The sequence below is a fragment of the Spinacia oleracea genome, chromosome 2 (assembly GCF_020520425.1).
Source record: "Spinacia oleracea cultivar Varoflay chromosome 2, BTI_SOV_V1, whole genome shotgun sequence".
Lineage (NCBI taxonomy): Eukaryota > Viridiplantae > Streptophyta > Magnoliopsida > Caryophyllales > Amaranthaceae > Spinacia > Spinacia oleracea.
This window is the reverse complement of record NC_079488.1, coordinates 67,083,528-67,155,616: the sequence shown is the minus strand read 5'-3', so window position 1 is coordinate 67,155,616 and position 72,089 is coordinate 67,083,528. Positions and strand designations below refer to the sequence as shown.

The following is a 72,089-nucleotide window of genomic DNA, read 5'->3' as shown; positions in this document are numbered from 1 at the left end:
AAACATACCTTGAATGTTGGTCGGGCATTGCGTTTTCAAGCAAAATTATCTATTTATTTTTGGGGGGAATGTGTTCTTGCTGCTGCTCACTTAATCAACCGTACCCCTACTCCTCTTTTACTGAATAAAATACCTTTCGAAAAACTTTTTGATAAACCCCCCTCTTTTGATGCTATTCGAACCTTTGGGTGCTTGTCTTTTGCTCATAATCAGAAAACCAAGGGAGATAAGTTTGCTAGTCGAAGTCGTAAATGTGTTTTTGTTTGATATTCGTTTGATAAAAGGGGTGAAGATTGTTTGATTTGGATACAAAAGTATTTTTTGTTTCACGAGATGTAAAATTCTTTAAGGAGGTGTTTCCGGTGTCCGAAGGATGTAAACACCACGAATAATGAACATTTTGATCAAGAAATTCATGAGGATTTTGCTGAATTAATTTTGGACAATGAAATTGAGGTTGGCGAATTTTTGGGTGAGCAGCAAGCCCAACATCAGACCTAGCATCTCCTGAGGCCTCACCAGCGCCGGCTGGGCCGAATCAAGAACAGCATACCAGCAACTGATCTGGCCGCTGGGCATTTGTCTATAGCAGCAGCTCCAGCAGTACGTGAGCAGGAAATGGGCCGCGAGTTTCGTGAAAAATTTCCGAACGTCTTGTATCGGGACTTTGTGACACATACTGTTTTTGTTAATAGTATGTCCTCATCTTCTTCCTCTTCCGATCTCTCCTCAGACGCTCCTTATCCTTTAGCACATTATATAAATTGTGACACTTTTTCTGTAAATTGTCGGAGATTTCTTACAACTATTATCAAGGGTAATGACCCTAAATCCTTTAAAGAGGCTATGAAGTACGATGGGTGGACACAATCAATGAAGGAGGAAATCCGGGCTCTTGAGAACAATGGAACATGGTCTTTGGAACATCTCCCGCCGGAAAAACGTGCTCTTGGTAGTCAATGGGTGTAGAAGACCAAGTATTTGTCAAATGGGGATGTTGAGCGCCTCAAATCAAGATTGGTAGTGTTAGGCAACCACCAACACGAGGATATTGATTACAATGAAACATTCACTCCAGTGGCCAAGATGACTACAGTTCGTGCCTTCCTAGCAATAGCAGTTTTAAAAAATTGGGAACTGCACTAGATGGATGTCCATAATGTCTTCTTGCACGGTGATCTAGATGAAGAGGTGTACGTGAAAGTACCTCCCGGATTTGAGAGTTTGGAATCGTCTTTGGTGTGTCGGTTGCGCAAGTCGCTGTATGGCTTGAAACAGGCTCCTAGGTGTTGGTTTGTGAAATTGGTGCCGGGTTTTAAAGGCTATTGTTTTCTTAAATCCTACTCAGACTTTTCTCTCTTTACATTAAGGCAGTATTCAAATTAATGTCTTAGTTTATGTGGATGATCTTATTATTTATGGGAATGATTATGCTGCACTTACCATTTTAAAGCTTATCTTATTGATTGTTTCAAAATGAAAGACCAGTCCTGGGAAGTCTCAAATATTTTTTAGGCATTGAAGTGGCTCGTAGCTCATTAGGATTGTTTTGTGTCAACGAAAGTACACTTTGGACATTATTTCTGAAATAGGTTTATTGGGAGAAAGCCAAGTGTGTTTCCCATTGAGCAGAATCATAAGCTTGGCCTTGCTACTGGGGAATTTTTGCAAGATCCCGAATCATATCGACGACTTGTGGGTCCTCTTATTTATCTTGCAGTCACTCGACCAGACTTGGCTTATTCGGTTCATATTTTGTCACAATTTATGCAAGAACCTCGCATGGAGCATTGGGAGGCGGTCCTTCGAGTCGTTCGTTATTTGAAAGGGACTCCCGGTCAGGGTATTTTGATGCGTGCAGATAGTGAGTTGACATTGGAAGGTTGGTGTGATTCGGACTTGGCGACCTGTCCCCTCACTCACCATTCTTTGACAGGATGGCTAGTGTTTTTAGGCCAATCTCCGATTTCTTGGAAGACGAAGAAACAAAATACGTTTTCACAGTCCTCTGCCGAAGCTGAGTACAGGTCTATGGCCACAATCACTTGGGAATTAAAGTGGCTAAAAAGTCGGTTGTTGAGTTTGGGTGTTCATCATCCTAAGGCAATTAAATTATTTTGTGATAGTGAGTCCGCGTTGCATATTGCGAAAAATCCATTTTTTCACGAGCGAACAAAATATATTGAGGTTGATTGTCATTTTGTTCAGGATGCAATAAATGAAGGTTTGATTTCACCATCTCATGTTTCCACACGTCCCAATTGGCGGATATTTTCACAAAAGCTCTCGGGAAGGCCCAGTTTGATTTTCTCCTTTCCAAGTTGGGCATTTTTGAATCCCATGCTCCAACTTGCTGGGGGTATTGAGATATATTTAGGAAAATATATTTTTTTGAAAAGATATTTTTAGGAAAATAATTGTTAGGATATATCTTTACATGTTTATCTAGTTGTTTCCTAATTTCTAGATTTCCACGTTTATCTAGGGATAGGATATTTTATGTGCTTGTAATATAAATATTGTTTCGTGATTGATAATGAACGCAAGCCGAAATTCACCGATTCTACAATTTGTGAGTTGTGACCTTCCTTTTGTGGGCTCCTTTCTCTTGCTGGCCTATATTTATGCCCTTTCCATTTTTTTTCCCCGAAGGCTGTCAAACACAAGGTCTTTGATCATGAAAATCATGATGACCTTTGCAGCATGTGGGATTTTTGTGTGTATGTTTGAACAACTAGACTTGCGGAACAACAGGCAGACAGGCCACTGAATTTCTGAAATTTACATCAGCAAGATCGATCCTTGTGGTTCCTGAAAAAACGTCTTCAGGCATTCCTAATGTTTTCTGAATTTGTTGTGATTAGCTAGATCCTAGTGTTAGTTTTGGGCCCTAAACTTAGGCACTTCTTAATCAAGGATCTATGTCATGCAGTCCCCCATAGAGAATGTAAAAACTCATCTTTAAGCAAATAGTGTTGATTAGTTGAATTCTGCATATCTTGATTGACATTGACCAACTTTATCAGATATCATGATAAATTGATAATCAATTGCAGTCCCTTTCAGTTACTATATTTTCAATTCAGAACTGTGTTGTGAATCTCTTGGTTTAGACTAGTGTTTAGTTTTGGTCAGGTTATGCTCAGAGATTCGGTTGTTCTTCTTGGATTAAATATTCACTAGCTGATATGTCTTATCAAACTAGCTGAGGCACATTTTTCCTAAGACATTCTTCAATTAATAGTGGACAATGAACATAGTAAAAGAAACAATGTCCTATGTTGGAATATGTTTTCTAGAATGCATTTTATAATATGCTTAACTTAAAGGGCTGTGGTGTCAGATATTGCTTCTCGGAACTAGCTCATGTCGTTGAGGTTTCTCACAAAGTCATGAGGATATTGTGTAATATGAACTGTGAAGTAGCCATCTACTGCTTTCTTTGTTCCTTAATATTGTATGATAGCTGTGAATCTGTGATGAGTGATGACGATTATTGTGCCCTATGGATTTATCATTTATGACCTTCACATGAGTGCGCGTTTTCCTGATTGGTAACTTTTGCGTCATTATTACTGTTAGATCTTTCTTAGATATCCGGATTTCCACAAACTGTCCTTTTCTGTTTGTTATGATGTTAGTAAAAATCCATTGGCTTTCTTATGAAGAGTACAGAAGCAAACTCTATGTGGGAATGCTGTTGCAGGGTTAAGGCAAGATGCTTATCCTCCATTTAGGTGGACCGTTTTAAAAGCACCATGATATGATATGGAGAAACTTGGAGTTCTTTGTCATGATGTGCCTGACTGAACTTCCATAATGATTCTCTTCTACTCCCGTGTGACGGTTTGGGGGGGATTTCCTTTATATGTATAAACTCTGATTGTGTGTGGTTTTTTTGATGTGAAGTCAATGATATGATATGCCGTTAATGTTTCCTGCTGTTTTCTCTAGCAGTCTTAGGTCACACTCTCATGTTTTATACTAGTAGTTTCTCGGTTTTAGTTTTCTCTAGCACTTTTTCATCTAAATATTGTTTTTATTGTACTTAACACGTCTTTCCAAAAGGTTGATTCATATTCTTGAATGGCCTTTTATTTGAGCTTATGGTGCCTACTCAATGCGATGTTTGCATGTCTCCTTCATGCCGCCTCCCCTTTCACCTCCAAAAACTACTTCCTACCTCGTAGTTTAGGCCACACTCTCATGTTTTATACGAGTAGTTTCTCGGGTTTGGCACTCTTCTCGATCTGGTTGTAGGTTTTTCTTTAAGCTTCCTTTGATTACCCGCTTAGTAAGAGGTAATAAATTGCGGGAGGGTAATTAACATGTGTACAATTTTGTAAGGAAAATCCATGTTCATTACCATAGTAACGTACTTGTAGCTCTTTTTCAATGTTGGACTAGGAAGAAAGTGGGGTTGATACGAAAAGGAGATTTGTATTGAGCTCTTATTTAATGTTGGTTTAATGTTGGTAAGCCCAAAAGGCATCCCAAGGAACTCGTAATGACCTTCGTGTGTCCTAAAAGCAGTTTTATGAGTGTCTTCGGGCCGCACGAGTATTTGATGATAACCTGCCCGGAGGTCGAGTTTCGAGAATATCTTGGCCCCATGAAGTTCATCTAAGAGTTCATCGATCACCGGAATGGGGTACTTGTCTGGTACCGTCTCTTTGTTCAAGGCCCGTTAGTCCACGCAAAAACGCGACGACTCATCTTTCTTTTTAACCAACAAAGCAGGACTAGAAAATGGACTAGTAGAGGGTCGTATAATACCTGCTTCAAGCATCTCTTTGATTAGCCTCTCAATCTCATCCTTTTGGATTTGTTGGTAACGATACGGCCTGACTCCAACCGGGTTGCTGCCCTCTCTCATCACTATTGCGTGCTCGTGGCCTAGGTTGGGCGGCAGACTAGTTGGTGTTTCAAACACCCCACTATTCTGCTAACACTTCTTGCAAGAAGTTGAGTTGTTCTGTTTCTGTAGTTGCTTCGACCAACCCTGCTTGATTAAACTCGATCAACATGCCACCTCTTTCCTTCTGTAACAACCGCATCATGGCCTTGAGTGATATTTTTGAACGGGCCAACGACGGGTCCCCTCTAAGTGTCACAGTGGTTCCCCGAACCTGATATTTCATTTCCAATTTGTAGTCATCGGGCCTAGTTTCTCCAACAACTGTATACTAAGAATCACGTCCGAATTTCCAAGCTCCAAGGGCAGGAAGTCCTCCTGGATTTCTATCTCATTTAATTTCAGTTTCACCTCCTTGCATACTCCTTCCCCTCTCACGTCCTCTCCATTGCCCAACGAGACCCCGAATTCCACCGACTCTGTTATTGGAACTTGTAATTCCTTAACTGCCAGGAGGGAAATGAAATTATGAGTGCCCCCGGGTCAACCATAACCACCACCTCGCCTTCCCCAATTTTACCCACCAATTTGAGTGTTTTTGGATTTGTGAAACCAACAATGGAGTTAATTGAGACAGCAATGGGGTTTACCTCTTCCTCCGGCACCTCTAGGCTCTAGCGCAAGAAATTTGCCGCCATCCCCTTCCTCTCCGCTCTCTTCTTCCTTCACCAGTAGAACACGCAGTTCCCGTTTCTTACATTGGTGACCTATACCCCAACATTCGTCACATCGGAAGCATAACCCACGAGTCTTTTTATCCTGGAATTCCCGTTTGGTGAGACGCTTGACTTCGCCGGAAAATCGTGACCGAGAAGATGAAGTTCGCTGTGGAGCACTGGAGTTTGAATGGTTGTTGGATTGATATGACCCTACTGATGACGCAGGTAGTTTCACTCCTGACCCTTTTGAAAGTGGATTGTAATGGGTTGATGAAAGGGCATGGGATTGGGCTCCAGCTGCAGAAGAGTTTGAATTGGGGGAGTTTGAATTAGGCTGACTAGTAACTGGGTTCTTACAAGAGAACTGCCCGTTTCTGTTTGAACCGATCCCGCTTTTTCTTACCGATTTCGTTCCTCCACCCGAATGGAAAGATCCATGGTCTCATCCAGAGTATATGGGTTCAAGACCCGAATTTCAGCCTTGATATCCTCTTTAAGCCCATTAACAAACTGCCCCATCATTATACTTTCTGGAACGCCATCAAGCGGCGAAACCAATTCTATGAACCTCCGTTGGTAGTCTGCCACGGTGGTGGTCTGGGTGGTGGCCAGCCACTATTCGTACAAGGAGCCAGCATTGGTGGGGCGATATTTTGCCAAAACTCCCGTCTTCATCTCTGCCCAATTTTTGATCGGATTCCGGCGTGACTCGAAGGTATACCAACGCAGAGCGTCGCCTTCCATGGATACGACCGCGGCATCCATTCTCTCACTCTCTGACAAGCGATAAAGCTCGAAGTACTTCTCTCCTCGAAGTATCCATCCATCTGGGTTTGTTCCTTCAAAGAGGGGCATATCTAATTTCCGGTATTTGCAATTTCCGCCTCCACCACCACTGTCATCATACCTTCTGTTTTTGTCAAAACCGTGCCCTGTTTCACTTCTGTTTTCACGGTTCTTAGAGAATACCTCATCTTCAGCATGGTTGGATGTGAACCGGTTCTGTCTGGCAACCAGACCCTTCACCTCTTCTTGAAACTTTTCCTGGTCCCTTTCATCGCGGCCATCTGGTTGTTTTGATCCTCCCTGAAACGGTCGAATTTCCCTTCTAAACGGGTTGTTGCAGCATCAATATTCTCCTGGTTTTTCTGGGCGTCTTCCACCCCCTTGGCCAAGAAGTTTTCAGCCAGCGTTTCTTGAAAAGCCTCCATGCCTTCCGCCAGTACTTTCTGAATGGAACCCTCCATCCCTTCGATTCTTTGAGTCACCTCTGCCAGCCTGTCTCCAAGGCTTCAAATCTCTGTGTGTTGGAGATGCTCTTTCTTTCAAGGCTCGTACTGCTCTGATACCACTTGTAAGACACTGCTCAACCACCACAAGATCACAGCAAGAAATAGAGAAAGGGAAATTGATTTGATTAAGAACACTTCAAGATTCTGATTACAAGGGCAGTAGCTTGAGGCTACAAATCTCCAAAATAGTAGCTTTAGGCTACAAGTCTCTTTTCTTAACAAATTACACAATAACTTTCTCTTTCCTCTCTACTGCTATTTATGCACTAGTGCTTTCTACCCAATACATCTCTAATTAATGCTGTCTTCCCTGCTCTTCTTTGTCCTCTAGCTTGCCTACGGGTTACTCACCAACCCACTGCTATTCTTGTCTTGCGTGTGTTGTTGTTGTGGGTGGCTGCTGCTTCTGATTCTTGCGCCTTCTGTAAATCAGAACAGGTGTGTCAGAGCAAGGGTGGTGGTCCATTACAATATGGAAAAAGAATTTGCTGACCTTCATTTTGAATACACATTTTCCTGACTGGTAATTTTTCCTCATTCTAATTGTTGATCTTACTTGGAGATCCTGACTTCCACAAAACTATCCTTTCCGGCCTGTTACGAAGTTGCTTGAGATTCAACGCCTTTCTGATTTAGAGGCAAGAAAACCAACCTCTATGCAGCTGTAGGGTTAAGGCAGCATGTTTTTCCTGCACTGTTGTTGGGACCCTTGTTGAAAGCACTATTATGTAAGGTGAGGAACAGCTTGGAGTTTACCTCACAGAATTTTCATGGTGATTGGCTTCTTCTTCTGTGTCATGGTTTAGGGGGATTAGATGTGTTCAATATTCTTTAGTGCCAACTCATTGCTGTGTTTGCGTGGCTCTTTAATGCTGTCTCCCTTTCACCTCCGAAAAGTAAAAAACACTCCTGCCTACCTCACAGGCCACACTTATATGTCATACGACTATTTTCTAGGGTTCACTTGCACGCTTCTTGATCTGATTGCAGCTTTCTTTAACGTTGGATAGTTAAAAGAAATTTCCTTTTCCCATTCTTCTTCTGCAAGCTTCCTTTTGTTCAGTTACGGACATAGTTCATATTGCTTTGTTCGTTCTAAAGGCTCCCGTGTCCTTGATTAAAGTGTTTTGGATTTTTAGTATAAACGTCTTGGGGATAATTATTTTTTATTTCCAGTTAGATCTTCTTATCATTTTTCACAATCGGGAATTCTGCTAGGTTTTAGATCTTTTGTCACGAGTTTGCCTACATAATCTTTTCCTTTGCCAGTATGTTTGATGTTCAGATGATTTTCCCTGTGCAATAATTGCTGTGTCCCTTCTTCAGAGCCATTCACTGTTCAGCATGATGAGGCCGATTTGATTTTAGTGACTCTGTTTAGATGCTAGCAATTTATGCTCAAATGTCCTTAAAAGTTCTGACCTTTTGCTTCATGAGGTGGACAATGACTCTAACTTCTTGGTCTTCTTAGGCTCATGGAATGGAACATCTTATCGTCCCAACCAGAGACTACCTGTATGCTCCTTCTTATAATGATATCAATAAAGCAGTAGATTTCATTCATAGTAAGTGAATATTGGCATGAATTTGGTTTCTTGTACTGCTTGAGTATTGTTGTTATGCAATAATAACATTTTTTGTGTGTGTGTTTTGTGTAGGTAATGCATCTTGTGGTAGAGCTACTTATGTACACTGTAAAGCTGGGAGAGGACGGAGCACAACCATTGCACTGTGCTACCTGGTACTGTCTTTTGACTCTTTTCATTGACAGCAATTATTAATTAGTTGCGAAATTACTGAAAAGTAACTTCTCATGGTCTCTGTTGTTTGGTGTGTATTTCATTCGTTAATGTTTTTGACAGGTCAAGTACAAGAAAATGACACCATCTACTGCTATGGATATGATACGTGCAAAACGACCTCGAGTGTTATTGACTTCTATGCAGGCCAAGGTATGCCTTAAGAAGCTCAATTTCTTTAATTGACGATCTTTGCCTCCGTATAACACTACCCAAACTTCCCCTAGAAGAATGGAAACTGTACTGCTGTTTGTCCTCCATAGGGATTTGGAATGTAGGAACCCAATAGATTATAGATGCAAGAAACTTTATGTTAATGCTTAAAACTTGCATAATACTTACATTTTCTCACCTCTTTACTTTGTATCTTCTCCCTTCCATCCCCCTGATCGATTTCCTTGAATAATGCTTGAAGATCCGTAAATTCCCAAAATACGTTATATTGTTAGTTATTTCCCACTCTACCGTCCACGTCAGCTGGGTATAGAGAAAAGTATTTTTTTATTTCCGGTTCAACTTTTGGCGGTTTGGTTTCAGAAGAAACCGCCATTTGACTTGGCGGTTGAATGGGGTAAACCACCATCTCAAATGGCAGTTTCTTCTGAAACCAAACCGCCAATTGAGTTGGCGGTTTTGTATGCCTTACTTTCAAAACTTGCTGACAAATAATAGTTGTTACGTTCCTTCCCTTTTTTTGGGTAATATAAACCGCCAAACCAAATGGCGTTTACTTAGGTAAACCGCCAATTGAAATAGCGGTTTCCTAGTTGAACCGCTATTTCAGTTGGCGGTTTATTGCTGAAAGATTAAAAAAAATTGAATCGGGTTAATGACTGACGTGGACGGTAGAGTGAGAAATAACTAAAAATATGGCATATTTGGAATTTACGGATCTTCCAACATTATTCAAGGAAATCGCTCCATCCCCTTCCTATTCTGAGGTTATTTTTTTTATTAATTCTCAATATGGAAGGAGAAATATAGGTCTTGTTCTCTTCAACTTAAAAACAGTGTAAATTTCAGCTTTAGCTAGTAACAAGCAGTTACTGCGTACAACAAAATACCATCGAATCTGTAAAAAATCAATTTCAATCATACAGGTTCACAGTGTTTACCTCAAGGATTAACTGGTGGAGTTATATTCCACCTAGTACAGCAAGCTGGGGTTGGAATAACTTATGTAGAGTAAGAGATAAGCTGCAGCAAGTATTTCTGATAAACCTAAAACGCTAAAAGTTACAAATTTATGCAGCCTGTAAATGACTCAAAGAAGATTCTAGAGAGTTCAATGGCACAGATGGGTCTGGAATAGGCATAATTTGGCTCAAAGGCGCTTGTGAGGATGATAGCTAGCTGCCTTGGTGTAGTTTGGAGCCTGAAAATACTCTAACATCTATCTTTCAGATGCAAGTATAGAACAATCTGCTATGAGCATATCTGACAAATCTGAAACCGGATAGGGGTAAGATATAATGAGATGGACAGTTTGGAAAGTTTGGGATAGGAGATTCACAAAAGCAAAGTACAAGCAGAAAATTTGGCTAGCTGTTGTTTATTTATCATCTTTAGAAGGCTAGGAATTATGCTTACTGCCTACTGGAATACAGCCGTTGGCCCGTTGCTTTACCACCTAGGGGGTGTAATTACTAAATGTTTTGCTCGCCTTCTTTTGAGCTTCGTTTGTATGGTGTTTGGTTATTGAGATAAATATAAGGCTTAAAAACAAATTTTATTAACACCCATCTCTAAGTGAAGCTATACCCATTCTGGAATCTGGATGATTATATACGTAGTTTTATGTTTGGATGCTTGCAGTGATATCTTTGAGCGCGCCATTTCAATAAACTGTTAAAATAGAAAATTAATACCATTGTTGTATGTGATTTATCATTTTGTTAATGAATTGATTCTACTCTTTTCTTGCAGGCTGTTCAACAATATTATAACACATGTTTCCCTGACAGTGGGCACTCTGATGAAGTTTTGGTAACACAGGCTGATCTCGAAGGATACAAGGAGACTTCTGATTATACTTCCGGTAACAAATTCCCAAAACAAGTTGCAACAACACTTTCTTCCCTGCTCTCAACCTTGACGATTGCTTCTAGTTGTGTGTCAATTCGTAGTCAGCATCCAAAGCAAACTTCGTGATAGTTCAAATTTCCCAGGAATTTGTTACTTCTTTTCAATAGATTTGATAAATTGTTGATTGTCTCTCATTGTACAAAACCTGTATATTTGGCCTCTATATTGTAGGTACTCAACATACTTGTAAATATAATATCAAAAGGTTTTGCACGCGTACAATAAATTTATTGTACACCAAGATAACTTTTATGCAATTTTTTTTTGTAACTTTAACATATTTTTCTGTAACTTTTATATTATAAAATTAAAAAGTTGATAGATAAACATTTTAAAGGGTTAAATGATTAATTTATACATTATTAGTGATTTTGAAGAAATAATTTTTATTCAAATGAAAAAATTTATCATTAAAAAATAGATAACTTTTACATATATAAATGTAACTTTTAAGCATTTTGAGTCAACTTTTACTCCGACGTACAATATTTATTGTACACCCATTATAAATAAGAATTTGTGATATCATATTGATAGTCTAATAGGAACACGCACAAGAGGGGGGGTGAATTGTATTTGGAACTTGAGTGAGTTTCTTTCGAACTTTAAAGCAATATATGGAACTGAAAAAGACAGAAACAAATGTTACTCAATTTGAGGAAACTTCTTGACACTAATCAAGAAGAGAAAACCTCAAAACTCTTTTATATTAAAATAATTCCTCAATTACAATAATATAACAACTTGAGTTCCTCTCAAACTCAAGTATCTCACATTAATCAACTCTGATTACTCTCTCTTCTGTTTCTCTCTTTCTCGACTTTAACTCAAAGCCTTTACAAGATTACTCAATCTCCTCTCACTCAGATTACAATTTGTTTTGAAAACTCTAGATAATAATAAAGCTTTTCTGATATTTGTGGAACTTAGAAACTTGAATATTGCTAGGACACAAATCGTTTTTATAAACTCTTTTGAAAGCGTTTTATAGATAAGAAAGCTTGTGGAATATTTGTGTGTTTTTACCAGAAGAAAACCAACCCTTTTTATAGAGAAGATCCTTAGGGTTAGTTCCCTTCAAATCTCAACTGCCCACACACACCTACACTACTTGGTCTCCACGATCCATAACTTGTGGATCAAGGGAAGACCACTTCCCTTTAAAACTGTTTTCAGAGAAAATCGTGGTTTTGGACTTTGTCAACCACTAAGATTTGTGAAAAATATTTAGTAAAATAAAATCAGATTTTAAGAGAAGTTTTAGGAGCAGTAAAACTGTTTTGGTTTAAAAGATAAAATCAGATTTTATTTAAGGAAATAAAACGACAATTTATTTATGTAATTTTTCCTTAAAACTTGCTGCTAAATAATTTGATAAAATCTTAATAAATATTTAATCAAGCACCCTAGTTCCACAATGTATCTTATAGCTGTTATTATTTTACACAGAAATCTAAGAGAATTTAACTACCTAGCTTCGTGTTTACTCTTTTACTGGAGCTACAACTCAGCAACTGCAATGGTTCCTACTCTGGAACATGTGAGTTCCTCTAAAGAGACAGAGGAACTCATCACAAGGAAACTTCACCCTTCTTTGTATTATTGTTCCTCTGATGTGTGTCAGCTTGTAGTTCCCAGCTTTGCGCATTCCACCTCAGGAACATCAGCAGCCATCTCAGGAACTTTTACTTGTAGACACAACAGAAACATAATCAGGAAGTTTGTTATTTGTCATCAACCAAAATTAGGGTCAACAATATTCTCCCTTTTTGGTGATGGCAACATACACAAACTTTTTACTATAAGAAATTAAAACACATACATAGATTTGGTGAAGTTTAGACTGAAAATAAAAAAAAATAAAAAAATTGTTACCCTTTACCCTTAAGGTTGGAACACAAGGAATCCGAGTCTCAAACCAAGTTTGATCGCCTTAAGAAGTTTTCTCAAGTGATTTTCCCCCTGTTAACATTAACAAAAAGAACAATGCAAATACATATATTCCAAACACAGTGCCCTACGATCAACGTTTGGCAAGTCAAGCTAGCCTCAAAGTATTGTACCTGCTTACACAACATAATAATCCGAGAAGTAACAACCATATAAACCAGCAATATGTAGATTGTCAACCAAGCAAGTTTGAAAAAGTTAAATCAAAAAGGGAAGATTCCCATTGTTTAGTTATACAAAACCCAAAAAAAATTGTTCCAGAAACAGAGCAGTAATAAAAGAGATTGGAAGGGTTGTTTAGTCTTGGGTAGGAGAATCTGAGGCAGCTGTTTCTTCCTGTTAGGTTATGATTCATATGACAAAACATAAATCATGCGGAAAAACCATAAAGCCAGGAAAGCATATTATTTACACATAATCATTTAGCATAGTTTAGATGCATACACTTTGTTGCGTGCGCTCCCTAGCTGCGCCCGAACCGAACAAGAACAAGTCTTTAGGACTCCAAGTGTCGTCCCTCCGTAGATAGTCCACAACACGTCCGGATCCGCTTAAGCTTGACCAACTAGGATCGCCCTTAAGGTAATTAGAATTTTCGGCTATTGTAGGCAATTATATGACTGAATTTTGCTCTCAAAAATCACTTTGAATACTTGAATACTCGATATAAATTATGAGCCCTTAACTCATATTTATAGACCATGGAATAAGTAATCGAATCCAACTAGGATACGAATTAATTAAATTAGAATCCTAGTAGAATTCTTATTTAATTAATTTATCTTTTAGGATTAGGAATTTTAATCATTAAACAAATCCTATACTCTTTAGGTTTCGTATGTGAACACAAACTCTACACGAGCATGACCCGCAAGCGTGTAGGCCATGCCCGCGCACAGCCCACACGGCCGCTCGGCCCACGCGGGCTACAAGCCCACGCGAGCTGCAGCAATGCTCGCAGCCCATTGCTGCGCGCGCTGCACGCGCTGCCATGGCCTGGCCTTGCGCTGGGCCTGGCGTGGCCTTGGCTGTTCGTGTGGCGCGCTTGGCTTGCTGGGCGATGGCCTGGCTTCGTGCTGGCCCCTCGTCCGGCAGGCCTCGTCCGATGCTTATTCGTACGATACGCTTCCGATTAAATTCCCGGTTCCGGAATTCATTTCCGATACGAACAATATTTAATATTTCCGATTCCGGAATTAATTTCCGTTTCGAACAAATATTTAATATTTCCGTTTCCGGAATTATTTTCCGATTCCGATAATATTTCCGATTCTGACAATATTTCCGTTTCCGGCAATATTTCCGATTCCGGCAATATTTCCATTTCCGATAATATTTTCCGATACGTACCATGTTTCCGTTTCCGGCAACATCTACGACTTGGATAATATTTATATTTCCGATACGATCCATATTTCCGTTTCCGGCAATATCATCGTTTCCGGAGTATTCATTTCTTGCCTGTGACGATCTCAGCTCCCACTGAAACCAAGATCCGTCGATTCCGAATATCCATAGATGGAGTATTTAATGCCATTAAATACTTGATCCGTTTACGTACTATTTGTGTGACCCTACGGGTTCAGTCAAGAGTAAGTTGTGGATTAATATCATTAATTCCACTTGAACTAAAGCGGCCTCTAGCTAGGCATTCAGCTCACTTGATCTCACTGAATTATTAACTTGTTAATTAATACTGAACCGCACTTATTAGACTTAACATAGAATGCATACTTGGACCAAGGGCATTATTTCCTTCACTTCCACCACTACTTCCTCAAAGGATTCAAGGTTGTTGATTTTCTGCAGAATCTCAGTTCGAGTGTCGTTGGCTTGATCAGCATATTGTTGCAGATTGGATTGGAGTGTTTGAACAGCATTGACCAAGGCATTCATTTGAGTCTGCATTTGTTGAACTCGAAGGTTTGAACCTTCCTGCAGTGCCATTAAGCGAGTCAACGAACCCTGGAGTTCCTGAAATTTTTCAGCAGTAACTGGTGGTGTCCAAACCCAGAGGAACCAGTGAAACCAGCAAAACCACCCAGAGATCCTGGAGCCTTAGCAGAAACAGCTTGAGGAACAGGAACGGTTCCAGTTCCTTTGGTAAAAGGAACAGACGCAGGTTTCTTAGGAACTGGTGATTTGGTCCTAAGAGCCTTTGTCAGTTCCTGTTTTTCCTGTGGAACTGGCTTAGTTCCTGTGTCCTCTTCCTCCTCTTCTTCTTCACAATTGATATCCATATAAATAGGAGGAGCAGGAACTTTGCGAGGTCTGGTGGCAATTCTCATACTTTTCCTATGACCCCTCTTAGGAACACTCTTTGCCTTTAATGACACAGTTTCTTCCAAAATAGGAACTTCAGGTTCTACCTCCTTTTTACCAGAGAAACTTAACACCTTATCCACCACAACCAACTTCAGATTTCTTACGAATTTTTCTTGAATAATTTGAGAAGGGGTTAGGGGTTGGGATTCATAGGAACTCAGGTCAACTGCGAAGTTGTTGAATATGGCAGTGAGTAAGGAACCATGCCCAATTTTGTATTTACCAGAAATGCAATGGGCTAGGTGTTTGATCATGATGGCTGGAAAATTTATTGGAACATCAAACTCAAGGCAGTAGATTAGGCATGCATCATAGAAACTGACATCATCCCTCTTTTGAGTCCTAGGAACTACCCCCCTCCAAACAAAGTTGAAAAGCAATTTGTGGAGTGGTGAAAGAAGATTGTGGTTAGTGATGGATGGTTCTTTGAGATTTCCCCCTATGCTTGCCACAATTTGATTACTATCAATTTCATTTATCGTGATTGTGGTTTTCTTTTTCACATATTCCTCAAAACCCTCATTGGGTACACCAAACAAATTGGACAGATAAGTTGCATCAAAAGAAATTGGAGTTCCATTAACTATGCTGGAAACTACCCCATCTTTACACTCGAATTTGTCACAAAATTCATTGACAGCTAAGGGATAGATTGGTAGTCTTGCATGTGTATAAAAAAGGCTTACCCATTGTTGGTGATCGAGAATTCCAACGAGCTGTTCCAATTTTTCCGATTTGCACCACACATAGTTGATCGCAAATCCACCAGTGAGACCCTTAGCCAGTTCCTCTAGCTTCTCTGTTTCCCCCTGAGTTTCAGCTTCCTGTTCCTTAGTCTTGTCGATTTTTTGTCTTTTGGTTCTTGAAGAAGATTGACGGCCAGGTGGAGGAGTGGGACTTTGGGTTTCCATTGGTTGGTCGGTCCACTCGCCGTAGGTGAGAGCGAGTACAGGGGGTGGTTGGATTTGGAGTGGTGATGGTGATTTGATTGGTGATTGAGCGGGTGAGGTTTCCATCGGAATCAGAGAGTTAGGGTTTCGTTTTCTTTTGAGTTGGAGAAGTTTGATGGTGTGATTTGAGGTACTCATGGTTGTAGGCGTTTTATAGGTGTAGGGAATTTATGAGGTTAAGTGGGAAAAACCGTGTGGGAGATGAAGGAATTGAGAAAGGGGGATGGATGGAAGGTGAAGAGTTTCTTTTATATTACTGATTTATTTTGGAACGAAAAAAAAGGATTTGTTTTTGAAAAAAAAATTAAAATCGTAACAACTTTTCATTTTTGTTTTTTTTAAAAAAATTAATAAAAATTTCTTGATTAATTTTATAATATTTACTAATTTATTAGGAAGGTGCTTACCTGGCTTAAATGTTGAGTGAGTCGATCTTTTACGATGGTAAGCTTCAACTGTGTTTGCACACGAAAATTGTGTTTGAAATAATCAGTATCATGCACCATTGTTGTTGTCTTTGTCTTCAGAGGAACTTCACTTTTGCATTTATCTTATTTTGATCATCCCGAGTTCCATCCTCATTTTCTCATGTTTCTCCCTGTTTAAGGGCTTAGTCAAAATGTCAGCAATTTGATGATCAGTTTGGCGAAAATCTAATTTAATCAAACCTTTCTCAACATTATCTTTAAGGAAGTGGTGTCTAATGTGAATTTATTTGACCCGGGAATGATGAACCGGATCTTTTGAAATACAGATAGCACTAGTGTTATCACAATATATAGGAACACAATCATAGATAATGCCAAAATCTCTTAACTGTTGTTTTATCCATAGAATTTGTGAGCAACAAGCTGCAGCAGCTACATACTCAGCTTCAGCTGTGGATAGAGCAACAATATTCTGTTTCTTGGAACCCCAAGAAACCATGCATGGACCTAGGAACTGTACCATACCTGATGTGCTTTTTCTATTTACTAGGTCACCTCTATACTTCGTTTGATTTACACTTTTCCCATTGGATCTGTGTCTAATCTGGTGGTTGTTCCCATGGGAGTGTGGTTCACTTTAGCAGAATCCAGCTCATATTTCTTTAGGAGTTCCTTCACATATTTTTGTTGGTGGATCATGATTCCATCCTCTGTTTGTTTGATTTGTAGACCAAGAAAAAAGTTGAGTTCCCCCATCATGCTCATTTCAAATTCACTGCTCATTAGGTTTGCAAATTCCTTGCACAGATTTTCATTAGTTGCCCCAAATAATATATCATCTACATAAATTTGAACAACTAATAAGTCAGTTCCTTTTGATTTTAGAAACAAAGTTTTATCTATTCTACCTCTTTTAAAATCATTTTGTAAAAGGAACTTTGAAAGTCTTTCATACCAAGACCTGGGGGCTTGTTTTAGTCCATAGAGTGCTTTGTCTAACTTGTATATGTGGTTTGGAAATTCAGGATTTTCAAAGCCAGGAGGTTGTTCCACATATACATCTTCTTCTAGGAACCCATTTAAAAAGGCACACTTAACATCCATTTGATAAAGTTTAAAACCCATAAATGCAGCAAAGGCAATTAAAATTCTAATGGCTTCTAGTCTAGCAACAGGAGCAAAGGTTTCTTCGAAGTCAATACCTTCTTGTTGATTATACCCTTTAACAACTAACCTTGCCTTGTTCCTTATGATTGTTGCATGTTCATCTTTCTTGTTCCGGAACACCCATTTCAGTCCTATCACTTTTTGATGTTTTGGCTTGGGTTCCATGTGCCATACCTTGTTCCTTTTGAATTTATTCAGCTCTTCTTGCATGGCAATTATCCATTCAGCATCTTCCAAGGCCTCATTGTGGTTCCTTGGTTCAATCATGGAGAGGAATGCATGAGTTGCACAGAAGTTCCTCAGTTGAGATCTCATCTGAGTTCCTTTTCTAATATCACTCATAATGAGTTCTATTGGATGGGAACTCTGGCGCTTCCAAGGTTTGGGTTGGAATTGTGCAACTGGTGTTGTAACAGCTCTCCTCGTTCCTTCTGTGACCTCAGTTCCTTGTTGTATGCCATGGAGTTCCTCGGGTTCAGATGCTATTTCTGGTTCCTCTGGAACTGGACCTTCTGGTTGTTCTTCTTGAATTGGAACTTGTTGGTTCTGTTGGACTGTTCCTTTAGTTGTTTGTCTGATTGGGTGAATCTCCTCATCATTATCTGAAACACGGGACAAACCAATTTCAAAACTTTCTTGTTCCTATGCTGCATCAAATTTGTTAGACTCGTCAAAAATTATGTGTACACTTTCTTCTACACACATTGACTTTTTGTTATACACTCTGCAGGCTTTGCTATTTAAGGCATAACCTAGGAACACTGCCTCATCACTTCTTTCATCAAACTTTCCTAAGTTTCTTTTGCCATTATTGTGGACAAAGCATTTACAACCAAAAGCTCTAAAGTAGGAAATGTTTGGTTTTATACCTTTTAGTAGTTCATCGGGAGTTTTGTTTAAGATTGCTCGGATCATAACTCTATTGACAATGTAGCAAGCTGTGTTGACTGCCTCAGCCCAGAAGTTCCTAGGTAAGGAACTTGCGATTAACGTGGTTCTGGCCATATCTTCCAAGGTTCTGTTTTTCCTCTCTACGACTCCATTTTGTTGAGGAGTCCTAGGTGCTGAGAAATTATGATCCATACCTTGTTCCTTGCAGTACTCGTCGAATTTGTAGTTCTCAAATTCTGTTCCATGATCGGATCTGATGTGAATCAACTGATGACCTGTGGTTTTCTGGATTTTCTTTGAAAATGCAACAAACTCATCAAATGTTTAATCTTTGCTTGTTAGAAATATGACCCAAGTAAATCTAGAATAGTCATCAACAATAACTAAAACATATTTTTTCCCACTTCTGCTTTGAATTCTCATTGGACCACACAAATCCATATGGATTAGTTCCAATGGTTTTGATGTACTTACTGCTCTCTTTGGCTTAAAGGAACTTTGGACATGCTTGCCTTTTGCACATGCATCACAAACTTTATCATTTAGAAACTTGATTGAGGGGAGTCCTCGAACCAATTCCTTTGATCTTAGTTTGTCGAGTAATGAGAAACTAGCATGTCCAAACCTCCTGTGCCATAGGAGAGTGTCTTCTTCAATGGCACTGAGACAGGTCAAGTTGTTCCTTGGAACTGTATTGAGATCCACAGAATATGTGTTCCCTTTACGAGTTCCTTCCAAAATAACCTTCCCAGTGTTATTGTTAATAATTTGACAGTTTTCAGAAGTAAAACTTACCGAGTTCCCTTTGTCGCAAAATTGAGAAATACTTAGTAGACTGTGCATTAAACCCTCGACTAAAAATACATTTTCAATGGCATAGGAACTTGACCTTCCAACCTTTCCAATTCCAACAATTTCTCCTTTCATGTTGTCTCCAAAGGTCACGGTTCCTCCATTGTAGGCTTCTAGTGAGAGGAATTTAGATTTGTCTCCTGTCATGTGTTTGGAACACCCGCTGTCGAGATACCACGAGCTGTTCCCCTTCACTAGAACCTGTAAAGAAATCAAAGGTTAGTTACAGGAACTCGGGTTTCCTCGAGTTCCTTTTCAACTACAATATCTGACTTCTTAACCCACTTTTTCTTTACATAATCTATGTTTCTTTGATCTAGTTCCTTCATCTTGGAGCATTCAGTGCTTACATGATTTCCACTGCCACATGAGAAACAGACTTTTACACTTGGGAGTTCCACATACTTTTTCTTGTGACTAGTTTTGTGATTGTAACCTAAACCTTCTGTTCTCTTGGATTTAGCATTCTCAATCCACTTGGGAGGAACTTTAGGTGGTTGTTTCTGTGCCCTAGCCATGGCTAGTTCCCTCTCTAGTTTCTCTTTCTGTTCCTTTGTGGTAATCAGATCTTTGTTCAATCTTTCTAAGTCAATGTTAAAAACTCCCATGCTAATCTCCAAGGATTTTGTAGGATCTAAACTTAGATTAAACATCTTATATTGACTGAGTTGCACTTGTAGAAGGATGTTCTCATTTCTAATTTTCTCAAAAGACTCATTAATAGTGGTATTTCTATCTAGCAATTCAAAGAACCTGCCTTGAACATCAGATCTAATGTTGTTCAGATAATTTATGTGGTCTTTACTGAGTTCCAAGGCTCTATCACTTTGTGCTTTTAACATGCTTAGCTTTTTATAATCATCTAAAGTTTCTAGCAATGGTTCTATTAGTTTTGACTTTGAGAGACACTGAAGAGTGGAGGAACTTACTTCTTCTGATGGAACTGGTTCAGTTCCTTCTGTTCTTGCCATAAGGCAAAGATTTGCAGTTTCTTCATTTGGTTGTTCCTCATCATCTTCTGAATCAGTTGCTTCACCCCATGCAGCTATCATAGCCTTTTTAAAGTTAGGCTTGTTGAAGGTGGACTTATTATAGCGTTCCCTGACCTGTTCCTTTCCTTTTCCTTTGCCTTTGTCGTTTTCCCACTGAGGGCACTCACGAATTTGATGATCAGTTTCTCCACATTTGAAGCAACCTTGCTCAGTTTTGAAACTGACAGTTTTCCTTGCAAAGTTCCTTCCTTTCTGATTGCCTGGTTTGAAGTTCCTGTAGAGATTTCTCATCCTTCTGACCAGCATAGCAGCCTCTTCTTCATCTGGTTCAGACTCATCGAGTTCCTCAGCTTTTAGAGCAAGCCCTCAGTTTCTGAAGCTCTCAGGAACAGCAGCTCCAAGGTGTAGTTCATGTGTCATCAAAGAACCAACAAGTTGTTCAATGTTGAATTTTGTAAAATCCTTGGTCTCAAACAGTGCTGTGACCTTTGTTCTCCAACGATCATCTTGAGGCATGATCCTTAGTATTTTTCTTACCTGTTCATCTGTGGGAATGATTCTACCAAGAGAAACTAATTCATTTGTTATGTTAGTAAATCGAGTAAACATCTCTTGAATAGTTTCTTTTGGAAGCATTTCAAATCTCTCATATTTAGACATTAACAGATCAATTTTGGAACGTTTAACTTCATTAGTTCCTTCGTGGGTTACTTGTAGTAATTCCCAGATTTGTTTTGCATTCTTGCATCCCATGACCCTATTGTGTTCATGGGGTCCAAGTCCACAATGCAAGATTTTAACTGCCATAGCACTCATCTCATATTTATCAAAGTCTTCTTTAGAGAATTCAGACATTGGTTTAGGAACTACCTCGTTTTCTGCGTTGGTCTTTGTTACCTCAAAGTCTCCAACTTCAATCACACGCCAAACTTGGTAGTTTTCCGCTTTGATGAATATCTCCATTCTGTTCTTCCAGTATGAGTAGAATTTTCCATTGAACATAGGTGGCCTTTGCATGGAGTAGCCTTCTTCCAGTTTCTCTTGTGTGTTCACACTATCAGGAACTAGACTCAAACAGGGTTTCCTGTGTTTTTAGTGAGTACTGGCTCTGATACCAATTGATAGTCTAATAGGAACACGCACAAGAGGGGGGGGGGGTGAATTGTATTTGGAACTTGAGTGAGTTTCTTTCGAACTTTAAAGCAACACATGGAACTGAAAAAGACAGAAACAAATGTTACTCAATTTGAGGAAACTTCTTGACACTAATCAAGAAGAGAAAACCTCAAAACTCTTTTATATTAAAATAATTCCTCAATTACAATAATATAACAACTTGAGTTCCTCTCAAACTCAAGTATCTCACAGTAATCAACTCTGATTACTCTCTCTTCTGTTTCTCTCTTTCTCGACTTTAACTCAAAGCCTTTACAAGATTACTCAATCTCCTCTCACTCAGATTACAATTTGTTTTGAAAACTCTAGATAATAATAAATCTTTTCTGATATTTGTGGAACTTAGGAACTTGAATATTGCTAGGACACAAATCGTTTTTATAAACTCTTTTGAAAGCGTTTTATAGATAAGAAAGCTTGTGGAATATTTGTGTGTTTTTACCAGAAGAAAACCAACCCTTTTTATAGAGAAGATCCTTAGGGTTAGTTCCCTTCAAATCTCAACTGCCCACACACACCTACACTACTTGGTCTCCACGATCCATAACTTGTGGATCAAGGGAAGACCACTTCCCTTTAAAACTGTTTTCAGAGAAAATCGTGATTTTGGACTTTGTCAACCACTAAGATTTGTGAAAAATATTTAGTAAAATAAAATCAGATTTTAAGAGAAGTTTTAGGAGCAGTAAAACTGTTTTGGTTTAAAAGATAAAATCAGATTTTATTTAAGGAAATAAAACGACAATTTATTTATGTAATTTTTCCTTAAAACTTGCTGCTAAATAATTTGATAAAATCTTAATAAATATTTAATCAAGCACCCTAGTTCCACAATGTATCTTATAGCTGTTATTATTTTACACAGAAATCTAAGAGAATTTAACTACCTAGCTTCGTGTTTACTCTTTTACTGGAGCTACAACTCAGCAGCTGCAATGGTTCCTACTCTGGAACATGTGAGTTCCTCTAAAGAGACAGAGGAACTCATCACAAGGAAACTTCACCCTTCTTTGTATTGTTGTTCCTCTGATGTGTGTCAGCTTGTAGTTCCCAGCTTTGCGCATTCCACCTCAGGAACATCAGCAGCCATCTCAGGAACTTTTACTTGTAGACACAACAGAAACATAATCAGGAAGTTTGTTATTTGTCATCAATCAAAATTAGGGTCAACACATATTTTCTCCGTTTCAATATTATTGTACCATGTATATTACTTTATGTCAAAGAATTTTGGTAATGGGTAAAAACAGAGGAAGAAAGACAAAAAATACAAATTTACTCTTGTTGTGGCTAAAATCGAATTTTGGTGTACCATAATCACTTACCTTAGGTGTGGTTTCCTCGATTCTGGAGCTATATATACTTTGTATATTTTACGCATATCTTTTAAGTCCTCTTGTGTTAGACTGTTAGGTGCGTTTCTTGTTCCCTTTTTCGACTGAAACCGTCCCCGCTGCGTAAATTTTACATAGTTTCACTAACTATAAATCTACAGTAACAGCCAAAAGTAAGAGAAAGAAGATTCAAATTTCCTCAATTAAAGACTTCAATTGGGGAAAAATAAATAAATTAAAGGCTTCAAAAAAGTGTTTTTTGATGGAGGGAGTAATTCTGCTTTTGATATAATTATTGACGAAAAAACTCCTTTAATTACATCTTCCAGGCTATCTCATATAGGGCGAACACATAACCCACATCATATATGATTGATAGATTGATTGGTTTTTGAAGTATGTTGTTATAGGGCTCACACGGGTTAGGGCTCACACTGATTAACCCCATTCTGCAAAGAAGATTAGAAGAATAGGAGCAACAAAATAGAATCTGTAAAGGTTTTTTTGTTAATACAATGAACCACAGTTAAATATTTAATGGAATAAGTCATGGCAATAAAGAAGTCTATCCCTAAGTGTACCATTGACAATATAATAATAATAAAAAAAAGTATCATTAACATGGCCAATAATACAAGTATACTAATAGGAATTTTCCTAAATTTTAACATGATCGAGTACAACTACGGCTCTAACATTTAAAGCATGAAAACAACACTCACTACCTAGGCCTCCTCAAATAATAAGAAGAAAAGCCCATGAGGAAGTGATTAGGTGGTTGCTTTGCTAAAGAATATCAACAAAATAAAAGCTAATAAGCAAGGCAATGCAAGTATCCACGTTGTTATATTCCAAGATGCACTAATATAATTCTTGTTGCAACTGCTTTAAGGGACCAAATCTGTTAATCCACATACACTTAATTAATTGTACAAAATGCCATAAATTAAATCCTTAATCCTACTAATCCTCTTATTAATTAATTAGCTTTTAAAAGCACTCAAAATCTTCCCACAAAGTTCAGAAAGAAATTGAATATTGCCTTTTTCGATTGAACATGACATTTCATTCTTTTAGTTTAAACGAATTGAAAGAATATATATTAAAAAAAAAATACAATTATTTTTGCATGTGGAAAGTGACATTTCTTCTTTCCCAAACTCTAATATCCAAAATTATCCCATTCACTAGGTAACATAGGCTGCCACCTTTTGTAATATTGCAGTATATTTATGTACTTGCATAAATACACTGCTTTTTATATGCGTATCTTCATATATTCATGATTCTGTTTTTAATTTTTTTTTTTATACTTTCTCCGTCCATAATAATACTTCAGTTTTTACTTTTTACGTTTGTTAATGCATACTCTGTATGTATATATCATTTTTATCTCTAATGCACATTAGTAAAAAAAATTACTTCGTATACATTTTTATATTTTCAATGTACTCATTAAGACGAGCCAAATAAGATTCCACATAAATATTTTTTTAATAATATATTAGAAAAAAAATATAGAAGATTCTTTTAAATTGTGAATAGTGTAAAATTTTGAATTAGAACTTAACTTCATTAAAAAAATGGAGGGAGTGTATATTTTGTATGTAGTAGAAATTATATATCATATTCATCTTTTTCACATATGTTAGAATACCATAATTTATCCCTTCTTTTCTATGAACCCTTTAATTTTATTAGGGAGTGGGAGAGTATCCTATGAATGGACGTAGTCTACTATTGTACAATGTCTACAGGACCACTAGCTATATAATTGGTTTATCCTCTAAGATTAATGCATGGTGAGGCTGCCTCACAACTAATGTAGTGCTCGATCAATCGTACCGACCGATCGATCATTCTTAACCTTAATCCTCTACGATCATGATTCCTGTTACATTCCTAAATACTTGCAATAATTCGACTTTTGTACTATGCATGTATTCATTAATTTTGACCATATTTTCTTCTGTCTTATACAATATACTAACACGATTACTTATCCAAATAAAATCTAAAATGGCGGGAAAAACAGTTCACCTGTTATACCTTGTAAGATATTACACTTGGAGGTCTTAATTAATTAATATAACGTACATCTCCCTACAACACTATATTAATTGTATAAGATACATTTACGTTAAGATTAAGTCAAGTACAACGTGTTTAATTAATACTATAATAATACCTAATAACAAGTCTTAATTAGTTCCCATGCTTGTTAATTTATTCACCTTTCACAAACATAATGACAAAGTGTTATACAATCATTATATATAACCTCGGTATATGATTGATCCTTATCCGAATATTACTTTCAGCATCAATAAAAAGTTGGAAGAATCTAATACCAGAGACCCATGGAAAAGAATATTTGGTTTGGAAATGCTAATTTTGGTAGTGGAAGATGATGGTCGAATAAAATAAAGACTTAAAGTCTTGCTTTAGTTTTATACTAGATGACTAAATCGAATTTAAACTTTGAAATTGGCATATACTTAGGGAGGGAAACTTCAACTTACAAATGTCTCATTTGAATTATTTCCTTCCAAAGTTCATTTTTTTGTTGACAATTTAAATTGGTCTTAATTTATATTACACATTACCTCCGTTCTATAATAATATTTTAGTTTTCTAATTTTCACGTTTACCAAAGTACATTTTTACGGAGTATCATTTTTATTTCTAATTATACATTAGTAAAATTATACTAGCTTTGTTTCATAAAAATCTTTATATATATGGTTACTATTTGCAGAAATATTAAGATAAATATAGAAAAATTGGCTGAATATAACAAAATATGGAAAGTAAGAGAAATGTGTAAAAAATTTGGGTGTGTAAGAAAAAAATGAATAAAGTAAGAGAAAGTGAGTGACAATTGTAAATATTGTGGGGTAAAAACTAATAAGGGTAAATTAAATAGAATAAAGCAAAGTGTACAGAACGTTATGAAACGGAAAATGTAAATATTATTTTGAAAAGGAGGTAGTAATTCTTAATGTACTCATTGGTCGAGGCGCATCAAACAATACCCCACATGAATATGATTTTCTTATATATTGGAAAGAATTTCCAAGATTCTATTCAATTTTGAATAGTATTAAAAATCTAAATTGCAATATCAATTTGGAACTCAGGGAACTTGTACCGGTTTGACCGGTACATAATTTAAGATAATTTTTGACTTATTATTTAATTAAGGTGTATTTGATATTGGATAATTTTTTAATATAGTTAGTGGAAAATGTGTCAAGTTTTTTAGAGTGGTGGAGGGTGGTGGGTGATTTTTTTAAATGTTTTTTTAGATGTTAGGAATATAAGTAGGACATATCTTAGGTAACTGAGAGAAACAATATAAAATTAGAAAAAATATATCATTTATAGAAACGATATAAGTATTTCGAGATAGCTTTATAAAAAAAACAATGCGAGTATTCCAGGACGGAGGGAGTTAATTCTTTAAGATGTAGAATTGTATTTATGTCCACATATGGTTGATTTATCAGCATCCAAGTGGAACTTCCAAGCTTGACATATTGTGCTAGCTTCCTATTATTGTTTGTTGTATACCTATGTCATATGTACTTATGTAGTAGTCCGTATGGGCTTTAGTGCGTGCCTATCATGAATATATGTGTCAATGTATTAAAATATAGAATGAAAATGAGATCATTTTTTATTAAGAAGGCCAACAAGTTTAACCGATAAAATAAAGTGGGAATTATAGTCCTTAACACTGGTGATTGATTTCCCGTTGCATATTAGTTATTATTCGTATATGCATGCGATGTGTGCGAATATTTTTAACTTTTTTTTGTTTTTATGTAAAAAAGCAATCTTACCACATTCTATAAATGCTTTTTAACAATTTAAATATGTATTATCCACATTTCAGGTGGACACCAAAGTGCTCATGAGTTATCTCAATATAATGCAAATGACTAGCTCCATAAGAACTGTTGGGGTGCTAAAATGGGCCTACCATTTTAACCCAAAAGTCAATAAAATCCACTAAAGCCCAATACCACCAACAAGGCCTCAAAGGCTCAACAAAGGCACTATATATACCCCTCAAAGGGCAAGGTAAAGGGGTCATTCTCTAACCCTAGAGAAGCCACCCTACTCTCTCTCTCCCCTAAACACCTCATTTTATACATCAATTGTAATGACTGGAGCGTCGGAGGCTCCGCCTCGGGGACCCCTCCCTTGGCCCGGAGTTCATCTTGCAGGCACCGCACGAGACCGGAACTCAAGATACCAAGGACGCTCCTACTATCGTTTCAACCCCGAAACAATTTGGCGCCGTCTGTGGGGAGAGATGTACAATAACCCATAAAGATCCACTCTTTTATGGCCACCGTGTTCAACCACACAAAATGGGTAAAAAACCCCAGCGAGCTCTACCAAGATCCGAGCATCTCCAACTGTCCCAAACTTGAAAAAGGTATTGGATTAAATTGGGTCTCACATCTTACAGAGCCACAAAAAAAACTTAGCTTTGAGAATATGATTATACGAGATGAAGTTTAGCAGCAATAAACTATAAAAGAAACTCTTTTATAAGATCTCAAATGAAATCCTACTGTTTGTTGCTTAAAGACGGTAAACCAATGCCCAGCAAATTGGATACCAATCGGTACTCCAACAAATGTGGAAATAGTTTCGCCAATTTGGAGCCAAAATGTCAAATTAATGCTCCTTAAAGCAACAGAATATGAAAGACAAAGAAAAGAGTCTAGCAGCTCACCTCATCACCTTGAGTGGTCGATACAGAGGCCAAGCTCAGTGCCGAAGCTCCCGGGCTCATTGCCGAAGCTCGTTGTCGAGGTTAATTCGTCCGAAGGTGGAGCCACGGTCCGAGCAAATGCTCCCGAGGAAAAACTGAGTACCTGAAGGTTAGTGACAGGGTCAACAGCTCCCTAGCTCAGTGCCAAAGCTCAGTGCCAATGCCCCCCGAACATAGCAGCTCCTGAGCTCGGCGCCGAAGACCACAGCCGAGTACAATGTCGAGCACAGAAGCTTTGTGCCAAGTAGCCGTGGATCCAAGATTGACCCACAGAGGTGGAATCGGCAAAGTTTCCATCCGAGCTGACCCATTCAAGATCGACCCACCAAGGTTGACTCACCCGGGGTTGACGCCAAGGTCTCGAGGTCTAAGCTCGCGCTCCCGAAGTAGAAGGGCTTCCTGAAGCTCAACGCCGATGCTCCCGAGCATTGCCGAAGCTCCCAAGCAGTGCCGAAGCTCCCGAGCCCAGTGCCAAAGACAATGCCTAAGCTCGTTGCCGAGGTCAGCCTCCCGATAAGAACATAGCAGATTAGCAGCTCCCGAGCTCAAGGCCGAAGCTCATAGCCGAGCTCGGTGCTAAACCGTAGCGCCGAGCATAGCAGCTATCAAACTCAATGCAGAAGCTCAGTGTCAAAGCTTAGTGTCGAAGCTCTATGCAAAGGTATGGCCTGAGGAAAAGTGAAAGCAACTTACGAAGGAAACTTCATCATCATCATCAATTTAGTTGATGTCCACAAGGTGTTTGATAAAATACCTCAATCACTGCCAAAGGTGTTGTCAACCTTCCGAAGTAGAGGAGCTTCCCGAAGTCTAAACCAGAGCTTTTCGAGGTTGACCACCCGAGGCTGATCGCAAGGATTGTCCTAACCGAGGTTGACCCGCCGAGGTCCGAAGCAGACCCGGCTACCCGAGAGGTCCAACCTGCCATGGTTAACCAATCTGAAGCTAATTCTTTCTTTCTATTTGAGAAAAAACCTTCGGAGACGGATACTCACAACACAGTAAATGACCACCATCATAGCATCATGAGAAATAGGAAGCTTGGACATTTTAAATACCCAGAAGCAAGTACTACATAGTACATTCTGAGTATTTTGCAAAAATCTATTTGATGACATCATTGTCACAAATAATTAAGCTACAGTCAGAGATGGGTAATGTATGTTCAAATGCACTTATGCTTATCCAAATAGCACGGAAGTCGAGGACACGTAAAATGCACTGCATCTTCAAATTGCCCCGACAAAAGCAAAATTCATCCGAATACAAAGCTAAGTTATCTATTTATTTAAGCTTTGTATTTTATATTTTGTCAACATATAATTTACTTCACTTGATAAATTTGGTAAAATGCTAATATTCTTGGAAACTTAATTTGACAGACATTGTCTAACAATAAGTCATTTTGCAAGAGCATACACCTCAAATTGTTCATCATGTTCAAAACGAATTATAAATTCATGTTTGACAAACATAAATACATCAAATATTGAAGATCAAAACTGTGTAGCAAGTCTCCGAACAAGTCTACGGATTTGAAAGAAGACTAAAAAACCGCTCCGAGATTACAACTCGAACCGATGTTACAATCCGAGCCGATTTTAGAAGCACGTTCTTGAACAGATCTCCGGATTTGAAGAGCGAGGTTAAAAATCGCTCCGTGATTACAACTCGAATCGATGTTACAGTCCGAGCCGAAGGTAAAAAGCCGCTCCGAGATTACAACTCGAACCGATGTTACAATCCGAGCTGATTTTAGAAGCACGTTCTTGAACAGATCTCCGGATTTGAAGAGCGAGGTTAAAAATCGCTCCGTGATTACAACTCGAATCGATGTTACAGTCCGAGCCGAAGGTAAAAAACCGCTCCGAGATTACAACTCGAACCGATGTTACAATCCGAGCCGATTTTAGAAGCACGTTCTTGAACAGATCTCCAGATTTGAAGAGCGAGGTTAAAAATCGCATTACAACTCGAATCGATGTTACAGTCCGAGCCGAAGGTAAAAAGCCGCTCCGAGATTACAACTCGAACCGATGTTACAATCCGAGTCGATTTTAGAAGCACGTTCTTGAACAGATCTCCGGATTTGAAGAGCGAGGTTAAAAATCGCTCCGTGATTACAACTCGAATCGATGTTACAGTCCGAGCCGAAGGCAAAAAGCCGCTCCGAGATTACAACTCGAACCGATGTTACAATCCGAGCCGATTTTAGAAGCACGTTCTTGAACAGATCTCCGGATTTGAAGAACGAGGTTAAAAATCGCTCCGTGATTACAACTCGAATCGATGTTACAATCCGAGCCGAAGGTAAAATCCGAAGGATAAAACCGAGCCAGCCGAAGGTAAAAATCCGAAGGATAAAACCGAACCGAAGGTAAAAATCCGAAGGTAAAATCCGAAGGATAAAACCGAGCCGAAGGATAAATCCGAAGGTAAAATCCGAGCCGAGATTACAACTCAAACCGATGTTACAATCCGAGCCGAGGTTGAAATTCCGAGCTGAAATTGACTTTCCCTTGGAAGTGATCAAAATCAAAACCCAACCCATTTTTCAAATAGAATTGGGTCTGGGGGGCATTTGTTGGGGTGCTAAAATGGGCCTACCATTTTAACCCAAAAGTCAATAAAACCCACTAAAGCCCAATACCACCAACAAGGCCTCAAAGGCCCAACAAAGACACTATATATACCCCTCAAAGGGCAAGGTAAAGGGGTCATTCTCTAACCCTAGAGAAGCCACCCTACTCTCTCTCTCCCCTAAACACCTCATTTTATACATCAATTGTAATGACTGGAGCGTCGGAGGCTCCGCCTCGGGGACCCCCCCTTGGCCCGGAGTTCATCTTGCAGGCACCGCACGAGACCGGAACTCAAGATACCAAGGACGCTCCTACTATCGTTTCAACCCCGAAACAAGAACTATGTAGTACTACGTAAATAGAATTACAAGTTGTTCAAAATTAATGAAGGTGTGATATCTTATCATTTTAGGAGCAAATTGCATTTTCCACCAACTTTATGACCTTGTTTGAATTAGAGGTCCAAATATTGTTTTTTACTATTTTTGCATATGATATAACATAACAAATTAAATCTAAATGAAAATACTTTGAATTGTTCCAAGTTGCAAATTCCACCAACAAAGCACCTAAATGCAACAAAGACCATCAATATAATGAATTTATGCATTGATCTTGAATGTTTAGTTGGTGTGAATGAGACACAGAGACTTAACATTATATCGATGGTATGTAACAAAACTAAGATGATGTAATAATGAGATGGGTGTTGAAGTTAAGATTCATGATATTGGCCAACAACTTAGGAAATTGGTTAGATTGTCAGAAGAAATCAGTTGGAAAAGGGTTGGAGAAGACGACGTTGGTAATTTCCCAGCAATTGAAAAGTTATATTATATGCATGCATGTTTTCTTACACCTTACTCAAAAGTACGTCCCTAGTAATGTACTAGTACTTGTTTCATGTCTTTATTTGCTTATGAAACTACCATGAAGTTGCCTTATCTTCATCCGACTGCACGTCCCGGGCCGCGTACAAGTAAAGACACCATATATATGCAATGATGCAACTACCCAACTTCCCCCCCCTCCCTCCCTATCCGAAAGTCAATAACGTCTGCCCAAAATTAATACTCGCACCACTTTGACCGACACATAATTTAAGACAATTTAATTGACTTATTATTTAATAATGTGGTACTCCCTCCGTTTCTTTTTGTTGTATCCGTTTCCATTTTAAGCATTTCATATTGTTGTATCCATTTAGAATCTATTCTATTTTTGGACATACATTTTATCCTAAAATACCCTTACATTTCTATCTAATTACCAAAATACCTAAAGATTCTACCCATATTCCCACCTAATTTTCCCCACCCATAATATTTAATTCTTTTCCCTTCCCCATATACCCACTCTCTCACCTCCTTTATCACCCATCATTATCACTCATCTCTCTTACCTTATTTCTTTATTATTTTCTCACTCATTTATTTATTATAATCTCTTACACCCAATCATTTCTCTTACACCCAATCATTACACGTATACCCATACAAACCAATATTCCAAATTTCTTAAAAACCACACCAGATTCCAAATGGATACATAAAAAAGAAATGGAGGGAGTAGTTGATATTTGATATATTTTTAATAGTACAATTTCTTGTAGTGGAACACAAGTCGCACCTTAGGTAAGTGAGAAAAACAATATAAAATTAGAAAAAATATTGTCTTTTATAGAAACGCTGCAAGTATTTCGGGACAACTATATATAAAAGGCAAACGCAAGTATTCCGAGACGGAGGGAGTAGTCATTAGTCACGTGTTACGTTTACTTATATCCATTCGTCCTTCGGTTATTTATTTGATATGTTTGACTTTTTGTACTATCTTACATATTTAACTTGTGTTTTATTCATATGATTTGACATATCTAAACTTGTCAATCTAAAGATAACTAAACTTATTTTAGATGTTGTGAGGGGGTCGAAAAAGCGCGAGGCTAATGCGTGACCTTGTCCCTCGTGGGTGTGACGTTTCTTTTTGTCAAATCAAGTGTAATTGGATTTCCTGTGAGTTTACACCCAATTGACTAGTAATATAGGAGTCGCCATTCAGTTTTTAACGACAATGAGAAAAACTGACAAAACCCGGTTATCGTGACATAAAGGGAGTGCAATTATGTTTGACCACGACGGCCGTAGGTTCCCTTGTGATCCCTGGTGTGGAGATCTCTCAACATACACCCGCAAGGTAGAGATTGAGGGTTCGGGGGACTGTAACTACCGAGAGGAGTACTCGCTCTTCGATAACTCCAGAGGCAGGATAACTCCAGAGGCAGGATATCGGGGGACTGTAACTACCGAGGGTTCGGGGGACTGTAACTCCAGAGGAGTACACGTCCCAGGTTATCGAAGAGCCTCTGGAGTTATCGAAGAGCGAGTACTCCTCTGGAGTTATCCCCACACCAGGGATCACAAGGGAACCTACGGCCGTCGTGGTCAAACATAATTGCACTCCCTTTATGTCACGATAACCGGGTTTTGTCAGTTTTTCTCATTGTCGTTAAAAACTGAATGGCGACTCCTATATTACTAGTCAATTGGGTGTATACTCACAGGAAATCCAATTACACTTGATTGAATAAAATAATCGTCACACCCACGAGGGATGAGGTCACGCATTAGCCTCGTGCTTTTTCGACCCCCTCACAGTGGCGACTCCACTGGGGATAGTGATGGAAATACTCGTGCTTGTAGGTAATCAAAATAGCCGAAGGGTGAAACGATCCTACCCCGCGTTTATTTCCCCATCAAGTTGGGACGACCTGAAAATCAGCATATTAATGTGAACGGGCAGAACCGCATAACGAATCTCGGCTCCCTCGGGAGTTCGGACTAAGGATACCTTTTTTTCGCCAATAGGGGGGTGCATACGCCCCGCATGTTGCCCACTCGGTACTTGTGCAGGTAGTACACCTATCCCGAACCCAATCGCTCGCTCATCAGGTCCCTCTCGCCTGCATGCCCTCTTGGCTTGCACTTGCGGGTTGGCCTCTTGAGCGAAATTCGTCTGTTGAAGACACTACCTCGACCGGGGCATGTGTTGGATCTACGATAGAAGCGGTACCAAGCCAGGCGCAAATACTACCCATAGAAGCCTATCATAAACTACGTGACATATTTAATTTTCAAATCCTTGTTTGTAATGTAGTTATGTGTAGCGAACTATGTGACTATGTTATGATTGTGCGTACGAATAATGCTAGACAAATAATGCTAGAAAACCAACGACCTTAAAAATTGCCCAAACATTCATGAACCAATTGGCCAAGGAGTTATACCAACATACGTGTTCCGCAAGCCCGAACGATCGCCACAAAAATAAGCGACGCTCGGGATGGCCTGTAACGAATCCCACAAACGCTGCACAACGCGTAAAGGACGTTATAAGGCAAACACGCAAAACTAAAGTCGCAAAAACAAAAGTATACGCAAACAGAAAACGAGAACCAGCCAGGGACGCATTTTCAACGCCCCTGGCTGGGCGCCGAAATTTCTCACGCCCATAGCTGGGCGCTGAAGTTGCTGCCTGGCCTTTTGGTCAGGCACAGCAGCCTCGGTGCCCACGCATGAAGAAAATACGTAGCAAAAAAAAAACATTTCGTGAATTTTTTTTTGCTACAAGGGCGTATGAAAAGGCACTCGACTCTAAAAGCGACCAAAAAAATAAAAAAATAAATAACTCTTTGTGTCGTTGTTAGGCCTCCTACGACGACAATGCTCGGCACCAAAACCGAGCATGCTAATTAAACGACCTTGAATGTCACATGGGCAAAATATTCAAAAAATAATGTTCGAATAAAGTCTTCAAGAAAAAAATAAATGTTCAAATAAACCCGAGTCTAGACTAGGTTATGCCGAAGTACAATCTAAATCCTAAAGTCTTAGTTGTCTTATCCATAGAATCGGTCCTAATACTTGGTGTCGTTCTGCAAGCTAAAAGGTTAAACTATATTGAGTCTCCCTTCCTAACATTTAAATCAATGAGCACCCACATGTAATTGTCATCCCTTGCTAGGAATCCACGGCCTCAATACTCTCTCTCACCAATAAAAAGAATATATTATAGTATTTGCAAAATGGAAACGGTCACATTCTGGAAATCATTCCCCCATAGTCGCACAACCCCCAAAGTGAACCTAAGGTGTTAATACCATTGGCAAAGAAAAAATTAATGGCCCCAAGGCTTATAATCACATTGGGTCACGACTATCATAGTCCTCTCGAGTCACTCGCTCCTTGAAATACTACTAAGTACGGACTAAAAGATTTTCCATGAATGAAACATGACCAACCATGAAAATACGCAAATCGGCATGCCATAAGACTACCATTGGGGTAAAAGCAATACACACTAAGAGAGAAGCCGCACTAATGATTCTAGTCTTGCAAAAATAAAAATTCGATCTCCCCAATTAACTACCTTGCCAACATTAAGCAAAATGGCGCATGACAAATGAACACCCAAGGGTTAAAATCTAAAGTGTCAACCAACAAAAGTACGAAAGTTATGGTCCAATTAGCCTAAGTCTGAGAGTCGCTTGGTCAAGTATTATAGGCTTACACCACGTCATTATTTTGAGTCTAGGCCACCTCCTTGTATTCATACACGGGTTATAATCAGAAAGATTAATGAAAGTTCGAGTCTAAATCACAACTTTCAATTAAATCCCAGAAACTGGAATCTGAAAAGAAGCAAAAAATTATTTTCGATGTAATTCTTTCTTTAAAATTCAATAAGGTAAAAACAACATTTTGAATCTACGCTATTTGCACATTTTAAGAAACGACTAAACACGCTTGCAAAGTAAGATAATTTAAAAGGTCCACCCTAGGCCTACTAAAATTAAAGGTCCACTATAGGCCTACCAAACGAGGCTCACTCAGTCTCGCCTCGTGACTCAAAGACCACAACCATCTACCTTTTAGCCCAAATTGATTGAAGGATTTATGTTGGGGAGAAATCCCAAGCAAAAAGAAAAAAATAGAAAGAGAAAAGGGAGAGCGAAAAGAGCAAGCCATGAAATACTTAAAAAATAGAAAGAGAAAAGGGAGAGCGAAAAGAGCGAGCCATGAAGTACTTAGCCCGTACCTCCCAAAGTGCGGAATTTACCCAAACAGACGAAGGAAAAGAATTGAGTCAACCAATCCAAATCATGCCACAAAAGCTACATAAAGTTCTACGATGTCTACCCTTTCCAGTCCTTATGTTCTTAGACGCCTTCGCTTTGGGGTCCCTGTTGAGCTCATTTAACCCATCCATGCTCTCATTGCCATAAACCAAGAAACCATTACCTCGACTCTTGAACTTGTTGTCAACCGCAAACCACGCACGGCCATTGAAACGTGCGTCATACCCATTATTTCCAAAACCCAAACCTGTTCTTACACCACCATTAGCATAATGACCATATAACTGGTTTGGATACATCCTGTTGATATACCCTTGAGCCGTCCCCATGCTACTCATTGGCCTTGGTTGATATAAACTCATGACACTAGCTTGATGCTGCAAATTGTGAGTCCTAGAAGATGTAATCCTTATGCTTAACCAATACCTATACAACTTATCCTATCCCATTCAACCCATCTTTCAAGCCGTCTTGAGTCACGAATAAAAAAGAAGACCAATGAAAAGTACATTCTACACTTAACGTAAAAAATTAATAATAAAAAAGCAAACTTTGCAAAGCGCCTTTAAAAGTTCGTCTAAAAAGAAAAGAAGCATTTAGCGCACCAAAAAAGATCCGCCCAGAAATAATTTTCAGAGCCCACAGCTGGGCGCCGAAATCTTTAGCGCCCCATCCTGGGCGCTGAATCTCTCTGCCTGCCAAATTTTGTCAAGAAGTGCTCGTCATTTTATCCGCACATGCACGGAAAAATAACGAACACTTGGAGGGGTACAACACGTATTCAGATATACGTACCACCAAAGAGATACATGTACTCAAATCAAAAAAATAAAATATATTTTTGGCTTACGCAAGGCAGCAGATTAAAAAAAAATAATAGACTCCACTTATTCTACCGTTTCGAATAATATGTTTCCACCTCAGAACATACTTATCGAATTCGGCATTCTAAGAAACCATTTTCTAGGCTAAGAACTACGCAAGACCTGATTCCAAATTAAATCTATTTAAAGCGGATACGTAGGCAATCCATGATTCGGTCCAACCAATTTGCAAAAATGTTAGAGCCTATAGAATAACAAGAATAAGAAATAGAGTCCCTTATTGAAATTTAATTACTTGCAATCCAAGTCGAAAGAAAAATTTAATTTCAAAGGAAGAATCCAAGTCATCAAGATGCCAAAATTAACGAGCACACATCGAAAAATAATAAGGGCACGTACCCTTGCCAGAAAGAGCACTCACACTCCTAGGCACCTAGCCAAGACTCAAAAGATCGTTTTGCCTCAATTAAGTGGGGGCTAGCGCAAGCGTCCATGACCTCTAAAGTACTCGACTTGACCCTCCCTAAAGCGAACTAACTCACTTAAAGGCCTTCTTTCACCACTAGACATAGTCGTTCGCTTAAAGACCTTCTTTCACCCCTAGACATGTTAGGTTATGATACATATGATATTACATAAATCATGCGGAAACAACCATTAACCCAGGAATACATATTATTTACACATAATCATATAGCACAATTTAGATGCATACTCTTTGTTGCGTGCCCTCCCTAGCTGCGCCCGAACCGAACAAGAACAAGTCTTTAGGACTCCAAGTGTCGTCCCTCCGTAGATAGTCCACAGCACGTCCGGATCCGCCTTAAGATTGACCAACTAGAATCGCCCTTAAGGTACTAAAATTTTCGGCACTTTTGAGCAAGATGTGTGACTGAATTTTTCTCTCAAAAACCCACTTTGAATACTTTAAAACTCATTATAAATTGTGAACCCAGGCCACATATTTATAGGGGTATGGAAAGAGAATTGGAATCCTATTAGGATACGAATTAATTAAACTTAGAATCCTACAAGAACTCTAATTAATTAATTTATCAAATAGAATTAGGAATTTAATCATTAACCGAACTCTGCACGTTTTAGGAATCGTGCATGAACACAAACTCACACACACACACACGGCAGCCACGATGGGCCGCCCATGCGCGTGCGTGCGAGCAGCAGCCCACGCAGCGAGGCCCACGCAGCCGCGGCCTTGGCGCGCGCTGGGCCTGCCTTGCGGTAGGCCTGGGCGCTGCCTTGGCTGGGCTTGTGGCGCGCGTTTGGCTTGCTGGGCGATGGCCTGGCTTCGAGCTGGGCCCTCGTCCGGCAGGCCTCGTCCGATGCTTATTCGTACGATACGCTTCCGATTAAATTTCCGATTCCGGAATTCATTTCCGATACGAACAATATTTAACATTTCCGATTCCGGAATTAATTTCCGTTTCGAACAAATATTTAATATTTCCGTTTCCGGAATTATTTTTCGATTCCGATAATATTTCCGATTCTGACAATATTTCCGTTTCCGGCAATATTTCCGATTCTGGCAATATTTCCATTTCCGATAATATTTTCCGATACGTACCATGTTTCCGTTTCCGGCAACATCTACGACTTTGGATAATATTTATATTTCCGATACGATCCATATTTCTGTTTCCGGCAATATCATCGTTTCCGGAGTATTCATTTCTTGCCTGTGACGATCTCAGCTCCCACTGAAACCAAGATCCGTCGATTCCGAATATCCATAGATGGAGTATCTAATGCCATTAAATACTTGATCCGTTTACGTACTATTTGTGTGACCCTACGGGTTCAGTCAAGAGTAAGCTGTGGATTAATATCATTAATTCCAGTTGAACTGAAGCGGCCTCTAGCTAGGCATTCAGCTCACTTGATCTCACTGAATTATTAACTTGTTAATTAATACTGAACCGCATTTATTAGACTTATCATAGAATGCATACTTGGACCAAGGGCATTATTTCCTTCAGTCTCCCACTTGTCCTTAGGGACAAGTGTGCATTTCCTAATTCCTTTGTCGCTCGATGCTTGCTCTTGAACATAAGGTAAGAGTTGTCATCCTTATTATGTCCAGAGGTGTTCCTCGGTTTCAGAGTTCAACTGATCAAATAAACAGATAATCATAGCCTATGATTCATCCGAGCACGGCCATGCATTTCACAGTTTCTAGCTCTCCGAGTGGCCTTGTACAACTTTTAAGCATCTCATCCCGATTTATGGGAGGACAATCCCAATCTTGCGATCTTGAGATTAGACTTCGTTTGATAGGTGATTACCTGAGCGTTGCCTTTATAGCCTCCTTTTACGGTGCGACGGTTGGTCAACGTCAAAGCAACCAGTTCTCAAACAAGTAATCTCAAATCACTCAGGTATTGAGGATTTAGTGTCTAATAATTTAATGAAATTTACTTATGACAGATTTTCATCTCTTACAGTAAAGTTTCATAGGTCTTGTCCGATACTAGTCTTCCCAAAGTAAGTATCTATGCAAATGATTATGACATTGCCATGTCCACATAGTTCAAGAAACAGAACTACTAGTCATCTTGCATTCTAATCGTCTAACGTTTTCTATGCGTCCAATTTTATAGAAAACTCCGACTAGGGACCATTTTCAATCTTTGACATTCAAGTTCACTTGATAGACATTTCTTAGTCACAGGACTGGTCCTGACAGTCTATCTTGAATATATCGTCAAATTGAAGGGACTCATCATTTAATAAACCATAAATTAAATGGAAAAATGAATTCTTTTCATTTATTGTGAATGATTAACCAATAATGTTTTACAAAGATTTAAACTCTAAAACTTTAAAACATTAAATAGAGACATCAAAGCCATTCTCCAATATGCTTGATTCCCATAGCTGCAGTGTGCGAGTTGTGCTTCGCTTGCGGCAGAGGTTTAGTTAATGGATCTGATATGTTGTCATCAGTTCCAATCTTGCTTATCTCGACTTCTTTTCTTTCAACGAACTCTCGTAGAAGGTGAAATCTACGAAGTACATGCTTGACTCTCTGGTGGTGTCTAGGCTCTTTTGCCTGTGCAATAGCTCCGTTATTGTCACAATACAGGGCTATTGGTCCTTTAATGGAGGGGACTACACCAAGTTCACCTATGAACTTCCTTAGCCATATAGCTTCCTTTGCTGCTTCATGTGCAGCAATGTACTCCGCTTCAGTTGTAGAATCCGCAATGGTGCTTTGCTTAGCACTTTTCCAGCTTACTGCTCCTCCGTTGAGGCAGAAGACAAACCCAGACTGTGATCTGAAATCATCTTTGTCGGTTTGGAAACTTGCGTCCGTATAGCCTTTAACAATTAATTCATCATCTCCACCATAGACCAGGAAGTCATCTTTGTGCCTTTTTAGGTACTTCAGAATGTTCTTGGCAGCAGTCCAATGCGCCTCTCCTTGGTCTGACTGGTATCTGCTCGTAGCACTGAGTGCGTACGCAACATCCGGGCGTGTACATATCATAGCATACATTATTGAACCAATCAATGATGCATATGGAATCCCATTCATTCGTCTACGCTCATCAAGTGTTTTTGGGCACTGAGTCTTGCTTAGAGTCATTCCATGAGACATGGGTAGGTAGCCTCGCTTGGAGTCCGCCATCTTGAACCTATCAAGCACCTTATTGATATAAGTGCTTTGACTAAGTCCAATCATCTTTTTAGATCTATCTCTGTAAATCTTGATGCCCAATATGTACTGTGCTTCTCCTAGATCCTTCATCGAAAAACATTTCCCAAGCCAAATCTTGACAGAGTTCAACATAGGAATGTCATTTCCGATAAGTAATATGTCGTCGACATATAATACTAGAAAAGCAATTTTGCTCCCACTGACCTTCTTGTATACACAAGATTCGTCTGCGTTCTTGATGAAACCAAAGTCACTGACTGCTTCATCGAAACGTATATTCCAGCTCCTGGATGCCTGCTTCAATCCGTAGATTGACTTCTTTAGCTTGCATACCTTTTTAGCATTCTTTGGATCCTCAAAACCTTCAGGTTGTGTCATAAACACAGTTTCTGTTAAAACGCCGTTTAAGAAAGCAGTTTTGACATCCATCTGCCATATTTCGTAATCGTAATATGCAACGATTGCTAGCATTATCCGAATAGACTTTAGCATTGCAACTGGTGAAAAAGTTTCATCGTAATCCACACCGTGGACTTGCCTGTAACCTTTTGCAACCAATCTAGCTTTGAAAACTTCAAGTTTCCCATCCTTGTCCTTTTTCAGTTTGAAAACCCATTTGCTTCCAATGGCTTGATAGCCATCTGGCAAATCGACCAAATCCCATACTTGGTTTTCTGACATGGAGTCCAATTCAGATTGCATAGCTTCTTGCCATTGCTTGGAGCTAGGGCTCGTCATAGCTTGTTTGTAAGTCGCAGGTTCATCACTTTCAAGTAATAGAACGTCATAGCTCTCGTTCGTCAAAATACCTAAGTACCTTTCCGGTTGAGATCTATATCTTTGCGATCTACGCGGGGTAACATTTCTAGATGGACCATGATTCTCACCAGATTCTTCTAAAGATCTCTGAGTTTCATCCTGAATGTCATCTTGAGCATTCTCTAGAGTTTGTTGTTCGACTCGAATTTCTTCGAGGTCTACTTTTCTCCCACTTGTCATTTTGGAAATGTGATCTTTCTCCAAAAAGACACCATCTCGAGCAACAAACACCTTGTTCTCAGATGTATTGTAGAAGTAATACCCCTTTGTTTCCTTTGGATAGCCCACAAGGATACATTTGTCAGATTTTGGATGAAGTTTGTCTGAAATTAATCGTTTGACGTATACTTCACATCCCCAAATCTCAAGAAAAGACACATTTGGAGGCTTTCCAAACCATAATTCGTATGGAGTCTTTTCGACAGCTTTAGACGGAGCTCTATTTATAGTGAGTGCAGCTGTATTTAGTGTATGTCCCCAAAATTCTAATGGAAGTTCGGCCTGACCCATCATTGACCTGACCATGTCTAGCAAGGTTCTGTTCCTCCGTTCCGACACACCGTTCCATTGTGGTGTTCCAGGAGGAGTCAATTCTGATAGAATTCCACATTCTTTCAGATGGTCATCAAATTCATAGCTCAGATATTCACCGCCTCTATCAGACCGCAGTGCCTTAATCTTCTTGCCTAATTGATTCTCTACTTCACTCTGAAATTCCTTGAATTTGTCAAAGGATTCAGACTTATGCTTCATTAGGTAGACATAACCATACCTACTGAAGTCATCAGTGAAAGTGATAAAGTAGCTGAAACCACCTCTAGAATTTGTACTCATTGGTCCACATACATCTGTATGGATTAAACCCAATAGTTCATTTGCTCTTTCTCCAACTTTAGAGAAAGGTTGCTTTGTCATTTTGCCAAGTAAACATGATTCGCATTTACCATAATCCTCTAAGTCAAATGGTTCTAGAATTCCTTCCTTTTGAAGTCTTTCTAAGCGTTTCAAGTTTATATGGCCTAATCGACAATGCCACAGATAGGTGAGATCTGAATCATCCTTTTTGGCCTTTTTGGTATTTATGTTATATACTTGTTTGTCGTGATCTAATAAATAAAGTCCATTGACTAATCTAGCAGATCCATAAAACATCTCTTTAAAATAAAACGAACAACTATTGTCTTTTATTAAAAAGGAAAATCCCTTAGCATCTAAGCAAGAAACTGAAATGATGTTTTTAGTAAGACTTGGAACATGGAAACATTCTTCCAGTTCCAAAACTAGCCCGGAGGGCAACGACAAATAGTAAGTTCCTACAGCTAATGCAGCAATCCGTGCTCCATTTCCCACTCGCAGGTCGACTTCACCCTTGCTTAACTTTCTACTTCTTCTTAGTCCCTGTGGATTGGAACATAAGTGTGAGCCACAACCTGTATCTAATACCCAAGAAGTTGAATTAGCAAGTATACAGTCTATAACGAAAATACCTGAAGATGGAACGACTGTTCCGTTCTTCTGATCTTCCTTTAGCTTCAAGCAATCTCTCTTCCAATGCCCCTTCTTCTTGCAGTAGAAGCATTCGGATTCAGAAGTGGGTTGACTGACCTTCCTCTTTACAGATTTGGCGCCAGTTTGCTTAGTTGGGCTGGCCTTGTTGCCGCCTTTCTTAGCATTCCTCTTCTTTCCAGATTTCTTGAACTTGCCCCCACGCACCATAAGCACATCCTGCTTATCACTTTTGAGCGTCTTTTCAGCGGTCTTCAGCATACCGTGAAGCTCAGTGAGCGTTTTGTCCAGACTATTCATACTGTAGTTCAGTTTGAACTGATCATACCCGCTATGAAGAGAATGGAGGATGGTGTCTATAGCCATTTCCTGAGAAAATTGCTGATCCAGCCGACTCATATTCTCAATGAGTCCAATCATTTTGAGAACATGTGGACTTACGGGCTCGCCTTTCTTAAGCTTGGTCTCAAGAATTTGCCTATGAGTCTCGAATCTTTCGACTCGAGCCAGATCTTGGAACATGTTCTTCAACTCACTGATGATTGTGAAAGCATCTGAGTTGATGAACGTTTTCTGCAGATCCGCACTCATGGTGGCGAGCATTAGACATTTCACATCCTTGTTGGCATCAATCCAACGATTGAGGGCTGCCTGAGTGACCCCGTCGCCTGCAGCTTCGGGCATCGCCTCATCTAGGACATACTCCTTTTCTTCCTGCATAAGAACTATTTGCAAGTTCCTTTGCCAGTCAAGGAAGTTTTTCCCGTTCAACTTCTCCTTTTCGAGAATTGATCGAATGTTGAATGAATTGTTGTTTGCCATATTAAAAACTACAATTGAAAAGAATAAACAAATAAATAACCATTCACAGTTTCTCTTAATAAACTTAAATTCTAGCATACATGCATAATTCAATGTTTATTAAGCATTTTATTCAAGTTATGTGTTCCGGCAGGTGTGAATAAAATGATTCCAAGATCCTAAAATCATTGAAGAACTAAGCACAGTTTGTCGACTTAATCCTAGAACATCTTAGGTAAGCAAAAGCCTTTTGCTAATAGTCTAGAAACTATTCTTGGTTGATAGGTACGTCTAAGAACTTATTATGTAAACCTATCGATTTTGCCACGACATAAAAGGACTCCTTACTTATATCGTTGAGTTTCACCAAAACTAACATGTACTCACAATTGTTTGTGTACCTTGCCCCTTTAGGACCAATAAGTAACACCTCGCTGAGCGAAAACTATTACTAGATTGATGTAAAGGATATCCAAGCAAGTGTATATTTTGGCATGGCACCTTTTAACTCAATTTTTAAGTTTGGAACTTAAGGCTCTTACTATGTTGGTTAGATTTTAAGTGAACTAAAATCCTTAATCATGCAACATAATCAAGCTTTTGATCTCATGCTTTTAAGACATATTTAAAGCAATAAATAACTTAAAACATGCATAAGATTAAATGTGATGTAGTATGGCCCGACTTCATCTCGAAGCTTTGACTTCAAAGTCCGTCTTGAAAATCTCCGTGGGAGGCACCATTTTCTTCAAATAGGATAAGCTATAACTAATTACAACTATTTGATGGTACGCAGACCATATTTGAATTGAAAAATAACTTTGGTACTTTAGACCAATTACATTCAAATTAATGGTACGCAGACCATATTTTCTATCCTATTTGGGCCATACTAGTCACTTCATAACCTGCAAAACAGTACATATACAATATATACCATTCACCCATTCATTATCATGAATGGCCCACATAGCTGGTTAGTAAAACACATTATGCATCACGTAAACATTTGCAGCAATTAATCAAGGGCACCAATAATCTACCAATTATTCAGTCCTTATTAATTCTAATCAAGTTGTTTTAACCTTAAGGATTTGTAGACCTAATCAAGAGTTTTATGACTAAAAGGGCTCCCACTCAAACCAATAAATTCATATGCTTTACTAATTTTAAACATAAAAATGTATTTCTAGTCTAACCGGAAACATACAAATTTAATTAAAATTTAAAGCTCATATAAATTTATAATTGAATCCAAAAATTTAATTTAATTTCAGTCGTTATTTAAATTAATTCATGATTTTAATTTTAGTAAAATAATTAGAATAAATAAAATTTATTATAATTACAATATTCAAAATTAAAATCCAAGAAAATAATTTAAATTATTAATTTTAAAATTAATTAAAATTACGTGAACTGAAATTTTCAAATTAAACATTCAAAACGATCTAATCGTAACGCAAACACCCTACGCATTGCACGCCCATGGGCCGCACGCACACAACCATTGCTGGCCATGTGCGCGCAGCCCATGCGCTCGTCGCATAGCTGCTGCATCTCCCATCGCAAGCCATCGCACGCTATGGTGCTCGCTGCGCGCGCCAGCGCTCGTCGCACGCGAGCCATCGCTCGCAGTGCGCGCTTGCCAGCGCTCGCTGCGCGCGCTCCATAGCTCGCTGTGCGCGCGAGCCATTGCTCGCTGTGCGCGCGAGCCATCGCTCGTTGTGCGCGCGAGCCATCGCTCGCTGGGCGCGCGACATCGCTCGCTGTGCGCGCGAGCAACGCTGGGCGCAGCGCTCGTGGCACGCGAGCTTGCGCTCGCTGCGCGCGAGGCTGCGCGCTCTTGCGCGAGGCAGTGCGCGTTGTGGCGCAGCTCGCTTGCTGCCCACACGCGACTGCATTGGCTTGCCTTTCGTCCATGCCCATTTGTTCATAGCTCGTGGCCCACGACACAAGGCAGGGCTGCTGCCTTGTGCTCGTGCACCATGCCTTGCTCATTGCATTGGTGCCGCACGGGCGACGAGCTCCCTTGCTCGTCGTCGCATGCCCGCACTATACAACACCCCTTAAGGGTAAAACGAAGCGTCCATTGCTTTGTGCGTGCAAGTTATATGAACGAATCGCATAAAAATTTAAAATTTATATTTAAAATTAATGACAAATTAATAAATAATATTAATTTCATAATTTTAGGGCGAAAAATCGAAAATTTATTATTCAATTGATTTCCGATTGTTATGGATTCGAGTCTAGGTCATAATAATTTAAAATTTATCATAAATTTACAATTTTTATGGTGGTTTTTAATCATAGGTTTCTAATTAAATTATAATTAATTATGAAAATCAAATTAATTCTAAATTATTCTAATTTTCAACAAATTAATCATAATTACAAATTAGATTGCATAATTAACAAGGCTAGGCATTCAAACTTGTTAAACATATACAGTAGGTCAATCAAAAATTCAAGATTTATCAACAAGAATCGCAAATATTTAATTTATCATCTTAAATTTACGAAATTTTGCATTCGAAAAACTAAAACCTTCGAAAAGTCATAGTTAGGCTTCGAATTTGAGAATTCTGGGTTCGGCAGAAAAACACTATTTTTGTCAAAATTTTAGAATGCCTTTTACATGCGGAATTGACACAAAAATCACTCGATTTGGATGAGTAACGAAGAAACTGCCGAAAAACTGCGTACGTATAATTAAATAAACGCAATTTGCAATTAATTAACAATTACGAAAATTAATCACCCCTTTTAATTCTTGCAAATTTGTAATATTTAACCATGTTCATTCAATTTAGATTATGAAAATAATAAGGGGCTCGTGATACTACTGTTAGGTTATGATACATATGATATTACATAAATCATGCGGAAACAACCATTAACCCAGGAATACATATTATTTACACATAATCATATAGCATAATTTAGATGCATACTCTTTGTTGCGTGCCCTCCCTAGCTGCGCCCGAACCGAACAAGAACAAGTCTTTAGGACTCCAAGTGTCGTCCCTCCGTAGATAGTCCACAGCACGTCCGGATCCGCCTTAAGATTGACCAACTAGAATCGCCCTTAAGGTACTAGAATTTTCGGCACTTTTGAGCAAGATGTGTGACTGAATTTTTCTCTCAAAAACCCACTTTGAATACTTTAAAACTCATTATAAATTGTGAACCCAGGCCACATATTTATAGGGGTATGGAAAGAGAATTGGAATCCTATTAGGATACGAATTAATTAAACTTAGAATCCTACAAGAACTCTAATTAATTAATTTATCAAATAGAATTAGGAATTTAATCATTAACCGAACTCTGCACGTTTTAGGAATCGTGCATGAACACAAACTCACACACACACACACGGCAGCCACGATGGGCCGCCCATGCGCGTGCGTGCGAGCAGCAGCCCACGCAGCAAGGCCCACGCAGCCGCGGCCTTGGCGCGCGCTGGGCCTGCCTTGCGGTAGGCCTGGGCGCTGCCTTGGCTGGGCTTGTGGCGCGCGTTTGGCTTGCTGGGCGATGGCCTGGCTTCGAGCTGGGCCCTCGTCCGGCAGGCCTCGTCCGATGCTTATTCGTACGATACGCTTCCGATTAAATTTCCGATTCCGGAATTCATTTCCGATACGAACAATATTTAACATTTCCGATTCCGGAATTAATTTCCGTTTCGAACAAATATTTAATATTTCCGTTTCCGGAATTATTTTCCGATTCCGATAATATTTCCGATTCTGACAATATTTCCGTTTCCGGCAATATTTCCGATTCTGGCAATATTTCCATTTCCGATAATATTTTCCGTTACGTACCATGTTTCCGTTTCCGGCAACATCTACGACTTTGGATAATATTTATATTTCCGATACGATCCATATTTCCGTTTCCGGCAATATCATCGTTTCCGGAGTATTCATTTCTTGCCTGTGACGATCTCAGCTCCCACTGAAACCAAGATCCGTCGATTCCGAATATCCATAGATGGAGTATCTAATGCCATTAAATACTTGATCCGTTTACGTACTATTTGTGTGACCCTACGGGTTCAGTCAAGAGTAAGCTGTGGATTAATATCATTAATTCCAGTTGAACTGAAGCGGCCTCTAGCTAGGCATTCAGCTCACTTGATCTCACTGAATTATTAACTTGTTAATTAATACTGAACCGCATTTATTAGACTTATCATAGAATGCATACTTGGACCAAGGGCATTATTTCCTTCAAGACACAGTCATAGTCGCCGACAAGTAGTAAAGGCAGTAAGCTTGCAATAAAGAGATTGTTCTACGGCATCACCCCATCGTTCCTTCGAACTCAGGGCCCCCGTTCATGGTAATTCAAATGCTTGCTAATCTCCTTTGGAAAAAATCAGACATTGTCAATAGGACTTGGCACTTAACCAAGGCTCACCCTACTCAGACATATGACACGGGCATCTAAAATCGAAATCTAAAAGCATCATTAATGGGAAGACATGATAGCAACTGGGGGCTAAAAATTGAAATGAAAGAGCTAGGGAGAGAACTAGGTATACCTTGACCTTTTGTACGGACATACACCAAGTAAATCTAAGTCGATTTGAAAACGGTTTATATTCCCGCAATTCTGGAAAAGATGGCCCTAAAAGCCTGAAAGCATATGCCAAAAGGGCGCAAGTATATCTTGACGCCTTCACCATGACTTCCAGCAAATCCTTAGACAGCATTCCAAAAAACGTAACAGTATTTTGATTCACTCATATAACCCTTCTATAAGTCAACTTACTTAGGACACCTCGGATTGTACACAGTAGGATTCGGATTTTAAATAATTTTCAAATAATTTTCAAAGACTTCTTCGAACATAATAAAGTGTCGTTGATTTAAGCTAAGTATGCGTTTATCTCAAATGTTGCAAGTGAGTCAAAAGATTTCTAAATATGATTATGTGTAAAGAAAGGCACCTAGCTTTTGGTCAAAGGCACACTTCAACATGTGACTACCTTGACCATGGCAATGTCGCACAATACGACATTTACAAGAAAAGTAGCAAATCACTACCCGAACGTGCCTCGCACTAAACGAGTCTGGTTCAAATTGTTCATGATCCATGTCACCATGAATGCATAAAAACGTATGCCAAGCATTTTAGCACCAAGCCAATCCCGTAGCTACAATTGGGGGCTTGAGAAACACACTCTAAAAATGCTCGAAATGATGATTTTATCGCAAATACTCGACGCTAATGCTATACATATGTCATAGGGGCACAATCCTAAGCTTTAATCGTGTAAAACGAACCTTAGAATGGCTACGACCCCTCCCAAATTCTAAAGCATTACTTAGAATATATAAAGTCACCCCACTATCAAGGGTAACTGAAAATCGCGAGTCACCAAAACTCCGATCAAACTACTGCACATAACGCTCGCCCTACAAGCGTCCGTTACACAGTTTACGTCGTTCCAAAGCAAAAGCAAAAGAAAAATCAAGGATAAAAATAAAAAAAATAAAAAAAACTTTCTGCCCAGAAATCATTTTTAACGCCTATAGCTGGGCGCCAATATCTTTAACGCCCCAGCCTGGGCGCTGATTCTTTATTCTAGCCAAGTTTTGCCCAGATATAAAAACAGAAGAAAGAAACATCTATGAATCCTCGCATCGAACGAAGTAATAAGCCGTGCAAACCCATGCGGAAGGTGCTACACTTGTTCGAACACCTGAACGAGGCATGATGAAGTACTCCAATGCAAAAATAATAATGATATCCTAACGCTTGGAGGAATGTTCTAAGACACGCCGTTAGGCCACACAAGCCTACGTTGCACCATAAGTTCAACCATCCCACGGTACAAGTCTAAAAAAGAGAGTAAGGCATATTGCACTAATGCAGGCACGACCAAGAGCATGTGTAAAAGAGGCAAAGACTGCTTATCGCCCAAATTCAAAATGCAAGCCACACGACTTCTGCATTAAGGATTAAAGGTAGCAAAATATTACCTACCATGAAAGGGATAGCTCGCACCTACACGAGCGGAACCCCAAGGCATCTTTTTCGAAAGAACCTACAAAAATCGTACGCCAAAAAGAAGCATCCCAACATGCATACTTGGGGGCTCCAAGCTACGAAACAACCATAGCAAAATGAAAAATCTCGAAGCAAATGTTTGAACAAACGAAAGGGCACGATGTTTGAGCCCACTTCATGAATGGGCCTGAACCCTATCAAGTTTCTAAGCAAACTATTCAAAATCAGTCATTGCTCAAAAAATGATTCAAGCAAACTGATTAATGGACCGCACACAACGGCCATTCTATGAACGCTCGTTCGCACATACATATCATCATTCTAAGTATCGAACATTCACGAACGCGTTCAAAAGGAAAAATATACAACAACAAGAGCGGTCAAAGTCTTACGCCTCAAGGTATGTTCCTCGGGCCATATAGACTCGCCCAACTATCGCAATAATTGTACGCCTTAAGAGCAACAGTTCCTTAAAATAATCGCCCCAAAGCGACAGGCACCGTAGTCCACCGATCGGCTACGGCTTCTCAAGAAAATCATCATGTTCTAAAAACAAAGAAAAAAACAAAAAAAAAGAGAACACATAGAACTTCCAAGTGAAATAAACGAATGAACAAGAGGCCAACTGTGTCATCAAAAGACCAACCCAAACAACACTTTCAACGCCCCACCTGGGCGTGAATTATTTCAACGCCCAGGCCTGGGCGCCGAAAATGTACCCAGGCTCAAAAAAAGGGCCTAACTTCTAGTGTGCCCTGCCATACTCATTCGACTTAGAAATTGCCGAAAGTCGCACCTCACGACTTTGTCAAAGTAGCACACCACTACAAAGATCGCTCGCACTTACGAGCACGATCCCAAACACGATCAAAGACATTACAAAATGCGTAGGAACCTCTTTGACAAAAAATGACCTTCAAGCACGAGTGCTTGGGGGCTCGAAAGAAAATATATATTTCAAAAGAAAGTGTGCAAAGTTAAAACAATATTCCCAGACTACGCTGTACAAAGTCTCGTGTTTGGATAATCTCAAAAGAAAAAAGAACCGGTTTACGACCTCAAGACCAAGGTCGTCGTTGATACTTATACATGGTCCCCCAATCGAGGACCCAGGTAGTGGCAAAGTTGAGCCGTAAGGACTAGCTCAAAACCATGAAGGAAGATGACCACAAGACAATGGTCCATCTAAACACATTGTCAACCCACATTCAGGTTGCAACTAAATCCGAGCATCCCTCGGAAGAATTCGCTCCTACAAGAATGAATAAAAAGAAATTCTCAAAAGAAATCACGAGAAAAAAAAAATTGAAATAGGGACTTGCCCACCTCAATCAGGCAAGATCGAACCACGCGAGTTCCAAATTAAAAAACGAATTCAGGGACGTCCACCCTCAGCGGACAGGGCTCGCCCACCTTCAGCGGGCGGGGTCTGCGTCACTAGCCGCGCAGGTCCTCAGTTTTCGAAAATGAAAAGAAAATAAAATCTTCAAAATAAAACAGGCTCGCCATCTTCAGCCGGCGGGGTCTGCGTCACTAACCGCGCAGGTCCTCAGTTTTCAAAAAATGAGATCTTCAAAACACAAACAGGCTCGCCATCTTCAGCCGGCGGGGTCTACGTCACAAAGCGCGTAGGTCCTTATTTTCAAAAAGCACAAACAAATTTCAAAATAGATTCGTCCACTTCTATCGGACGGGGTGTCCACCCTTAGCGGACAGGTTCGCCATCTTCAGCCGGCTGGGTCTACGTCACAAACCGCGTAGGTCCTTATTTTCAAATTTCAAAAAACAGATTCGTCCACTTCTATCGGACGGGGTGTCCACCCTTAGCGGACAGGCTCGCCATCTTTAGCCGGCGGGGTCTGCCCCACAAGTCGCGTAGGTCCTTAGTCGCTGCAGCGATAACTTTTTCTGGTTTTCCCTTTTCCAAAAATTAAAAGGATTGGTTTTCCGTTTTTTTCCAAAAAAGAGCGATGTGCTGGATTTTTCTTCGTTTTACGTCCCATAAAAACAAGGGGGTTTTCTCGTTTAACTAGCCCTGAAAATGAGAATCTTTAAAAAACATTTTTTCCTCGTGGTTGGGCTTGGCCAGGCCCAATTACACTTTATAGCTTTGATTTCGAAAACATCTGTAGCTACTCCCAATGACAAAGTGAGGGAGTTTCTACGCCTCTTTAGATACTTCCAATGACAAAGTGAGGGAGTATTCTATACTATCCGTTGACAAATCCCAATGACACGTGAGGGATATGTCGACATTTCAAGTGATGACCCTTAAGTCAAATGTTATAACTCGGGGGCTCGTGAGACCCTCGTAAAACAGGTCACATACACCATGGCTTGTGTGACGCACTCCGTCTAATACTTTGACCATCGTCTCATCCCGAGACTCAGTCAAAGTGGGGGCTAACTGTAGACACCTACTTTTGTCCCCATTCCCGAAAGAGAAAGGTTCGATGATGAAAACGTAAATCTCCACTTGACAACGCATCTCCTATAAAATAACGAATCTCAATTCCCCTTTTCATTTCACCCGAAACCTGCTATTTATAGAAACCTGCTAAAAATAGTAACTGCCGTAAAAGGTAGCTTCTAAAAGTGGCAAGTTATAAAAGATAGAAACCTGTCAGAATTAGGTGTTGCACTCCAACATATATAAATCCTAAATGAGATAGAAAACTGCGAGAATCCTATTCCTAATATGATTCGGAAATAAGAGTTACGTATTAATTAAAATCCTAACGAGCCTAGAGTTTGTAACGGGCCCAGACGCATTACGTCATGAAATTGATACGCACTAAAAGACTCGATTAAGTCTCAAACACTACGACTAAGAAAACAGCCCATACCCTATTTTCAACGCCTGGCTCTGGGCGCCGAAATCTTCGGCGCCCAGGCCTGGGCGCTGAAAATACCTGGGTACGTGTTTTTTCCTAATTCTTTGTGGATTAGAACTCTGCAATTCTATCTTTCCACGAACTCTCCCCTATAAATACAGCCCCAAATTCGACGTGAAAGGAACAACACACAATTCATATTCTGAGTATTGACTCCAACCCTTAGCCTAAGCCTCACGCTGCGAAATTGTTCACGCGTTCTGTCGCAATCGATCCACAAATCGAACAGAACGTATCCTGTCCCATAATTGAGATTCGTTAAATAAAAAGGAGAAATAGCAAAGTCAAAGTGGTTAGTTTTCTGAGAACCGTGACGCACCTCTCAAGGGTGCGTCGTAATGTGCCCCTTCTCGATGATTTAATTGCTTTCCTCGCCCTTTTTATGAACTGTTAAACTAACTAAATCTGATTGTTCTATCACGCCTAATAAATATAATATTTTTGGGAAATTGGATTATCATGCTAGGTCCCTTAATACTATTTAAATCAGATAATCACGATCGATCTAGTATTATATGTTGCATATTGCTAAAATCAACTCAGATTAGTTTAATAGTTAACGCATGTCCCTTCAATTATTTATGCTGAGCTAGTAAGGATATCCTGCCTCTGGAGTTATCGACGAGCGAAGTACTCCTCTCGGTAGTTACAGTCCCCCGAACCCTCAATCTCTACCTTGCGGGTGTATGTTGAGAGATCCCCACACCAGGGATCACAAGGGAACCTACGGCCGTCGTGGTCAAACATAATTGCACTCCCTTTATGTCACGATAACCGGGTTTTGTCAGCTTTTCTCATTGTCGTTAAAAACTGAATGGCGACTCCTATATTACTAGTCAATTGGGTGTATACTCACAGGAAATCCAATTACACTTGATTGAATAAAAGAATCGTCACACCCACGAGGGACGAGGTCACGCATTAGCCTCGTGCTTTTTCGACCCCCTCACAGATATATGGCCTTTATTTTTCCTAAAATTATTTAAACTCACTTATTATTTTTCTTGAAATAAGTGATTATAAAGTGAACATACCACAATACCCTCACTAATACTCCCTCCATCCCAAAATTATAGTCTTGTTTGACTAAAAACACGAATTTTAAGAAAAGTGGAATATAGACATATAGTGTGTGGAAAATTGAAATATAGTACATTGATGATGAAAAAATAGAATATAATACATGTAAAAAGGAATAAAATACATGGTGAAGAGAAAATAGTACATGTTAAAAGGAATAAAGTACATTTTATTTTTGTTTTGTGGTCCCAAATGAGGGTAAACATGGGAAACTTTTGTGTTCAAATAAGAAAATATGATTATAATTACGGAACGCCCAATTTGAAAAACATGACTATAATTTTGGGACGGAGGGAGTAGTATGTAGGATGTTGTTGAATTCCTTGTAAATTTTATGTGTTCTTTATTTTGTTCTTCGTTAAACTTTCTTGCATCTGTGCAACCACCTCCTACATTGTAGGGATTCTCCTTCGTCTTCTAGCCGTTTCCATGCGCCAATAAATATAGCCAAGCACATGATCAGAAGAGACAAGTTCTCAAGCATTCAAGCCATCTCTTATTCTCAAGTTATTAAGCAATATTGTTACTAGCATTGTACTCTTTATTTTACGCAAACACTTTCCTTATTTTCTTAGTTTGTACTTCAAATATTCTAGTGGATTGGTGGATTCATTTTCACCCGCGATATATTTTTTCCCATATTCTTGGGATTCTGTGTCACCATCTTCTTGTGTCCTCCCTTCTCTTGGTTTTTTTTTATTGCCATTGCTTAGTTGGTGACGTCCCTAGTCAAGTGTCACCCCTAGTCAAGTGTCACCCCTTAGACAAAATTTGGCATAAACAACTATGTACAAGGTAATTAATTAAGAACGCTTTACAATTTTGTATAAAAAGGTTAGCAATCTGGAATATAGTGAAGGAACTATAAAGAAGTTTTCAAGACTTGATTTCGGTTTCTGCTGGAAGAAAATGTTCCGGTGTTTGTGTTCTTATTTCCGTGGTATATTTTTTGTAATAAAAAATGTTACAATACGGCATAAACCTCTGCCCTTCAATATATATACAGGGAGAACCTTAAACCCTATTCTACCTTGCCTTAGTTGTACAAAAGACAAGAAACATAAAACAACAAAACAACATCCACCTTGGGATCAACCAAGGTGGGGAATCCTAAGCAAATAACAGAAACAAAAAAAGAATAAAGCTATACTAATATTGACATGTGACTTTGCCTAGCCTTTATTGTGTGATGCACGCCATACCAATATTCTCAATACTCCCCCCCCCCCCCCCGAGTTGGAACTGTGTTGAACAATCCTAACTTGAAGGAGAGAAGATTGAGTTGCTGCTCACTCAAACTTTTAGTCATCAAGTCTGCAAGTTGAAGAAATGACTTGATATGTAGAACCTTTAGGAGCCCACCTGTGATGTGATCTGTCATATAGTGATAGTCAACATTTAGATTCTTAGTTCTTGCATGAAAAACAGGATTGTGAGCCAAGTATAAAGCTGATTGATTGTCACAAAAAAGATCAATAAGTTTAGGGACATTATGCCCAAGGTCTGAAAGGATTCCTTCTATCCACACCAACTCACTTGTAGTGTGTGACATGCACCTGTATTCTACCTCACAGAAAGATTTCAAAACTGTTTTCGATTTCTTTGTTTTCTAGGATATTAAAGACTTCCCTAGGAATACACAAGATCCTGTTAATGATCTTTCACTGAAGGCAAAACTTCCCTATAATCTGAATCACAGAACCCTGTCACTGTGATTTCTGAATCAGCTGAATAGAATAAACCATGATTGATGGTTCTAGCTAGGTATTTCACAACATGTATTGCTGCTTGGAGGCTCAGACATGAACTAACTCAATTGTTGTACAGAGTAAGAGATGTCTGGTCTGGTTAGGTTGAGATATAGAAGTCTCCCTATAATTCTTGTATAGATTTATGGATCCTCTAACACTTCCCCTTCATTTGTAGACAACTTCACTCCCTTAGGAAAGGGGCATTTGGCTGGTTTATATTACAACCTTCTGTTCCTGTGCTTTTCATAATGTCAATGATGAAATTCCTTTGATTCAACATTGTGCCCTTATCACTTCTAGCTACTTCAATCCCCAGAAATTATCTCATTTCACCCAAGTCTTTGATGGTGAAAGCTTTGTCTAATACTTCCTTCAACCTTTGGATTTCTTCTTCATCATTCCCAGTTATGAGCAAGTCATCAACATACACCAATATCAACACTTGTTTGCCTCATCTGGTTCTAGAAAAGAGAGAATAATCTCTCTTAGATTGCTCATAACCAGTTTCAGTAAGCAACTTAGTCAACTCTAAGTTTCATTGCCTTGAAGCTTGTTTCATCCCATACAAGCTTCTTTTGAGTTTGCATACTTGCCCTTCCTTTTCACCCTTGTACCCTTTTGGCGGCTTCATGTATACTTCTTCATCTAGATATCCATGAAGGAAGGAATTGTTGATATCTAGGTGATGAAGTTTCCAGTTTAGGGATGTTGCCAAAGCAATCAAAGTTCTTACTGTTGTGAACTTTGCAACTGGTGAGAAGGTATGCTTGTAATCTTTGCCTTTGATTTGCTTATCTCCTCTTGCTACAAGTCTTGCCTTCAGTATTTCTATTCCTCCTTTTGGTCTAAACTTTATCTTATACACCCATTTGCTATCAATGGATGTATTTCCCGGTGGTAACTCCATCACTTCCCATGTCTCATTCTTTTCAAGTGCATCTAGCTCTTCTTCCATGGAATTCGTCCAACCTTCACCATCCTTAGCCTCCCCATAATTCATAGGCTCTCTTTCTCTTAGAACATTGTTTAGAGAGGCTAAATAATCTTCATAGTAGTAATCTGATCCTCTTAGGATCTCCACAGCAAAACAGTAAGCAGAACAACCTTCTGATGTTTCTTTCCTTTTTCTTGGTATATCAAAGACATAATCTTTGAATTTTCCAGGTATCCCGCTTTCTCTGCTTGACTTTCTCACAATGAAGTCAAGAAGTTGTTCTTCATTCAGTATCTCTTCCTGCTCAACTTGAACAAGATCTGCATCAAGCTGGATTTCTACATTCTGATCAGACACAGCTTCACCGGTCTCATGTTCCTGTTGTTCCAATTGATTCAAGAGGTCAGAAATATCAATACAAAAAAAAATAGAACATTTCTATTTTCAAGATTTGTCATGGAGGCACGATTCTCCATTCCAATTCCCGCTTTCTTTTCTCTTTAAAAACCACATCTCTACTCACAAAGATTTTTCTGGTTTGTATATCCATCAACTTGTATCTCTTTTGGAAATATGGATACCCTAACATAACACACCTGATTCCCTTGGGTGCAAATTTATCTGTAGGCTTCTTATGAGGGCTAGAACACTACAAGAAAGCGCGTTATTACCAACCGTTTTTACCGACCGCCAAAAAAACAGTCAGTAAAGTTAAATTTATCGACCGAAAATTAAGCAGTCGCTAAATTTACCGACCGAATGGAAAGCGGTTGGTAAATTTAGAAATTACCAACCGCCTTCAAAACGGCCGTAAATTTAGCGACTGCTCTACCCCCATTATGACTAATTAGCAGTCGGTAAATACCCGACTATTATCAAAATAAATTTTAAATTTTAATAACCGCTTAATTAATATCTCCGACCAATAAGCGGTCGCTAAAATAAAAAAAAATAAAAATAAAAAAGTAACTAATCATATGACTTTTACTGACCAACTTCCCTTTCTCCTCCAAGGTCTGCAACCATTCAAAAAAAATAAAAATCAAAATTGGGAGAAGCGAACAACCCTCACCGACGCCCAGCCCCACCCCTCCAAGGCTTACCCAGCCGCTCACAACCACGACGCAGCCGCTCACAACCACGACGCAGCCACCCTAAACGTCGCCGCCACCCAGCATTGAATTGGGGGTTTACTCGACCAGCTAATTGGGAGAAGCGAACAACCCTCACCGACGCCCCCAGCCCCACCCCCAGCGCCGCCAGCCCCAACCTCCAGCGCCGCTGTTACTCTTTCTCGCGAGCCGTCGGCACATGTGTTTGTTCAATTAACCAGGTAATCTTAGTTCCTTTTGCTTTATTGATTGTGGTTCAATTTTTTCAAACCCTAACTTTTTTATTGTGGTTCAATTTTTTTACACAATTGAAACCTTGGTGGCCATGAATATGATGAACCCATCATCATCATCATATGAGAACCATGATCATCAACATAATAATAACTACTAGTATTATTATCTTGTTTTACTTTGTTGTTGTTGTTATTGTCGTAGCAAAAAGAAGTGTTGTTTGTATTATCCATGGATAATTATTTAAGAAGTAAGAAAGAAGAGAGAAGTTAGATAGATGGTATTTGGTTGAAGGATGATATTAATGGAAGCATGTAGGTGGTATTTATGAGCAATCGAGTTTGAGTTTATAGTAAAAGGGAAACCTTGGTTTTTGGTTAGTTTAGGTTGGGGTTTGAAACTCTTCCTAAATCTGGAAATGCTTATATATCCAGTAGATGTTCTACTTCCTTGTTATCTTATCATTTACTTAATTACTCTTATCTTTCTGTATCCATCATCATTTCAATTCACTAAGATGTATTCTTGCTTCCCTATTTATGGTTGACCGTTTGACCCATCACATTTAAACAAAAAAAGTAAGCATATATGAGTCAACACTTAGTTGTACTTATCGATGTGCCTAAAATATCAATTGTTGTAGTTGATTGGACATTAGTGATCGATCAGCTAGCACAAATTAGAACAAGGTGCACTCTATTGTATGTAGTTCAAAATACATTCATATTTTTTTCGGCTTAAAAACACATACTTATATAGCATATGTAACAATGTACTTTAAAACTTTAAAAAGTGTTTTTAATTTGTACATATGTGCTTTTAAACTACTTCTGTATAAAAATATGCTTTTTGAAGAGTTTAAAACGAACTGATTGCATGTAGTTCAGTACCTTCTACAGTTCTACCAATTGATCTTAATAAACCAGGCTAATGTTTATAAAAATGTGCTAAGGATAAAAAATGTGTTAAGGAAAAAAAAATATAGTGGCTAATGTACAACTAAAGTATAGTCAAGAACATTATAATGGCTAATGTTTTAAAAAATGTGCTAATGTGATAATGTTTTTAAATATGTGCTAATGTTTATTTAAACTGTTTAATTTATTAACTTTTTAAATTCATGTATTGATAGGTAATTTTGTTGAATTTGTATGAGAAACAACAAAAAGTAAAGAGAATATGTTTCCATTTAGAAAATTATTTGACGAGATAATTGACTGCTTATTTAGAAATCATCGAGCGTTATAAAGTTACCTAGTGATGATTGAATTTATTTAAATGTTAGTTAGACGAAATAGTAGGTTTAGTGCATGATTGGTGTGAGATGTGTAGGGTGTGGTTAATTAGTAACATGTTTTTTGTGAGATGTGTAGAATTTGGTATCATGAAAAGAAGAGAGCGTAGTTGGATGTATGATAGACTCGACGGGCGCAATCTTAAGCCCGACTTTCTCAAGGGGGTTGGAGAGTTCATTGAGTTTTGCAAAGAGCATCCAACATGCAATGATGGTGACAAAATAAGATGCCCATGCCCCTTGTGTGATAACAGGCGTTTTCATGATACTGAAACAGTTAGAGTACATTTGTACAAGAAGGGGTTTGTTCGTAATTACTATCAATGGATATGTCAAGGGGAAAGCTTAGTAGAGTCCTCGCGTGTTCAGCCAAATCAATATCGGGATATGGTTATTGATGCTCTTGGAAATAATCAAGAGCATTTGGTGAATGAAGAGGGTAATTCAGTTGAAGAAGAACCAAATGATGAAGCTAAGAAGTTTATAGACCTTCTAAAGGCAGCTCGAGATCCATTATATGAAGGGAGCAAACTCTCTGTGTTGGAGATGGCATCAAGAATTGCAAGTTTGAAATGTGAATTCAACTTACAACACAGGTGTGTGGATGGGTTTGCATCTTTGATGAATGATGCGATTCCAAATAACAACCAAATGGGTAGAACTTTCAATAGCACAAAGAAGGTTCTTGAGGGCTTGGAACTTCCTCAAGAGAGGATCCACACATGCCCTAAAGGTTGTTTGCTCTTCTGGAAAGGCGATGCACAGTTAGATAAATGTAGAGTATGCGGAAGTGATCGGTATAAGAAGACTGCAAAGGGTAAGCTTATTCCAGCAAAAGTTCTAATCTATTTTCCAATCACACCGAGGTTGCAAAGGTTGTATGCTACCAAGAACATTTCGGAGGATATGACTTGGCATGCCAAGAATCCCCGAGTTCAAAACACCTTCGCACATCCTAGTGATAGTCAAGCGTGGAAGCACTTGGATACAACCTTTCCTAATTTCGCATCAGAGCCACGAAATGTCAGGCTTGGTTTGTGCACGGATGGATTTGCCCCCCATGGTAAATTTGGATCCTAATATTCATGTTGGCTAGTTATTCTTACACCATACAACTTGCCTCCATCGATGTGTATGAAAAGACCATTCATGTTCCTTTCTTTGCTCGTTCCCGGTCCTAAAAATCCTAAAGGAAACTTGGATGTGTACATGCAATCACTCATTGAAGAGTTGAAACAGTTATGGGAGGTTGGGGCTATGACTTATGACATCTCAAGCAAGCAGAATTTCAACCTCCGCGCAGCCCTTTTGTGGACTATTAGTGATTTTCCTGCATATGGAATGCTATCTGGATGGTCCACGGCCGGAAAGAAGGCTTGCCCTTATTGTATGGATAAAAGCAAGGCATTTTGGCTTGAACATGGAGGTAAAGTTTCATGGTTTGATTGCCATCGACAATTCCTTCCACATGATCACCCTTTTCGAAAGAATAAAACAGCTTTCTGCAAAAACAAAGTTGAAAATGGCATGGGTCCGCATATAATGTGTGGAGAAGAATTGTGGCAATGTGTGAAGGACTTGCCTAAAGCAACTGATGGTCCTGAAGCTCTTAAGAAGTTGAAGAGTGCCAAAATGGGTTGGTTCAAACAAAGTATTCTATGGGAACTCCCATATTGGAAGGATTTGCTTCTTCGTCACAACTTGGATGTCATGCACATTGAAAAGAACTTTTTTGACCAACTCATAAACACTGTGATGGATGTGAAAGGTAGCACCTCGGACACCACTAGTGCAAGGAAAGATATGGCTAAGTATTGTAAACGTCGGCAGTTAGAGCTTGGAAATGGAAATCAAACCATGCCAAAAGCACCCTTTGCACTTGACAAGGCTCAAAAGAAGGTGTTATGTGAATGGGTTCGAGACTTGAAATTCCCGGATGCTTATGCTTCAAATTTGAGCAGGTGTGTTAATCTTCAATCATGCAAGCTGTATGGAATGAAGAGCCACGATTGTCATGTCTTCATGGAGAGGTTACTTCCGGTTGCTTTGAAGGAGTTGCTTCCCTTGCATGTTTGGAAGGCAATTACAGAGATTAGTCAATTCTTCCGAGACTTATGCGCCCCCACTATCAAAGCGAGTGACATAGATCGCTTGGATAAGAATATAGCTGAGATCTTGTGCAAGCTAGAGAAGATTTTTCCACCTGCATTTTTCAACTCAATGGAACACTTGCCAGTTCATCTTCCACATGAGGCAAAGGTTGGTGGTCCCGTCCAGTACAGGTGGATGTACCCATTTGAAAGGTAATCAAAATAATACAAATTAGCGTAAATAAATTATTACTTTAAATATCTTATATGTTTACTAGTAACTATTAATCAAACTTACATAATTTATAGGTTTCTTAACCATTTGAAGCGTAAGGTTGGAAATAAGGCACGTGTAGAAGGCTCCATATGCAATGCTTACCTAATGGAGGAGATTTTGAACTTTTGTTCCCACTATTTTCAACCTGAGGTTGACACCAAAGCAAGGGATCTAGGAAGAAATGTCCATTCGGTTGTTGAGAACCAACATGACGTTAATATCCCCGAGATGTTCAGGGTTGATTGTGGTCGTGCACCTACTAATGGCCGTTTGCGCTTCTTGCAAGACATGGAGTATGATCGAGCACATCTTTATGTGCTTGCAAACAGTGGCATCTTAGGTGAATATGAAAGGTAAAAAACTATAATTTAATTATTGTAAACTCTTCTAACGACGTATATAACCTTTATTTCCTTAATTACCATAGGAAATTTGAGGAGCACATTCTCCAAACTCAACCTCACATAGTAATGGAGGATATTTGGAGTAAATGCGAAGCCCAGTTCCCTGAATGGTTTAAATCACATGTGAGATTAATTGTATTTTGCTTTTATTCATAAACAATATTACTTACACTAGTCATTGAAAGGAAAAAAAAATTACTAACTAATTCTACGAATTAGGTTCTCCGGTCTTTGAGTCCTAATGATGTGACACGGGCGCTTGCGATGGGCCCCTCTAGACAAGTAAGGACATGGAGCCGGTTCTATGCGAATGGATATAATTTTCAAACTCATGACTACGGCAAACACAAGTCAACTATGAATTATGGAGTGTGTGTACAAAGTCCTGATGAAGTTGACTACTTTGGCATTTTGGAGGAGGTGGTTGAACTTTCTTATTGTGGTAAGCTTCAAGAGTACAAGACAATCTTGTTTAAGTGCAGCTGGATGGATTCCGTGAAGGGTATGAACATTCATGAACAATACAAACTTCTTGAGGTCAATCATTCTAAGAGATACCCAAAGTATGACCCGTTTGTATTGTCTTACCAAGTTAGTCAAGTATACTTTGCACACTACCCCAGTTTGAAGAGGGATAAAGCCCAATGGTGGGCTGTGTTTAAAACTAAGGCAAGGTCTGTGATTGATGCTCCGGTTGACTTAGACTTTCTACAAGAAGATGCAAATGAGGTTTCTTCAGCTCTTTGTGCTCCAGATGAGATCCCAGATTATGAAGATCAAGATGATGATGATGATGATGACGATATTAATGATGGTGATGCTGATAGTATGAGTGATGAGGATGAGGATGATGAAGATGAGGATGAGGATGATGGTGATGATGACATTGATGATGATGATGATGACGATGGTGATGATGATGATGATGATGATTCTGATGGATACGACGATTAACTTGATCTTGCTGATTTTGGTCCTATTTGGTTGTTTAATTTTAGGTTCAAGAAATATTATGTAGTTGTTTGGTAAACTTATGATTGGAATTTGACATGTGTTGTCTTTTATGATTGAACTTTGAATTATGTTGTTGTTCATTGAACTTATCATAGGTCAATCATTTTGGTTGTATAAATTTATGTTTGTTAGACAATCTGTAGTTGTTTGTTACTTGTTATTAGGTAATTATATATGTAGCGTAAGTTTATTAATGTTAATGCTTGGTTTGTGTTCCATTCAATAAACAGATGTCCAATCGATGAATTGTCTTTTATGATTGAAATTTGAGTTATTTAAACTTGGTTTGTGTTCTACTAAATAAACAGATGTCCAATCGAGGAGAACATTCAGCCATCCGCAGTCGTTTAGGTGCACGTGGAGGTGGTCGTGAAGGTGGTCATGGAGCTGGCCATGGAGCTGGCCGTGGAGGTACTACACGGGTGACCCAACCCTCACTGGATACCTACTTTGATGATGACGAAACTCAAGGTGAATACTCTGAAGAGGTGGTACCTGATTCACAAGTAAATGAAGAAGCTGAGGATTCTGGAGTGGTTTGGATGGCACCGGGTGAACTTTGGTAAGATTTAGAGTTACATTTTAATTATTTTATCTCATGTATGAATTTTGTAAACTAACGTTACTTGTGTTATTTCCTATTCCACTATGTAAGGTTTGATCACAGTTCCATTTCGCGGGATATTACTAACGTCATCCAGAAATATTTCAAGAGTCCTTGGACGTGTTATACCAAAGTTGACAAGGATACAAAAGATCATTGGTTCACTCTGTTCAAGGTTTACACAATTTTATATCATGTAATGTATCACTTTTTATTTTTCAACTTGCTATAATTGTAACATAACAAAATATCCCTTCTTTTCTTTTCTTTTGTGTAGAGGACCTATAAATCGTTGCCTGAGTTTGATCACCTTGCTGTGCGTGATTACCATGCAAATGCATATAAACGGGTTAAGTACATCCACTACCAAATAACAAGAAAGAGTAATGGAAAGAAGCCAGATTGGATGTCTGAGAAAGTGCATGCAGATATGATGAAGCACGTGGATGATGATGAATTCAAGAAAAGATCTGAGCAGGCTAAGAAAAATAGAAGAGGGGGTTCATTAACCAACAATGTTGAACCATCACATTTCCAAGGTTCCATTTCCACAACTGAGGCTGCAAAGAAAATGGTAAGTTTAATAATGTAACTAAATTTCATTTAACGTTGTTACTAATTTGATTATTTACAAAAATTACTTGTATAATTAGCCGAAGGAAAGTGGAGGTGTGATGCCTACAGCTGGTGACTTATATTAGAAGACACACACGAAGGAAGTACCGGGTAAAGGGAAAGTCCCTTGTAGTAGCAAAGCAAAGCAAATCAAGGTAACTTACTATTATTCTTATTTCTTATCAAGTTCGAACAAAGCTTATGAAACACGTTTTAAGTTTGAAATCAAGCCTTAGTTCTTTTAGTTGAAAAATGGGAGCGAAAATGCCTTATTTGGTCGATATAGGTCCTATATCGACAAAATATGACTTAAATGTGCTTAAATTGATTAGAATGAGTTTTATGAAGCTTGAATATGCCACACAAAACATGTAAATGGTTTGAAATGACAAGTTTGGTTCCTTAGCTCAAAGTTGGGTGAGAAAATGACATTTTAGGCAAAATATGACCTATAACGAACAAATAGGCCTTAGATGTGATTAAACACATTTGAATGTGACTTAGCAAGTTCAAACAAAGCTTATGAAACACGTTTTAAGTTTAAAATCAGCCCTTAGTTCTTTTAGTTGAAACATGGGAGCGAAAATGCCTTATTTGGTCGATATAGGTCCTATATCGACAAAATATGACTTAAATGTGCTTAAATTGATTATAATGAGTTTTATGAAGCTTGAATATGCCACACAAAACATGTAAATGGTTTGAAATGACAAGTTTGGTTCCTTAGCTCAAAGTTGGGCGAGAAAATGACATTTTAGGCAAAATATGACCTATAACGAACAAATAGGCCTTAGATGTGATTAAACACATTTGAATGTGACTTAGAAAGTTCAAACAAAGCTTATGAAACACGTTTTAAGTTTAAAATCATCCCTTAGTTCTTTTAGTTGAAACATGGGAGCGAAAATGCCTTATTTGGTCGATATAGGTCCTATATCGACAAAATATGACTTAAATGTGCTTAAATTGATTAGAATGAGTTTTATGAAGCTTGAATATGCCACACAAAACATGTAAATGGTTTGAAATGACAAGTTTGGTTCCTTAGCTCAAAGTTGGGCGAGAAAATGACATTTTAGGCAAAATATGACCTATAACGAACAAATAGGCCTTAGATGTGATTAAACACATTTGAATGTGACTTAGCAAGTTCAAACAAAGCTTATGAAACACGTTTTAAGTTTAAAATCAGCCCTTAGTTCTTTTAGTTGAAACATGGGAGCGAAAATGCCTTATTTGGTCGATATAGGTCCTATATCGACAAAATATGACTTAAATGTGCTTAAATTGATTAGAATGAGTTTTATGAAGCTTGAATATGCCACACAAAACATGTAAATGGTTTGAAATGACAAGTTTGGTTCCTTAGCTCAAAGTTGGGCGAGAAAATGACATTTTAGGCAAAATATGACCTATAACGAACAAATAGGCCTTAGATGTGATTAAACACATTTGAATGTGACTTAGCAAGTTCAAACAAAGCTTATGAAACACGTTTTAAGTTTAAAATCAGCCCTTAGTTCTTTTAGTTGAAAAATGGGAGCGAAAATGCCTTATTTGGTCGATATAGGTCCTATATCGACAAAATATGACTTAAATGTGCTTAAATTGATTCGAATCAGTTTTAGGAAGCTTGAATATGCCACACAAAACATGTAAATGGTTTGAAATGACAAGTTTGGTTCCTTAGCTCAAAGTTGGGCGAGAAAATGACATTTTAGGCAAAATATGACCTATAACGAACAAATAGGCCTTAGATGTGAGTAAACACATTTGAATGTGACTTAGCAAGTTCAAACAAAGCTTCTGAAACACGTTTTAAGTTTAAATGTGCTCCATTTAATATATTTTTTATGCATGGGTGATAATCATTTTAATTCTTGTAGGAAAACTATGAAAAAAATGTTGCTGAATGTGTTGAAAAAGGCATTGCTAAAGATCCCAACCAAATCTACTTTGAGACAGTAGGTGGGAGAAAGAAGGGAAAGGTCCCCGGGCTGGGTAGTGGAGCCTCTCTATACTTTGCACCATCTAGAAGGGGTGGTAGTTCTTCTAGCTCATACACCCCATCTATTTATTCTCAAATGTCATCTCGATTGGAAGAGACTCAACAACAGTTGACCCAAAAATCCATTGAGCTTGAAACAACAAAAAATCAGATGTTAAAGGCTATGGAGGACGATCTACTTTTGAGGCAAAGGGAGAGAGAAGAAAGAGAAGCAGAGCGACTAGAGCACCAAAGGGAGATGGAAAGGGAGAGACAAGAGAGAGAAAGGGAGAGACAAGAAAGAGAAGAACATGCCGCCCAGATGAAAAAGGCAATGGAGTCTTACGAGCGGATGTTCAGTCAGTGTACTGGTTTTCCTTTCTCGCAGTCGCAGGACCCTCGAGATCCAACCGGAGGCGGGACACCTTTGTGTTAGGTAGTTAGTATTCTTGTATTAGTTTGAACTAGTTACAACTTTTCGTATTAACATGTTTGAACAACATTATGTGTATTATGAATCTTTGTTGTATGACTTTGAACGTGTTTAATATTATAACATCGAGCAGGTTTCATACGATTTTACAGAATTTATATAAATTCGTATTTATACAGGCATATATAATATTTACAGGTACATATATAATATTTATACAGGCATATAATACAGGTATATATGCGATTTTACAAAATTGGCTGCAAATGATATTTGCATAATTACCGACCGCAAAGGCAGTCACAAATTTAGTGACCGCCACAAAAGCAGTCACTAAATTAGTGACCGCCACGAAAGCAGTCACTAAATTAGTGACCGCCATGAAAGCAGTCACTAATTTAGTGACCGCCACCAAGGCAGTCACTAAATTAGTGACCGCTACCAAAGCAGTCACTAAATTAGTGACCGCCAAAGCGGTCGCTAATTTAGTGACCGTCAAGGCGGTCGCTAATTTAGTGACTGCCTTAGCGGTCACTAATTTAGTGACTGCTTTGGTGGCGGTCACTAATCCTGTCGGTAAATTTTAGCGACCGCCTTCCAGTTGGAGTTTCCTAAATTACCGTCCAGGTGAAAACTGACCGCCTTTTTGCGACCGATAGCGGTCGCAAAATCTTTTACCAACCGTTTTTCGCGTTTTACCAACCAATTTTAGCGGTTGGTAATTAATCAATTTCTTGTAGTGGAATAACAAAGGCTACCTATCACCCTTAGATGACTATAAGTAGCTTCCTTTTTCATCAACCTTTTATATGGTGTTTTTCAATTCAAAACTACAGTAGGTAAAAGATTAATCAAATGTGTTGCAACTAAAATGATTAATTAACGAGAATCATTCTTATGCTGGTAGAATGATTCTCGTTAATTCAGTCTTAATGAGTATTCACGTTTACTAAGGGCATATTTTTTTGCTTCCTAAATCAGTGCTACGAAAAATAAATTCCATTAGCAGAGCTTTCTTGTGATATGGCAATGCTCAGAGCTGCAAATTAGGCTATGTAAGTTGGGAGAGAATGTGTGTTTCTAAGAAAGCAGGGGGCTTGGTTTTAGGAACGTCGTGATTTGGAATAATGCAGCTATAGGGAAACTAGTTTGGCATGTAGCTCATAAGCAAGATTCTTTATGGGTTAAGTGGATGCACGAAGTGTATGTGAAGCATGACAGATGGTGGACTTACGAAGCTCCACCGAGTGCAACTTGGGGTGGGAAATGTATTTGTAAAGTGAAACAAATGTTGAAGCATAACTTAGGATGCAATATGTGGAATACCTCACAGAAATACTCCATCTCTAAGGTTTATGCAGCTTTGCAAGGTCCTCAGCAAACCAAGCAACGGTATTTCATAGTTTGGAATAGACTTACCCTCCCTAAGCATAGATATCTGATGTGGATTATAATGCATAATATAGTCCAGACTAGGAGTAGATTGAAACACATAGGGGTGGCAGCGAATGATAATTGCGTTATATGTGGTCTGATGTCTGAATCTCAGGCTCATTTGTTCGGTTTATGTGATTATGCTAAGAAATACATCAATGAGATTACGGCATGGCTTGAAGTCCCGTATAAATCTACGAAAGTCACATCCTTGTGTACTTGGATCAGGAAAGGGTACAAAGGAACAAAATGGAGGAAGGGTGTGCTACTTGCTGTTGTTGCTGCTACTAGTTACCTGATTTGGCAGGCCAGGAATACAGGGCTCTGGGAAGGCTCCATCCCTAGTGTTCAGTATACGGTAAAGAACGTAAAATACATAGTAAACAGAGGACTACTCATCTCATAGGTAGGAAAGTAAATACAGAAGATAGAGAATGGTGCGATAAATTGTAAAGTGTTAAAGTGTAAATACAGGGTGTTATTTTTGCGGCTTTTTTTAGCCTGATCTTTTTCCCCAAGCTACTTAGAGGGGTCCCTCCTAGAGGGTTTGTTCTAAGTAGCTAGCCTATGGTGTTTGGTTTTGGATGCTTTGTTAATACAAGTTTACCATTTAACAAAAAAAAAATACATTCACCCCAAAGATAGCTAGACATCCCTGCATGGATTTTTAAAGCCCTAGTTGTCTCAAGAAGAAATATATACTTTCTTTCCACCCTTGCATTCTGTTGAGGTAATCCTGCTACACTTCTTTGATGACATATCCCTCTATCAGCAAAGATCTTCCCATATTCCTGCTGAAATATCTCAGTACCATTGTGACTTCTTAAAGTTTTCACTTTTTTAGTGCCAAAATGATTTTCAATAAGGGAAAAGAATGCAAGTAAAGTTCCTTTCACTTGCTCTTTGTTGGACAAAAAATGTGTCCAAGTAACCCTGTTGTGATCATCAACTATGGTTAGGAAATAAGAGGCACCTGTCAAAGTCTTAGTTCTGTAAGGCCCCCAAAGACCAACATGGATCAAATCAAATACATTCTCTGCAATAGTTTTACTAGGAAAAAAAGGAAGTTTATGATGCTTAGCAACAGAGCAAGTGTCACAATAATATTCCGTCAAACCCTTACATATGCAAAATTCTAAATGTTGCATTTTTGACAAAGATATATGCCCTAATCTAGCATGAATCGGTCTAGGTTGACTACATTATTACATTCATTTCTCTTTTCTTCTCTTTCTTGTCCATCATCCATAGACATTTTCCCAAAATTATTCCCATAATCACCATACTTGATCAGCCTGTACAGATCATTCTCATTCCTTCCAATCACCTCACTCTTCTCAATGGAAGGGCCCTGTAAGATGAATCCATTCTTATCAAACAATAACTTAAATTCTCCTTTCTCCACTAATTTACCAACTGATAACAAATTATGCTTGAAATCACTTACATACAACACATTGTGCAAAGTTACTTTAGGTGTTAAAGTCACACTCCCCATTTCAGTCACACATTTTAACAGTTCCATCTAGTAATCCCACTCTTATTTTTCCTTTGAAAGTTCTTATGTTCATCATGATAATTCTATTCCCTGTCATTTGATCACTTGCCCCTGAATCTATCAACCAAGTTTCAGACTTAGAGGTAACTTTATTTATAGCAGCATTAGAACTACTTAGCTTACCTGCAAAGTTGATGTTGTTGTTTCCAACTCCACCTTGATTATCCTTCATTGCTCTCATCACTTCCTGAACAACAACAACAATCAGGTTAATGTCTTATTTCGATCCACTTCCTTCTGCACCTTAAGAGATGAAGTCCAAAGGGTTTCCTTCCATCTGTCCTGTTACATCTATTCTGTGTACGAAATTTGCAGCTTGCTTGTAGTTTCCTGCATTTCTCTTTCCCTTTGGGATATTCTTAAACCAATCAGGATATCTCATTATCTTTAAGAATTCATCCCTCAAATGTCCCTTCATTCCATAGTAATCACACTTCTTTACATCCTTCTCTATCTTCTCAAGCCTCATTTTGTTGTAATCTTTCTTCTGAAAGTTGATAAGAGGTCCAAGGCTTGTGTTTTACCTATTCACAGCCAAGGCACTCACTTCATTACCAACATCCATTTCTCCTATCAGTTTCTTCTGTCACTCAACCTGGAGAACTAGGTTGTATGCCCTATTGACATGCATGAGTGGTTCTCTACTCAAGAAATTGGTTTTCTGCTGGTCATACCCTGAGTTAATTCCCATCAACAACTTAATCAATCTGACAGTTGCTTGTAGATCAAGCATTTTCTTTGCAATGTTGCAAGTGCATTTGGCTATGGCACCACACAAACATTCAGGCATTCCTTCAAGTTCAGATATCTGATCCCATAAACCTTTCAGCTTACAATAGTTATCACTCACACTAGAATTGTTTTGTTCTTCTTACCAAAGTTCTTTTTTAAGTTGAAAAAGTTGAGGTGCATTTGGTTGTCCATACCTTTCCAGAATCTCTTCCCAAAGACTTTTTGTTGACTGCATAGTCACTAGACTTCCAGCTATCTCAGACTTCATAGTTACAAGCAGCCAAGATTTGATCATGTAGTCATATCTAACCCATTTCTGTATTTCATCTTCACCTCTTGCAGGTTTAGGATGCTTTCCTTCCATGAAAACCAGCTTGTTCTTGGCACCGAGAGCAATTTTGATGCTTCTGCTCCAGTTTAAGAAATTGTTCCCATCAAGGATGATACTACCAAGTGGTGTAGAAGCGTTTTAGTTCACAGCAATGAAGAGGGGATCTTTGTAAGGGTTTAGTGCGGGGTTTTCATTTGCTGGTGCCATTGTTGTTGTTTTAGAAAAAGAAAGCTATCAAGAACAAGTCTTTAGAAAACTTTCCTTCTTTTCTGGGATCTTTCAAACAACCTGCTCTGATACCATAAAGAAGTTTTCAAGACTTGATTTCAGTTTCTGCTCTGAGATTTTTTTCCCACCAAAATGTTTTTTTATTTTTTACTTTAAAGTAAATAAATTACATTATGTTTTTTTAGGAAACTAAGATAAAAATATATTTTAATTACCATAGATGTGTACTGCATAATACTTCGTATATTATTGGAGGAAAGCTAAATCAATATTATTTTTCCTTTATGATATAATTTTATTTATGTATTATTATAACTTTTTAATCTGGTAAGAAATATAAAAAATATTGATAAATGAATTTCTAATGTTAGTCTACTATTAATAATATAATACATGGTAACTGGTAAGTAATAATGTTAATTAAAATAATAATACATGGTAAGTAGGCTAACATATAAGTTTATTTATCAAGATTTTACTCAATTCAAAATATGTTGTATTTGACTAACTCGGTTATGCTCGGGTCTTTTCGAAAATTAGTCTTGAGTCATTCGAGTTTGGTTAACGTTGTTAGATCGTTCTACGTACAAGTAAACTTTGCATAGTAATATGCAAATTTAGTTCATTTGAATATTTTTTTACACAACTTTGAATTTATACTTTTTCATATATCCTTTTTACTTTCATGTTTTCCTAATATCACAAGTCTTTTAGTTACTATTAAAATAAAAAAATTGTTTTAGTAGTAGTCGTGCGTTGCACGGGCCCTAAACTAGGTAATTAAAAAATACACTGAAAACACAACAAAACAAAAACAAGTACTATATTTCACTTCCCCTTGTACTATATTTCTCTTTTCCATTTACATTATTCCACTTTTCTATACAAATTAATCATAATTTGTACTTTATTCCACTTTTCCATGTACTATATTCTATTTTTCTAAAACCCATGTTTTTAGTCAAACGGGACTATAAATATGAGACGGATGGAGTAATAATTTTTAATAGATATAATAGTGAGAATTTATCGGCCAGGTTTTGATTTTTCGACACATTTTTCAAAGCATAACAAACTTTGTAAAACGAAGGTAGTATTGAGGAAGTCTTAATCTATACTGGGTATACCATTGAAATGGTATACTAATATTCTGCATTTTTATTTAGTACCAAACCACATAGTTTAGTATAAAAAAAGTAGTTGTATTTTATCATGTAATACCAAACAACATAGTTTGGTAACATGGTTTCATTTCTATTTGGTTCTAAACAACATAGTTTGGTACTCACAAGTCAAATATAAATGTTATTTATCGTGGGCCAGACTCAATTTATTACATGAACTTACCATTTAACCCTTAATATACCAACTGAAGTTACTATTTTGCCCTTAGTATACCATTTTAATGGTATACCTAGTATAGATTCAGAAAACCTCAGTAATATTGGACTTACTTTTATTGCGATTCTTCATATTTATTGCAAACCACATTTGAATAAGAATTTTAACAACTTCATATAGATACTCTATTTACCAGTCTGTTACGAAGTACTTCGTATATACCTAGTACGTACATCGTAGTAGTTAATTACGTACGTACGGATCAAAGGATATGTTATTTAAATGATATCTGTTTGGGCTCCCAATTGACTCTCAATTGGGCCACTAAGTCCAAAGCCCAATGGCTCTAAACAACAACATCGAACCCACCAGTGGCTATTCAGCCATCCATTAAGGCCCAAGGCCCAATAGTAATAAATGACCTATGGGCATTTATTATGCAAACACTATAAATAGGCCGCCAAGGCTCACACCTCAAGGTACGTCCAATTTACCGCCTTAAGACTACTCTTCTAGAGAACTTCTCTCTAGAATCCGAGCATCATTCTTACTTAGGCATCGGAGGGGCTTTCCTCGGAAACACCCCCGAGGCTAGTGACTTTGCTCTTGTGCAGGTGAATTCGGACTCCACTCATTCAAACAAGCAAGATCTTCAACACATACAAAAGGGCCTTCATTCGAAGCCCATTGTTTCCATCTTTACAACACCGGAACAATTTGGCGCCGTCTGTGGGGAAGAACACTTCAAAGCCTTTGAAAGACA

The 72,089-nt window shown here is 38.6% G+C and overlaps 4 protein-coding genes across 5 annotated transcripts in view; 3 read left to right on the top strand and 1 right to left on the bottom strand.

Annotated features, from left to right (window-relative positions):
• LOC110793493 (phosphatidylglycerophosphate phosphatase PTPMT2) overlaps window positions 1–11,021 on the top strand; it is a 16,465-nt gene extending 5,444 nt beyond the window's left edge. For both annotated transcript variants that reach the window (XM_056836929.1, XM_021998372.2), the window contains exons 3-6: window positions 8,338–8,431; window positions 8,525–8,607; window positions 8,729–8,818; window positions 10,592–11,021. In XM_056836929.1, the coding sequence (XP_056692907.1) occupies window positions 8,338–8,431; window positions 8,525–8,607; window positions 8,729–8,818; window positions 10,592–10,816 (492 nt within the window). In that variant the 3' untranslated portion in view covers window positions 10,817–11,021. The remainder of the gene's footprint in view (window positions 1–8,337; window positions 8,432–8,524; window positions 8,608–8,728; window positions 8,819–10,591) is intronic.
• Window positions 11,022–58,368: 47,347 nt separating this feature from the next.
• Window positions 58,369–59,358, top strand: LOC130467489 (uncharacterized). The gene has a single exon (XM_056836005.1). The coding sequence runs from the start codon at window positions 58,369–58,371 to the stop codon at window positions 59,356–59,358; it is 990 nt and encodes a 329-aa protein (XP_056691983.1).
• A 48-nt stretch (window positions 59,359–59,406) lies between these two features.
• On the top strand, window positions 59,407–62,003 carry LOC130467488 (uncharacterized). The gene is made up of 4 exons (XM_056836004.1): window positions 59,407–60,581; window positions 60,678–60,998; window positions 61,073–61,172; window positions 61,269–62,003. Exons 1-4 carry the CDS (start codon window positions 59,407–59,409, stop codon window positions 62,001–62,003), a joined length of 2,331 nt encoding a protein of 776 aa, XP_056691982.1.
• Window positions 62,004–67,696: 5,693 nt separating this feature from the next.
• LOC110779043 (uncharacterized) lies at window positions 67,697–69,790 on the bottom strand. Its single transcript, XM_021983573.2, has 6 exons — window positions 69,621–69,790; window positions 69,290–69,545; window positions 68,984–69,181; window positions 68,818–68,881; window positions 68,338–68,552; window positions 67,697–68,254 (listed from the first exon to the last, which is right to left on the bottom strand). The coding sequence occupies exons 1-6, from the start codon at window positions 69,788–69,790 to the stop codon at window positions 67,697–67,699; spliced, it is 1,461 nt and encodes a 486-aa protein (XP_021839265.2).
• Between the last annotated feature and the right edge of the window lie 2,299 nt (window positions 69,791–72,089).

Bases quoted from the DNA above. Each gene is read 5' to 3' on its own strand.
- LOC110779043 (XM_021983573.2), bottom strand. From the start codon at position 69,790: ATGGAAGGAAAGCATCCTAAACCTGCAAGAGGTGAAGATGAAATACAG. The intron at 69,182-69,289 runs GTTGAGTGACAG...ATCAACTTTCAG, and splicing joins CATACAACCTAGTTCTCCAG to AAGAAAGATTACAACAAAAT. The intron at 68,553-68,817 runs GTAAGCTAAGTA...ATTTGTTATCAG, and splicing joins CAACAACATCAACTTTGCAG to TTGGTAAATTAGTGGAGAAA.
- LOC130467488 (XM_056836004.1), top strand. From the start codon at position 59,407: ATGTGTATGAAAAGACCATTCATGTTCCTTTCTTTGCTCGTTCCCGGT. The intron at 60,582-60,677 runs GTAATCAAAATA...CATAATTTATAG, and splicing joins TGGATGTACCCATTTGAAAG to GTTTCTTAACCATTTGAAGC. The intron at 61,173-61,268 runs GTGAGATTAATT...TCTACGAATTAG, and splicing joins CTGAATGGTTTAAATCACAT to GTTCTCCGGTCTTTGAGTCC.
- LOC130467489 (XM_056836005.1), top strand. From the start codon at position 58,369: ATGAAAAGAAGAGAGCGTAGTTGGATGTATGATAGACTCGACGGGCGC.